General features: G+C 38.8%; 4 protein-coding genes across 4 annotated transcripts in view; 2 read left to right on the top strand and 2 right to left on the bottom strand.

The window, feature by feature from the left end:
• Positions 1–1,422: 1,422 nt before the first annotated feature.
• LOC139736141 (chromosome-associated kinesin KIF4A-like) lies at positions 1,423–28,948 on the top strand. Its single transcript, XM_071646872.1, has 27 exons — positions 1,423–1,660; positions 2,303–2,487; positions 3,503–3,589; positions 4,724–4,890; positions 5,264–5,358; positions 6,032–6,151; positions 6,557–6,732; positions 7,227–7,297; positions 7,905–7,959; positions 8,287–8,364; positions 9,052–9,294; positions 9,919–10,143; positions 10,583–10,686; positions 11,580–11,724; positions 11,953–12,063; positions 12,482–12,565; positions 12,992–13,099; positions 15,372–15,515; positions 16,442–16,553; positions 17,219–17,301; positions 22,840–23,010; positions 23,851–23,964; positions 24,629–24,706; positions 25,815–25,913; positions 26,581–26,763; positions 27,732–27,896; positions 28,606–28,948. The coding sequence occupies exons 1-27, from the start codon at positions 1,423–1,425 to the stop codon at positions 28,945–28,947; spliced, it is 3,783 nt and encodes a 1,260-aa protein (XP_071502973.1). The 3' UTR covers position 28,948.
• Positions 28,949–37,011: 8,063 nt separating this feature from the next.
• LOC139736153 (uncharacterized) lies at positions 37,012–41,737 on the bottom strand. The gene is made up of 4 exons (XM_071646882.1): positions 41,531–41,737; positions 40,790–40,978; positions 38,240–39,925; positions 37,012–37,593 (listed from the first exon to the last, which is right to left on the bottom strand). The coding sequence occupies exons 1-4, from the start codon at positions 41,735–41,737 to the stop codon at positions 37,012–37,014; spliced, it is 2,664 nt and encodes an 887-aa protein (XP_071502983.1).
• A 3,603-nt stretch (positions 41,738–45,340) lies between these two features.
• Positions 45,341–46,917, top strand: LOC139736156 (uncharacterized). The gene is made up of 2 exons (XM_071646886.1): positions 45,341–45,920; positions 46,322–46,917. Exons 1-2 carry the CDS (start codon positions 45,341–45,343, stop codon positions 46,915–46,917), a joined length of 1,176 nt encoding a protein of 391 aa, XP_071502987.1.
• Positions 46,918–62,031: 15,114 nt separating this feature from the next.
• LOC139736157 (uncharacterized) overlaps positions 62,032–72,089 on the bottom strand; it is a 12,442-nt gene continuing 2,384 nt past the window's right edge. The window contains exons 3-10 of the mRNA XM_071646887.1: positions 70,651–70,771; positions 69,431–69,579; positions 68,659–68,840; positions 66,817–67,178; positions 66,062–66,190; positions 65,108–65,179; positions 64,278–64,317; positions 62,032–62,563 (exon numbers count right to left, since the gene is read on the bottom strand). Of these exons, the coding sequence (XP_071502988.1) occupies positions 62,149–62,563; positions 64,278–64,317; positions 65,108–65,179; positions 66,062–66,190; positions 66,817–67,178; positions 68,659–68,840; positions 69,431–69,579; positions 70,651–70,771 (1,470 nt within the window). The 3' untranslated portion in view covers positions 62,032–62,148. The remainder of the gene's footprint in view (positions 62,564–64,277; positions 64,318–65,107; positions 65,180–66,061; positions 66,191–66,816; positions 67,179–68,658; positions 68,841–69,430; positions 69,580–70,650; positions 70,772–72,089) is intronic.

Consider the following 72,089-nt stretch of genomic DNA (forward strand, 5'->3'; position numbering starts at 1 on the left):
AGATCCCGACGCCCAGCCGTATTGAAACCACAGAACAAGAGTTCTGTGATTGAAACTGCATGACGCCCTCCGCCACCAAACTCTGTAGAGGGGCGCTTTCATACTCTTGCGAAGCTAAAATCTCATTGGCTGATTTCTGCCAAATACGGCATGTGCACAGTTTTTAAACCGGCACCTTGTGTTTACAATGCGAAAATCACACTGCATGACACAGCTGTACATAGAGTCTACATCGCTGTACACGCACATTCATGTACGGGTGATATCTTTCTTGCTTGTCATACGAACTTCATTTGATTCTGTCAAAAGACAGGTAAGTTATCATTTGTCGTGTGTCCACTATTATTCAATTCACAGATTGATGAAATGATAATCCGGCCACTTACGTCGTTTTAGTCAATTTTATAGGTAGAATCCTTCGTAATCATGGTAATCGTTAACCCCGTCGCGGGGCGCTGTAACACGGTACGTATTTGTCCGTATGGGGTCGCTGCTGCGGTTAGGTAATCGTATTCCGCTATTCGTACATCGTAATTCGTATACTTAGTAACTGTTTGACCTGGCTATAAAATAGGCTGGGTGAACATGGTGAAGGAGCACCCGGGCCTGGGCCGGGGTTATGTGGATAGTGCATGACTTCTGATTTAAGACACTGTTGCAACACACGTTAGTTTTCGAACCCGAGCTAACAATAGTGCCTTAAACAATGATGGTTTAACCTTAACTGCGACCAGCCCCAACACGCAGTGTTGGCTCCCACAGTGTGTAACTGTGTATACGGAGCGTCCCGGGGTTAGTTTAACCTTAACGATAATCATATTAATCTGCCCTAACTTCTATAACGCTTAGAGTTCTACAGTGCACATTCTTCCCTGTCGAAGCATGGTGCAGCGTCTGGTTGCTGGTCGGGCTAAATCTGCCCCATCGGTGCATTGCCATGACCATGACATTGGCCATTGTATGGTCTGGAAGCCTTCTCCAAGCTCTGATGACAAGCTAAAAAAGCCTAGGATAGACTACTAACTGTTACAGGCTAACCAGTGCAGTGGGGTAAATTACAGAATATGTACCGGCAGCCAATCACGACGGAGAGTGCAAATCGCTCTGAAAAGAGCGTAATTACGCTTGCTTTCCCTGCCAGCATGCACTCTCCGCGGAACATATCCCCGACGACCAGATACACTCGGTGAATGGGAAACCTACAGACTGATCTTTCGGTCAATGTTGACCATATCCTGTTCAGTGTTAGTGTTCGTGTTGGTATCGAATGGCAGTTAGACTGCAGATGGATTTTTACTCACACCCTCATTTACAAAAGCCCATTCACACAAGCGCAGCCACTGCACTATTGAATAGTTTGTTGTTTGTTGGTTTTTTTAAATTATTTTTACCATAATTTCCACAGGAGTCATCCAAAAAACCATGCCAGAGGAGCAAGGGAAAGACATCAGTGTACGAGTTGCTCTTCGCTCCCGACCTCTCATACCCAAGGAGGTGTCAGAGGGATGCCAGCCATGTCTGTCATTCACACCGGGAGAGCCACAGGTGGTCCTGGGCAAGGACAAGGCCTTCACCTATGACTACGTCTTCAAGCCGGAGGACCCACAGGAGATGGTGTACAAGAGGGTGGTGGATAATCTTGTTGATGGTCTCTTCAAAGGTCCGTGTGAATTTCAGGAGTGAAGTTGGGACACAATTTGAGTAATGCCATTTAACTTAGATTTAAGTTAGAAGCCAGGTTAGAACTGGTTTGATTTGACCTTCAGGTGTTGACTGGCAGTAAGAGTTATATTTGAGGATGGAAAATAGAGTTTGCTTTGTACAAATTGTGTATGATTAAAGTCTATTATATTACTTGCTAATCCGATATTATCTTCATTGCAAGTTTTTGGTTTCAAATTGAAGTTTCACAAGCTCTGTAGATAGTAAGACCTACAATTTTGTTAGAACTAAATGATTGATCCATGAGGTGTAGATGTAAGGTTGGTGAAGTAAGCCTTTACTATATTTTGAAGTTTTTGAAACTTTCTATTTCCATTTTTAGATAGAGGTTTGGATGGTATTGGTTTGGGAATCTGATGTTAAAAAGTATTGATTGTCATTATTATTGATGAAAGAGATGCATATGAATGCAAAAGGCATGTCGAGCTGCCCCCCCCCCCCTCCCCCCCATTGTGCTCTTGCTACCAGAACCTCATACACTGCAAAATATCCTGGATGGATTATCTGTCATACTGTAAGTGAACAGTGATGCAGATTATTGTGCATGTAATCTATCTTACAATTTGTATATCCATGGCAGGCTACAACGCCACAGTCTTAGCCTATGGCCAGACAGGCTCTGGAAAGACCTACGCTATGGGCAATGCCTACAACATGACGGACGAGGTCAACATGGGGGTCATCCCAAGGGTCATCAGACGGATATTCCGTGACATTGAGGAGAAGAAGGACGTGGAAATCATCCTGAAGGTGTCTTACCTTGAGGTGAGCAGTCATGAAGGCCAGGGGTTACTGTCATATCAGGCTGACTACTCTTCTCTTTAACCTCACAAGAGTAATATTCCACTGGTAACATGATCAATGTCTTTTGTTTGCAGACATTACAAATGTTCGTCAGATATTATTTTTGTTGGTGCAAAGCGCATTTGTTTCAAGATCTTGTCATACTGCAGCTGCAGTGTATAGAGCAAACTAATCCTGACACAGATATTTTAAAATCAAAACTTGACAAAGCGTGTATGCTTTGTCAAGTAGGCTCAAATTCACTCAAATTCTCTGCCAAAATCTGTTTTTCATAGCACATTGATCAGTCTTGTGCTTCTGTTATCTTTTTGACATTAGGTACAGTGATATGTAAATGTATATCCGATCTGTGTCAAGGCTGTGATTTGTTGTGTCATTGATAAAATGTTGCCAATGCATATATCTTAGTAGGCATTTCATGGTGAGCGAATCCGTCCATGCAACCTTTCTTTTGCGACATGCCTTTAAATGACAAGTTCAAACAATTTTTTTCTTGAAGGGGGGGGGGGGGGGCTACCTCAACAAACTGCTAATGAATACAATGTAGGTCATGCCAAACACGTCACAAACAAATGATAATTTCTGCCAACATGTAAGCCTAAAATTTCAAACACATTGACCATTGTTCTAAGCTCTATACATCATATTGCAGTGTGACAGGGCCTTTGCAATTTACAGACTCACTTAGACTGAATATGAAACATTTTGGAGATTACAATATAAGACTCTTTGTTGCACTATTTTTTTGTAATCAGCTTTTCTGTTATTGACTATTGAAACTTACATGACTTTGTAAAAAAAATAAAAAGGTTGAGTAGCCTTTATAGGAACAAGCAATGCTTTTAAGTTCTGGTCGTATTTTCCATAAGTATTTATGCTATTGGGAGGTCAGAATTGCTTTCTGTCAGTAAAACAACTGTCCTAATTTTCTTTTTGTTCCCTCTCCTTTTTCTGATGATGAATTTACTTTTCTCAGATTTATAAGGAAGACATCAACGATCTGCTCATGCCTCAGAAGAAAGAGTCACTGGCCATCCGAGAAGACATTGCTGGAGGAATCAGGGTAAGCAGACTGTACTAAGTGGTTGGTGAGACAGTGAAAACAAGATCAGGCATTCTCATCCGAAAATGACTGATGACTGGCTTTGAGCTAATCTAAATGAAATAAGCCCATTAAAGGACAAGTTCACCTTCATAAACATAAGGATTGAGAGAATGCAACAATATTAGTAGAACACATCAGTGAAAGTTTAAGGAAAATTGGACAATCGATGCAAAAGTTATGCATTTTTAAAATTTCTGTTTTGGAACCGCTGGATGAGGAGACTACTACAGCTTGTGAGTCATATGCGTACAACAGTATAAAGAAAATATAAAGAAAATTCAACATATTTTCACTTTTTTCGCATAATAAAAGAGCACTTGACTTGCCTCTTTCTAAAGGCAGGGGGAATAATATTACCCATAACATTTGTCGGTAACGAGTCGGGGGAATGTGTACTTTTTTCATATGATGAAATTTTGTGAAATTCTCTTTATATTTTCCTTATATTGTTGTACGCATGTGACATCTAAGTTTTTTCACACACTGCAGTAGTCTTCTCATCCAGCGGTTACTGCACAAAAACTTCAAAAATTCATAACTTTTGAACGGATTGTCCGATTTTCCTCAAACTTTCAATGATGTGTTCTACTAATATTGCTACATTCTCTCAATCCTTATGTTTATGAAGGTGAACTTGTCCTTTAAAGCTCCGTTGGTCATTTCATTCATGGCAAACTGGATTTTGAAGTCACACAAACCTAGACCAGTTCTTGCCTGGTAAAATATGGAGTAGCCCTTCTTGTATTACCCTTTTGGGTCTGTGGGGCAAATACTTTTTGCAACTGTGCCCCTTTTGCAACTGTGCCCCATCATCATTGTTTCAAGTTTTGCAATATTTTGATAGTATCATCTGGTGATGACACTTCTGTAGCATCGATGGTTTTGAAATGACCTTCCTTTTATTTGTTTTGTTTTGAAGGTAAATGTATCATATTAAACCAACTTCACATGATGCACTGTCTATAAAGTAGCCCCTTAGTTGATTTTTCAACAAGACCATAACTACTCAATGTCTCCATGGTCAGCTGTTTGCAGCTTTATGATCACAGTTTCTAAAGTGTTTTGTCTCAATTTCTGGTTGATGAATAATAGGTTGCTGGCCTGTCAGAGGTGGTTGTGGAAAGTGCAGCTGACATGTTCCGTTGCCTGGAGAAGGGATCTGTTGGTAGAACAACAGGCTCCACAGCCATGAACCTACAGTCCAGTCGTTCCCATGCCATCTTCACCATCTATGTTGATCTCCAGCAGAAAGACTCAAGGTGAATATCATAGTACCTAAGGGATATCCATTTATCCATCTTTTCCATGTCGTACTAATTTTGACCTCATTCTTTTTTTTTTTTCAACTCGTCACCTGCAGCCACAAACCCTGCAGCAGTTTTCAGATGTGCCTTAGATTTGTTTAATGTTGTAAAGATCAATATTCAAATTGTCTACTCGGATCTCAACATTTGACAGTGAATAGTGAGCACATTTTGTTGATAATTAATGTACTTTTTATGGTGATTGGAAAATAACTCTTATTCTCTCTGAATTCATCAAGAAATTTATTCCTTCTGAGAAGGTACATAAAATCACTGGTTAATGACAACATTGTTTCTGTCCGTATCTATCTTAAAACCTGCTCTGCAGCGAGTCCTGCTGCCATGCCAAGTTCCATCTGGTAGATCTGGCTGGGTCAGAGCGAGCTAAACGCACCCAGGCCCAAGGAGAACGGCTAAAGGAAGGTTAGTCACATATGGGGTAGTCAGACTCTGTCCCATATGGAAGTAAATGATGTTGTAATGGTGCCATAGTGTTCTGTTATGTGCAGAAGAGTATGACGCTAGAAGGAAATATACGGGACTTGATTTTATCTTCTTTTTCTTTTGAGTTTCAGACATGTTTTTCCTCCATATGAGAATATTTTAAACTTGAGAATGCATTTCTGCATGCAGTTGTATACTCACTTTACCCATTGACCTCTTGAGCCTATTCTGCCAGTTACAGGACTTGACGTCAGCGGTGGCCCGGGGCCACTAAGAATTGATGCTGGGCCACCAAATTTCCAAAAAGTTTATCTCTTCAGGGCGTGATCAAGCAACTAAAATTCAAAATAAATTGTTATGTTTCATTTTATTGTGGGTCAATATATTTCTTTCTCAGGCCACCAAAATTTCAATTCAAAAGATTTCAGCGGCCCAAATGGGTCACCAGAGGAAAAGTTTGTGTCGAGCCCTGAATTAGACATGAAACATTTTTATTTGACTGTTTCTTGATTACATTTGTTTTTAAGGCATTATATTTATTTGTTTATTTACATTTATTGTAAATCATGGAACACATTTTGAATGAAGCAACATAGAACGTTTTGTCATTTTGTAAACTGACTTCTGTTGTGCATTTTGCCCCTCTGATCAGGTATTAACATCAATCGGGGGCTGCTTGCCCTTGGTAATGTCATTAGTGCCCTAGGAGATGAAAATGGCCGCAAAGCCCACGTCCCGTACAGGGACTCAAAGCTCACAAGACTCCTACAAGGTAAGAATACAAAGCTGCAGGTCTTTGTGGTGTTGTCAAGCTTACACAAATGATAAACATCTCCCTTTCACCTGTGAGCTTGAAATCCTGTGAAACCGAGATATGCTTGCTGTCACTGCCGGGTAGTAGAAACCAAATTTTGCTGATTTTGATCCTTAAGCATTGTTCAGTAACAAAACATTTCAAAAAGGAAACAAGAAGCTGCTACGTACCAGCTGATACACTTCATAATTATGCTGTGTCTTATTCTGTTTCATTGAAATCGTTTGTATCCTGGTGTATGTGAACCACATATATTTCCTTCCAATGTTCCAGAAAAAAACATAGATTACATGACACTAGAATGCTTTGCTTGTTTAACTTAGTCTGCTCCAGTTGAAAACTGTTTGTTATATCAATGTCCAGACTCTCTCGGCGGTAACAGCCAGACGGTGATGATTGCGTGTGTCAGTCCAGCCGACTCTAACCTGGAGGAGACTCTGAACACACTCCGCTATGCCGACAGGGCCAGGCGCATCAAGAACAAACCCATCGTTAACAGAGATCCACAGACAGCAGAGCTAGCCAGGCTTAAACAGCAGGTGAGGGGTGATGACTTCACTCCATGTTGTGGTGCCAGACCCTTCGAGAGTGATAGCGATTGAGCCACTGATGGGCCAAAAGTAGATTATTCTGAACACATTGACAAAATGAATGGATGATTTTTCTTTTCTTCTTTATCATTATGAAATGGAAGGGGTAGCCCTCTTTATAGGCATGACTTCATATAGTTTTCGATACTCATTGCTACATACAGTGGACCCCCATTATAACAAAGTCCTCCTGACCAGCAGTTTTCTTTTGTTATATCAAAATTTCATTATAACTGAACAAATAAACAATAGAAATATATCTAGAGTGGATAATGTTGCAGCCTGAATTTTTACTTTTACGTTGTAACCACAATTTTGTTAAAAGCGTGTTCATTATAACAGGAGTGCACTGCATTCCATACATAGTTGTATTGTAATGTTGACTGATTTCAACCTCATAAAGATTATTGAGAGGTCCTTGTTTTGAAATTGTTTCTGTGCAGGTCCAGCAACTCCAAATTCAACTACTTCAAGGCAAGATTCTCAATGGAGAGGGGGTACCGGGCGGTCTAAGGTAAATGCATGTCTGTATTCATTTGATAGCATTGAATACCAGTACTAATGTCACAATAATATTTTATTAATGGGCAGAACTTCTATTGCATATGGTAGCCCTTTGTTGTTCACATGTAATTGTTTTGGTAGCAGAATTTTCAAAAGCTTCCTAAATGCTAATTTAACATCTGATATTTAGATTGGCAACACATGTTAAGGAGGTGAAAGATTCTGTTTCCCTCTTGAGTTGGCAAATTTTTGCAAATATCTTTTCTGATCTTTTGCAGATTTAATGGATTTACTGTCTGTTCCATCTATGCATTTCCCCAATATAAGATACTGTATGCAGTCAAATTCAGAGAAGCCAAGTTAGTGAATGCAAGATGGTAATTTCAACCGTAAAACAACTCCAGGACTTAATTTTGTTAACGCATAGAGGACGGGCTTTTCGCTACAACACAAATTTCCCATAGACACTTGCCGAGTATACTTAGGACTTGTCCTCAACGGGTTAATGGTGGAGGAGCTGATGAGAAGTGTGTTGAAAATCAAGATGATTTTCACTCACATCATTTATCTCCTCATCTACTATGACTTTATCATTTTTTCCCCTTTGATCTGTCCAGCCTGGAAGGCAGTGCTGACCTGAGAACATTGTTGGACAGAAACAAGAAGTTGGAGGTAAATATATAGAACAATATCCATGTCTTATTTGAGTGTAAGGCTTTGCATGAAGAACTCAAGTTCAAGATTAATCCACATCATGTGTTATTCATACACTTCATCCTTTCATTTGTACTTCAATATTGGAAAGCTCATGGGTGACTAACATGTGTATTGAATACACTGCTCGTAATGCAACACAGTGAGGAACTCCCGTTACAATTTCATGCTGTGATGACTGCACTCATTGAGGATTTAGTTTAATTTTATTGAATGATAGATAATTTCAGTGGACATATCTGCTGCTGTTTGATGAGCATTTATCATCTCATTTGTTTTCCACAGGAGGAGAATGGCAAACTGTCACAGGAACTTCAGGCATCTGTGGACCAGACTACCCAGCTCTGTGAAAAATTAATCCTGGTAAGGTCTTCAATAAGGACAGGTTTCTTCTCGCCAACTCGCAATCTCTCTGGAGATTGATGACAATTTCTGGTTTTGCAAAGTTTTCATGCCATTTGTGCTGAATGTCGTACAGGTTAGCGGGAAATGCATTGCAGTTCCAAGTACAAACTTGACTTTTTAGTCTTGAGAGGGAGGATCATATTAGTTGTTTGATTTTGGGTTGTGTATGCTGATTTGTATTGTGGCCCAGGTTTGTAATATGACTGTCATCCTGTGTATGATACAGACTGTAGATTCAAGTGTACTTGCTTGCAGATGTGCTACATGTGCCTGCCAGAAAATTAATGCCAGGAAAGTCCACCTCGTGCTTGAGGGGTTGCATGTTTAAACAAAATAGGGCTACTTTCATCTATTCGTGTTGAAGGGCCTTTACCTTACATTCTTTTGACTGCTAGTTTGAGATAATGGAATTATATGTGTTTTTGGATGCTTTTTTAATGGTTAAAGATCATGGTGGTATGTTTGCTAAGGGTAGTACCCTTCTCTTTTCCTGGTGGTGATCTTGATAACACAAAAATAAAGTGTTGAGCATCCATTTAATTTTCTATGTGCTTGTTGTCACTTCCCCTTTCTTTCTTACCTAAAACAATGCAGGATAAATGATAATAATTGATTACCTGGTATGATACTTCTGTCTTTACAAAGGCTGAGATGTCCAAAGACAAACTGCGTCAGAAGCTGGAGGAGTTACGGGCCAGGGCGGACATGAGCATCGGAGCCCTGGACATGACGGTGACCGAGGAGGGCCAGCCGGACACAGCCAAGGTCCAGCAGCAGCTGGGATTCATGAAGGACCTCCAGAAGAAGATCCAGGAACTCCAGGCAGAGAACCAACGGGAGGACGATAACGCAGAGACATTATATGGAGACCCAGGCTCTAGACCAACGGTGAGTGGGGGTGTAGATCTCTTCTACCTGTTGCTGTATTCACTATATCGATCCAATCATGCCAACTTTCAAAGGCAAATGACCAAAGATTGTAGTTTCCAGCTTTTCCTCTTATTACAGAAATCAAATTTCCCTATTTCAGTATGATTCCCTTACATTTATATTTCATGAATCATTGCTTATCGTTTATATGAATATTCTGTGGCAGAGTAAGATTTCTTTTCTCTGATTCAGCATGTCCAGTCTGTGAATATACAGCATTATTAGAACAGAAGTACAGTCAACCCACCATCTTAAGTCAAATCCAAAAGTACTTTGAGTGTGGTGGAATCATAAATTTTCTGTATGTGCATTTGCAGCGTAAGTTTGAAAATCTGGACTTGTCACTTCATCAGAACATTGGCACCAGCACAGTTTTTTGGATGCTGTCAGGAATGGTAGAAGCAAGATAATGTTGATGTTGGTGGCAACTATGAATGACAACATATTTTGTGTTGTTAAATCAAGATTGCAAGACAGTTTATGTCCTTGCTTTGAACAATTCTCGAGCGCTACACAGACAAGTGATACTCTTGTATTTCGTTAATGGTTCACTTTCGTCCCTTGTCCCCATCATCCCATCAGACTGCCACATCACCAACAAACGGTGACTCTTCCCCGGAGGGCCAGCCCAAATCCGAGGGTGAAGGGACGACCACACCGGACGTGACCAAAACCCACACCCTGCGCCAGGCGGCCTTGAGTAGGGAGCTCCACGAGCTGAACCAGGCCCTGGCCATGAAGCAGGAACTGGCCCAGAAGATGGGCCAGAGCGACGAAAAGATGGCGGTCATGAGAATTCAGTACGAGGTGAGGAAAAAAATAAACAACATGGAGAGAGGAACAGAAGAAAAAATCTAGTCTCCAGATAGAAGAAGCATTGTGCAATTACAATGTATTTCAAGGCATTGGTGTCTTGTGGTCAACTTTAACCAGTCTCTCTGTTGAAGAAGATTTTAAAAACATTGCTATTGATTGATGACAGTGAGCCATATTGAATGAGAGCTTTAAATACAAAGAAATCTTTCAGAAGAAATTTATAGGATTGTTGGTCAATGGTGATCAAGAAATTAAATAAAGTAAATGCTCTTTCATATTTAATGTGTTGTAATGTTGGCTTCTTGCTATAATTTTGTGCCCATTTTCTGAGAAAGTGATTAATTACAGTGAACATGGGGTACATGAATTTTATAAATGACTATTATATGTAGTTACTATAAATCATGCTTTAATGGGATTTTACTTACAGACCACAATGAAACAGCTGGAAGACCAAGTCAACACATTGCTCAGGGAGAGAGATACGCTGAGTCACGAACTGACAGCCACCAAGGCCAACTCAGCAAGCAACAAGTAAGTACAGTGCACTCCCGTTATAATGAACACAGTTATAACGAAATTCCGGTTACAACAAGGTAAAAATTCAGGACACATCATTATCATGTATTTTTGTTCTTTATTTGTTCGGTTATAACAAAATTTTAATGTAACGAAAAACAACTGCCGGTCATGAGGACTTCGTTTTAATGGGAGTCCACTGTATTTTCAACACTTACAAATTGCTCAATTACATTGTCAACCACAATGTACACCATATAGTCTTCAGGGATTCCTACCAACACAACAAAGACATCATAATATTAAACCCTGTGACTTGATTTTGTGTATTCTGACCTCAATTTTGCAGATGTATGATTTGTGCATCGTTTCACTAACTCATCGTTTCTTGTGCTTTACTAGCATGTCATGTATAATTGATCAGATTTTCAAGTAATCATCAAATATGTGACATAGTTTTGGTATCTTGCCTTTCATGTATGTAGCATGCAATACAAAAGTAGAAAAATGGTGACTTTTTGTTTCAGAAGTATTTGATATAAGATATGAAACATAAAATCACCTACAAATCAGTACATGTAGTCAGGAGAATTTTTTTAATGGGGTACAGTGGAACATTGTTAACCCATTGAGGACAAATCTCGAGTATATACTCGGGACAGGTGTCTATGGGAAATGTGTGTTGTAGCAAAATCAGCCCATCCTCAACAGGTTAAAAAGAGGTCAGATATTACGCAGCCCTCTTTATGTAACAATGTGATTTTCCAGGTCCCAACTCTTTATATTTCTGTATTTTATGAGAAACCTGATGTAATATTAGGCAATTGTCCTTTTTTTTGTCCCTGTTATAACAAGGTGTCACTGTATAAAGCTGTAATTATCATCCTTTTCTTTTCCACACCCCAAAGACTGAGTGAACAGCGCCGAAAGAGACTCCAGGAGCTAGAGGCTCAGATCGGAGAGCTGAAAAAGAAGATTACTGCGCAGTCCAAACTCATCAAGTTGAAGGAGAGGAGTGACCTTACAATCAACAAGCTGAACACAGATATAACAGTGAGTATAATGGCAGCAAAACCTGTCTTCCTTCATAAACATACAACACGGAAGCAAATATTTATGGCTTTCTGTCCATGTTGTACGTGATTGTGCCAAGAAGTGTCTACTTTTACCATGTTTAGAGGTGTTCATGACTTTATGTATGAGTTTACTTGTCATTTAAAATGACAAATACCTATCATGTAAACACTGGTGATCATGGCTGTGTACTGTTGCTTCCCTCAGTCCATGAAGCAGGCTAGGGTGAGGCTGATGAAACAGATGAAGGAGGAGACATCCAAGTTCCAGCAGTGGAAACAGGCCAAGGACAAGGAGGTCTTACAACTGAAGGCAAAAGTGAGTGACTGCACAGCACAGAACTTTCAAATAAAAGCAAAAATGATTGCTGGTTGTACCAGTGTTCATTATCAATTTATAGTCCTTAAGTGCTGGTGTAAAAGCAGGCACTTTTCAGATCTTTTTTTTTCCTGTTTATACGTTTTGTTTGCAAACCATTTATATGCTTGCATACAGTTGATAAATCAAACCAGTGTAATCATTTTCAGTCTGCATCGTGTTCATCCATTTGCTATCAGACAGGTCTTCATGTGTGTGATTATGAATGATTTTTCTTGTTAACCAAAGTATTTATGACATCAATGCCAGATTATTGTTTAACTAGAGTTCACATTGGTATTAACTCATCAAAGAAGCCACATTTATTGAAGGATGTGCAGTTCATACGCTCTGAATTGTTTGGTTTCTCCTATCAAAGGACCGCAAGCGTCAGTTTGAGTTCGTGAGGATGGAACGGCAGCACGAGAAGACGCAGAATGTCCTCAGACGTAAGATGGAAGAGGTGAGATGAAATGTCTGTACTTGTATTCTCCCCGCATTGCCCTACTGTCTAACAACAAAATCTTCAGCAAAGTATAGTCGATTTGATATCATAAATAATGATGTGACAATCCTGTGGGTAGTTATTAACTCAGTTTGCATAATTGATTCTACATCTTCAGATTAACAGATATAAATTTACTGCAGTGTTCTAGATTGTATATTTCATGTCATGATATGCCTATTTTGTATATTTTATGTAATGATATGTGTAGTTTCTTTCGTTGCTGATACAAACTTAGAGAATATGCACATAGAATTTTTATTTTAAATCTTGAAAATCAAACAGTTATGTTTACAAGATTTTGCATTGAAAATGAGATGGAAGGTGAATCTTCAAACAGGAATTAAGTGTCTATTCAAACTTGCTGGTTGGTGTCAATGACAGGCGTCGGCAGCCAATAAACGTCTGAGGGAAGCTCTGGAGAAGAAGAAGACTGCCAGGAACCAGAAGGATGGAGGAAACCAACTGGAAGGCATGGGAAAGAGAGTCAAGGTAAGCTGGTAATATTCCTACCACAAAGGATGTGACATCACCAGTGAGATGGTCATTAAAGGGATAGTTTAGCTTTGGTTGGGATGGGAATTCAGGTTTTACTTTTTGTGAGATATCAGAAATCACTTATAAAAAATATTAACGAGCATACAATTCTAAGAGGAATTAAAAGTTTATTTGATGAAAATTGGTTCTGAAATGGCTAAGATATCCAAAAACAAAGCAAAGCAGTGTGGCCCTGCAAAACAAAGTGGTCTTAATAAAAAGTGGGACTCGCCTTTTATTAGGACCACCCTTTTTTTAATATCTCAGCCATTTCAAAACCAATTATCGTCAAAATAAACTTTTAATTCCTCTTAGAATTTGTATGCTCTCAGATATTTTGTTAGTGGTTTTAAAATATCTTGCCAAGAGTTAAAACCTGAATCCCCGTCTCAACCAAAATTATACCATTCCATTAATGTCTTTGTACTTGGTAGGTTTTTCTCAGATTGTTGAGTAACTGTAATTAGCTCTTAATTACCCATGCCGATGAAAATCAGCAGGGGGTTATGTAAAGGGTTCCGTATGTTTGTTTGTTTGTTTGTTTGTTTGTTTGTGTACAAGATAACAAGAGAACGGGTAAACGGATTTGCACGAAATGTTATGGGGATGTTTGGATAATGGCAGGAAAGAATCGATTAGATTTTGGTGATAATCGGTTGACCCTTGCAAATTCTGTGTGACCTTGAAGTTTTGACCCCATGGTATAGTGACCACTCCGAAAATTTCCCGTTTCTCACTTTGCGATTTTCCGCTACCATACGAAAACATAAACTCCCAAACGATCCGACTTCGCTGCTCAAATGTTCGTAAGAATTCCGAAATTTACGTTTAGGCCTATTTGAGGGACTATGTCCTTCTAGATTTATGAAAGTTCGTTCTCCGTCATCACAAACTGGCCCGTATTTTGATGATTTTTCAAATTAACATTGATTGTTTTTTTCGTTGGAGGAGCATTTGCTCGGTCGCAGTCACACTGCACGATATGCGCGCTCAATGTCAATGCGTGTGCAAGGCCGCTGAAAATGCATCGCGCTCTACACTGTTGGTGCAAAATTGCATCGGGGACGTTGCGGCGCTCGTTGGTGGCCGAATACTGGTGCAGTAGACATTTGCATTCAACCCCTGCATTGAATAATTCCCGTAGACACTAATCATAGGGGTAATTGCCATGGGGATACGTAAATTTTGTTTTTCTTTTGCGCTTTTGTGGATACCATCAAAGATCTTACACTCATACGACCTTTGATATCATCACACTCTCGGCTTGCTATAATCAAAATATCCCGCAAGAAAACGGCGTATTTCTCGATTTTTAGCGCTTTTTCCGCGACCCGTCGCGTAGACAATACTCTTAAAACTGGACTTAATTCGCGCGCGCTTGGAAAAGTTCCGATTCTGCACTTTTGATGGTGGAATTTGGGATTTTCGATGGATTTTTGGAGGAGACTTAAGGACTTTTTCTGTACGTGAATGAGTGTTAATACCGTATGTGTAATGATGTGATTTGCGTGTGATGTGACTGTAGAACCAAAGATCGTACACTTCAGTGTACGATCTTTGGTAGAACTCACTGGCTGGTGATAAAGCACACTGGCAATTAAGTGGCCGAATTCTGGTAGATGACCAAATGCACATTATGTTTACCCCGACTTTGTACTTAGGCGTGGGTCTGCCGCCTTTGACGGCCCCTCTCTAGTTGCTAATGCCAGTCAAATCTAGCTTTGGAGTAAATTCGTATACTCTAAACTTACATAGAATCTAGAACATAATTTTACACATGTATAGGAACTCACTGACAGATCTGCTCTACAGGTAGAGATGTACAGCTCAAATTCACAATAAATGGATAGTTATACAGGATGCATCATGTTCTATGACTCAACATCCTTCCTCAATGAGCAGACTTCAGGATAGTTCATATTACAAGGGATTGACATTAGCAGTTGCATTGTGGCCCGGGACCACTAAAAATTGGTGTCAGGGAACCAAATTTATCTGATGGGACGACTAAGATTCTACATAGATTGTTACTCTTGCTCGAACTCGGGCCACTACATAACCTTTCTCAGGCCACCAAAATTTTAGATGAGAAGATTTTAGTGGCCCAAGTGGACCATCAGACAAAAAAGTAAATGTCAAGCCCTGATATTACAGGCATTTTTTCTTGTCACCCTTCCATTGTAAATCAGTGGTATTGAACTCTGAATTTTGAACTTCTGCCCCTCAGTCATGGATCGATCACGAGTTGGAAGTAATGGTCAGTGTGAATGAAGCCAAGAGACATCTTGGGTCACTCCTGAATGACCGCAAGCTGCTGTCCAAGGACATCCGAGAGCTGGAGAGTGGTGATATGACTCAGCCAGCCTGCAAGGTATTCTTTTTTTTTCCCCCAGTTTTAGCTATTTGTGTTTTAGTAATTGTGGCTATAGGTTTAATTTTTCCACTTTTTAACTCCGCCTTTAGTCAATCTTATTCAGTGGCAATTACTAAAATTACTGCATTTTCAATGTGGTACTCTTCAAAAGCTGATGTGTTCATCCATATGAAGTAGAAATTCTGCCAAACATTTCGATTGGTCAATATGAAATCATGATTTCATTTCAACCAGTAATATTTCTGCCCCAATTTGGTTAATTTAAGTTTGCTCAAATTAATGACACTTTTTCTGGGGGGGGGGGGGATTTGGTTGTGATTTTGGTTCATTGTAATTCAAGAACCCTTCCTTTCAGTTTTCAAATCTACCATATCAATGCGTTGTTGACTTTTGTATTTGTCACTGGAGAAAAAATAATAATTTACACATCTCCCATGGATACTTTCATCACTTCTATCGTAGATAATCATGTGTAACATTTCAGCATTTTCAGGGGTATAAATTGGAAATTTTTTGACTTTATCAGAAATATTAAGGTCAGTTATCATATGTGAATATATCTGAATATAATCATTTATGAACCTGATATACTAATGGAATGTACATATGAAGAGTTTGTTCGCAAAAACCGATAAGTCCATATTTGCCAAATGGAGATATTTGTAATTAAAGGTCAAGAAAAATAAAGAGAATAATAAGAAAATTTTTGCTTCTTTTGACCAAAACTTGAAAAATATACCTTTATATATAGTGACCAATATATCATTTAAAAGGTATTATGTTGTACTTTATGACAGAGACCGTACTTCAAAATCTTCAAAAATGGACTTATCGGTTTTTGCGAACAAACTCTTCATATGGTTCTCTGTAATAAGAAGGGAACCACGTTAAGTAATCCCCCCCCCCCCTTTTTTTTTTGGTAGAAACTGAAGGGCAAGTCGGTGACTGCGAGACTGACTGAGCTCAACTCGGAGATCGAGCTTCGCAACGCCCAGATCTCAGACCTGCAGCAGAAGATAATGGACGCCGATCATGGTAAGGCTTCTTTATCCTTAGTGAATTTAGGCTGATTATGATTAATATTTTTTATGCATGAGTGAATACTTTCACCAATAGGCTCACTTTATTTAAGATGTCAAAAGGCACACCAACTATAGGGTAAACATTTCTCATTGTGGTAATGGACAGTGGTGACAGTAACGTTTGTGCCATACAGATGAGGATATTGGCTACAGTTCAAATGTATCATCCATCATCTGCCAAAGTTGAAACACATTATGAGAATTGCTAAAATTGAGCTGTCTGGTGTTATCTGGTACCAATCTTATGAAGCGGTACACACAGTGGCAACTTTAAAAATTAAGGTACCGTAATGCAAAGCTATGTAACCGTAGATGTTGCAGGTGTTGCCATTGTACCAGCCATAACTCACTACACGTACAACTATTGACCACTTCATGAAATGAGCCCCAAGTCCTGAATCTTTATCAAGAGAAAACACATACTCATTAAGAGGTACGTATAAAGTTACTATGGATAATAACATATTGGGATTGCTTCTGTACTTGCTACACTTACCTATTCTTTCTGGTATGCATGCAGCTCAGAGCCACAGTGTAGTATTTTGTAATATCCAGCATGTGCTTGTTCCTCCTGCTTTTCTCCTAAGATGTCTTCTGTCTTGTTTTTCTGTGTCCTAGATGAGAAGTCTCAGGCAAACAAGTGGCAGCACATTACCAGTATGCTGGAAGCTAAGTGTGGCATCAAGTGGCTCATGGAGTCAGTAAGTCCCTTGTTTGATTCAAATCGGTCTTTGTTTCACCTGTCCCTCGCAAATGCGAATGCTGCAAAGCCAGTGAAACAAAATCCTGTGAGGCGTGCTTGTACTATTGTACCTGAATTTCATTTCTTCTAAAATGTGTAATTGCTTCTATTTTATTCAACTTTTTTCATTTCTTCCTCTGTAATCAGTAGTATTAAATCCTTAAAAAAGAGAACTGAATATATATAGGTACATGTTGGTAAGGAGTATTACTCAGTCTATTGCCTAAGCCCCTTTTGGTACAGAGATTATATGTCATGAGAAGTGACCATTTCAAGCTATTGTACATTAACAAATATGCTACAAATTTGACTTTTGTCTCCAAAATGCATTCCAAACTAGAAAAGCACTCTGAGAGTGCAGACCTCCGCCAAGCAGTTACTTTCCACCGATGATCTTGCTCTTCCCAAAGAGATTTTTTTTTCTCCCCTCTACCACTGGGGAAAAGCTCTTTGGGCTCTTCCATAGAGATCAGTGATTTCCACCCATACTGTAGGTCTACATGCTGAAAAATTTCCCAATGTAGAAGCCTTTGTTACGTCATAAACCCTCAGCTGCGAGGCGCGCCTCGCCCTAGCAGAAAGTGGGGCACGCACTTTAGTGCGCACGTGCAAACCTCATTTCCACCCATACGTACTGCATTGTGTGCAGAGTCGCCCGAATCCGGTTCTAGGAACAGTACCCCCTGGAAAACCACCCTCCGGATAACTACCACCCGGATAATTACCCCCCAGGACAATTCCCCCCTAGGGCAACTACCCCCCGGACAACTACCCTCCAAGGGCAATTACCCTCCAGGGTAATTACCCCCTAGGACAACTACCCCCCGGACAACTACCCTCCAAGGGCAATCACCCCCCAGGGCAATTCCCCCTTAGGGAAACTACCCCCTGGATAACTACCCCTCGGATAACTACCCCTGGATAACTACCCCCTCGGATAACTACCCCCTGGGTAACTACCACCCGGATAACTACCCACTGGATAACTACCCCCCGGAGAACTACCCCCTGGATAACTACCCCCCGGAGAACTACCCCCTGGGTAACTACCCCCCGGAGAACTACCCCCTGGGTAACTACCCCCAGGATAACTACCCCCCGGATAACTACCCCCCGGATAACTACCCCCCGGATAATTACCCCTCGGATAATTACCCCCCCGGATAATCACCCCCCCCCCCCCCCCCCCCCGCCCCGGATAATTACCCTCCGGATAACTACCCCCCCCCCCCCCCCCCCCCCGATAATTACCACCAGGATAATTATCCCCAGGTTAATTACCCCCTCCTCCGATAACTAGACCCCAGATAACTTCCACCCGATAACTACACCCTCCGATAACTTCCCAAGGATGATTACCCCGGATAAGCAAGCCTACAACTCCCCCTCCCCTATAACTATCAAGACGAAAATTACCCCAGGACAGTGCACCACGCCAATTACCCCCTGGGTAACTACCTCCCGGGTCATTGCCCCCCCCCCCCCCCCCATCTTACCTTTAATAAAAAGAATATCATTACTACAGGAAACGAAGTTCTTTGTATTATTTGCCAGGAATCACGGAGATGCCATACTGATATATCATTTTATGAAAACAACATCTTAAAGATTTACGATTTGTATCGTTTGCACTTAGGACAATTTATGTAAAAGCTTAATTTCTCCCTCTGTATTTTGACTCTATGTTCATAAAAAACGAAGCTGTCCCTTCATATCCTACCCGGTAATCCAGTAAATGTCAATGCCTTTAACCAAACTATTTTCGCTAAATCTGTATTTTCTTTTACTGTTCCGAAATTTCGGATTTCTCTTGATAGTATAGTATAAAAGAAGTTTTAAGTTTGAATGCCTTTACCATTGAACTAAAGACATTTTGAAGAAATGTTACACTTCAGAATGAGTTAAACTTTTTGCAATATTTTTTAACCACAATTGTCTATCGTTTACCACAACTCCATGTAACACTTCTTTATTTTGAGGAGCTTATATCTCATGCCTCACGTGCCCTGGTTTTGACCCATCATCTTCCTCTTCCCTCTCGCTTTTCTCTGTCCACTGTGAAGGTAGTCTATTCCTGTCATTCATAACTCACCTTTCCTCTTTCTCTCATTACAAGGGATTTATCTCGTGTGTGTTCATGTGCAGTGCACTCCCGTTAAAACGAAATGCTCAGGACCGGCAGTTTTTTTTTTTTTTTTCGTTTTAACGAAATTTCGTTGTAACCGAACAAATATAATATGCAATGTATAACGAAAAGAAGGAAACCACGCATAAAAAAAATTTGTTTGTTGAATCCTCATCATACGCTGGAAAGCTATGTGAAATGGGAGAATACCTTTTTAATTTCGTTTAAATATTACATTTTAAAAAGAGCATAAAGTTGTTTGTGTTGTCACACATGTGTAGAAAATGACGGTGTAGGATTTGGTTACAGTTCGCTATTCCAAAGGTTCTTTTCTTACTAAAGTACGTTACTCCGAAGACTCCTTATTCCGAAGTTTCGCCATTCCCGGGATTCCGATGGTTTGTTTATGTGAAGGTTCGCATTTCCGCAGAATCATCATTCCGAAAGTTCATAATCTAGATCAAAATAATATATTGTTCATTTTCCGAAGGTTCGTTGATCTGAAAATGAAATGAGGTTCGTCATTCTGAAGGTTTATAAATCAAAAAAAAAAAAAAAAAAAGGTTCACTAGTCAGAAAGTCCGTTGTTCCGAAGGCTTTTTCATCCGAAAATGAAATAAGGTTCGTTATTCCGAAGATATTTTGTTAATGAAAAAAAAGATGAGAAAGGTTAGTTATTTCGAAGATTTATTTATCTTAAGACGATTATAAAGATTGCAATTCTTAAGTTTTGTTAGTGTACTCTCCTTTTTCCACCATGGATTAACGATACTTTTTGTAATGTTCCGATTAACGAACGTTTTGAATTCCTATCATTTTCGGACTAACGAACCGTATAAGAATAAGAATAAGGACCATATTTTATTATCGAATTAACGAACCTTTGGAATAACGCCAAAATGTGCTTAATAACAAACCCTCTTTCATTTCCGAACTAACGGACATTTAGTTGTATCAGAATCTGTGTGTTTTGTATTAAAGGACTTCGGAACAATGAAACAAACCTTATCTGAATTCAAATTATTTTATTACAACAACGCAAGTTCCCCTCGGAAACTGTGCGTGATACACGGAGTGAACATTTAATGATGCGTTCGCTCATGCAGAGACGCTTTAATAATGCTTGTTCCGCTACGCATTTTCGAATGCGATCCGCATTTCGTTATAACGGAGCGCATTTCTTTTGTTTTTCTTTGTCAGTGGCGCTCAGAAAAGACTTCGTGATAACGAAAATTTTGTTATAACCGTCTTCGTTATAAGCGAATTTTGTACCATAGACTTTAATGGCGATAATTTTGGGACCAGAAGTTTTGCTTCGTTATAACGAAATTTCGTTATAACCGTGTTCGTTGTAACGGGAGTGCACTGTATCTTTATTTGTGTACTTCGTCTCTGTCTTAATTTGCTTTCTTTGCATTGTTTCATCAATTTTGTAACTATTTTACTGTTATACCGTTAACGCTCATTTCAGAATTGCCCTACTGCATTATTGGGCATATTAACAACTAGTATATCAAGGATGTGGGAAGAGATTGTCACCTCCTTGGTATGATCACTGCAGAACATTACCTCCCTTGACAATTACTCCTTATTAAAATTAGGCTCCAAACAATCACCCCTCTTACAATAACTCTCCCCCAGAAAATTACGTCTCTCATTGTTATTTTCGAACACATTAGCTATTTGAATTGAAAAAAAAACCCAACATTTTTTCATATCGTGTGGTTTTGGTCGAGACCTAACTTCAGGTTTTAAACATCTTTTGGGTGAGATAATTAGAAACCCCTTACGAAATATTAAAGAGCATGTTATTCCAAGAAGGATTCAATTTTTTGAGAAAAAAAAAATACTCTTGAAATGGCCGGGATAAAACAGAGCAGCCCTATAATGTAAAAAGGATTCTGTCAACTACAACTTTCCCTAGATCTATTCAAAAAGAGGGTGCAGGACAAAAGACTTCGTTAACAACTAGGGGTGTTTTGTAAAAAAAAAAAAAAAATACCGTTAAACTCGTAATATTTTACTCTTTCTAATGAGACTAACTTATATTTGAACTGGATTTCCTCTTAAAGTGTCGAGAACATTTAATTTGAAAACTAGCACAATTCTACTTGTATGTAAAACAAGCTGTAATTTTACTCTCATGACAGATTAGGGCACCTTTTGATAAAAGTTGCCAGTTATGACATCTTGTTAGTATCTAATAATTTCAATAAAACCATGGGTTCTGCTTGATTGATAAGCTCGAGTCACTGACTTGTTACCATGGACCTGCTTTGATCGACCTACAACGATTGGTAATTGTGTGGAACTGACAGCTTGTCAGGACTGATAACTTTCATAAAACCGTGCCCGGATCCTATCAGAAATTATGGCTTTATATCGAAGAGTCCCTCGCTAATGTTAAGGGAATATGAATTGCAGTGAAATCAACTCTCCTTTTCTTATGTTTATCGTCTATCATGTGTTATAACGGTAGAAAATAAATGACAAGCCAAAAGAGTGATGGCAGTGTAAGAGAAAGGTGCATCTTCTGATATGGTGTTATGAACTTATGGAAAATATACGACGGGTGGTAACTTTCGGGGGGCGGGGAGGGAGGGTTGTCCAGTAGGTAAGTATCAGGAGGGGGCGGGGGGGGGGGGGGGGGGGGGGGGGTAGTAATCCGGGTGGTAGTTATCCTGGGGGTAGTTATCCGGGGAGTAATTATCCGGGTGGTAGTTATCCTGGGGTTAGTTATCCGGGGGGTAGTTATCCGGGGGGTAGTTATCCGGGGGGTAGTTATCCGGGGGGTAGTTATCCAGGGGGTAGTTCTCCGGGGGGTAGTTATCCAGGGGGTAGTTATCCGGGGGGTAGTTATCCAGGGGGTAGTTATCCGGGTGGTAGTTATCTGGGGGGTAGTTATCCGGGGGGTAGTCATCCAGGGGGTAGTTACCCAGGGGGTAGTTATCCGGGGGGTAGATGTCCTAGGGGTAATTGCCCTTGGGGGTAGTTGCCCTAGGAGGGTAGATGACCGGGTGGTAGTTTTCCTAGGGGGTAATGGCCCTGGAGGGTGATTGCCCTGGGAGGGTAGTTGTCCGGGGGGTAGTTGCCCTAAGGGGGAATAGACCTGGGGGGTAATTATCCGGGTGGTAGTTATCCGGAGGGTAGTTGCCCAGGGGGTAAGTGCCCGGATACGCCCGAATCCCAATATAGAAGCCTTTGTTACGTCATAAACCCTCAGCTGCACGGCGCGCCTCGCCCTAACAGAAACTAGAGCACGCACTTTTGGCTCATAATGTGTGTTGCTTGAGGTCCGTAGTCATACAACTCCCTTTGACCCGCCCATCTCTCTCTCCCTCACCCTGCCGTGATCCCCTTCCCCCACACCAGGCTGTGATGGCTCGCGTGGAGGTCGGCCAGCTGCAGAGCAAGGTGACTGAACTCCAGTCGTCCATCGACGACGCGAGGGGCGATAAGGAGGAGATGGAGCAGGAGATGAGCGAGCTGAAGATGGCCCACGAGCAGGAGAGGACACAGATACAGCGGGCTCATGAGGACAAGGTGAGACCGGTCTACCGGTGGAGTGTGTGTATCCATCACTCACAGAGCTTTAAAGTCTCAATCCATGGTTCTGTAGGAGCAAAAAAATGGAAACTCCTCAAAAAGTACCCAATACTGTACCTTTCCATCTCATGACTGTGGAGTACAAATAGCCTCCCTGATTTGGGAAGCATGTTGGCCCACGGGATGAATGTGCCGGTGACACAAGATTTGCTCCTGCGGCAAATGCTCCGGTCTTATTTTCTCCAGGGACTTAAAGGGTTAGGGTTAAGGTTGTGAGAGGGTCTTAGGTGTAGTTTGGTTTGGATTGGGATTAGGTTTGTTGGTAGAACTTATGTTTGGCTTTGTGTGCAGATATTCCATGGAAGCAATTGTTGCAGGAGCAAATGTCTTGGAACAGATTGTGACATACAAGTATCTCCCTGACAACTTTTTGGAACCTCCTTGAATTCATTGTCTCATGTACACTTATTTCAGAATTTTTAGCCTTGAGCTCATTTGATAAACAAGGAAATCAATGCTTAATTGAGGGTTATAAACACACACACACACACACACACACACACACACACAAATGGTGCAATACTTTGATTCACTGTGAAAGTCGCTATGCTTTCAATACAGCCTGCAAAATTTATGATATGCCACAGAATTCTGTACTTTATGACAAGGAGATTTGCTTTGCAAAATATAATTTGTATGCCTTTTTCCTTGACATGGTCAGTCCACTCCTCCTTTTCCACTGAGTTTATACTCTGCATCATTAACCTTGAACAGTAGATCATCTTCATGTCTCCTTATGAAATATCTCCTCCACAATCTTTTACTTGGGCCACATAGATCTTGTACTTGCTGACTCAGCTGTCTGCAGCCTCAGAGAAGGCTAAGGATTCCAGCACTCACAGGCAGGAAAAGGACGATGAGAGTGCTCTTCAACAGCGCTTACACTTCCAAGTAAGTGGAGTGTCACATGACTACATGACTAGTCTTACCCCAAGGCTTTCCCAGATGGCATGCTGTGAAATAGACCCCAGATAATGCTGTTAGTCAGCACATGTTAGCACCATCATTTTGAATTTGAACCTTCCTATCGAAAGTTCACAGGGTAATAAACCAGACGGCAGCACATCCTACAATCAGAAACTGTTCACTCTCTTTCCCTTTTTAAATGTATATCTCTACATCATCGCCTTCCCGCCAGAATTCTGGCAGCCAGAATAGAATTTTTGTTTGCGACATAATTCGATAAAGTTTTGAAAGCTCTTTATCATTTGAGGTAATCATCATTTTTTTTTTCCGAAAGCACAAGCTGTAGGCCCTTCTGTCTGGCAGGCAACGAATACCAAAGAATATGGTGTTATGATCAGTCAGTGCGTCACCACTTTCACTTGTGAATGTGGATCTCTTTTTGTCTTATCAGGGCCGCGTTTTATCAAAAGATAAAATCGATTTTAAATTTCCTTACCACACAGACTGCCATAGACTTACAGTTGAAATCAACTATATAATCAATTCTAACTCTTCATAAAACAGGACCCAGGATGGTCATAAAATTTTTGAAGAGAACACTTGGTGCAAATTATGCACCTCTCTCATCCACATCCCATTTCTTCCACAGGAGGAGCAGATAGAGGAACTGAAGACTATTCATGATCAGCTCCAGGACACCTTGCTAGAAAACAGTGAACTGAAGAAGGTGAGTGAAACTATGATGAGGACTAGACAGGTGTGCATATAGACCTCCAGGGATAACTTCTGATACTTTGTCCCTTAACCTTATCATAGATAAGGGTGTTCTCTACCACATCCCCACCCCTTCCATGCTTTAGAGATACATTTTGAACTAGAAAAACACTCTGAGAGCGCAGACCTCCGCCAAGCATGCAAATCATTTTCACTACTGATCTTGTTCTTCCATAGAGATATTTCCACCCATGCTGTGCTGAAAGTCGCCGATTTCCCAATATAGAAGCCTTTGTTACGTCATAAACCCTCAGCTGCACACTGCGCGCCTCACCCCAGTTGCAGAAACGAAACTAGAGCACGCACTTTAGTGCATGCATGCAAACCTCAAATACGTGCAGCCTGAACTCCCAAGTTCACTGACCCTCCCTGCCAAAATATCAAAAATCCTTCCTAAATTCCCCCAAAATTCTCGGATCACTACCAAAAGTTAATCGTTTGTTACTCGTGTCATTCTCAACCTTTCCTGCAAGTTTCATCCCAATCCGTTGTCTACTTTTTTAGTTATTTTGCGCACAGACAAACGAACGAACAAACGAACGAACAAACGAACGAACAAACCAACAGTAACGAAAACATAACCTCCTCCCTTGGCGGAGGTAATTACAATCCATTGCGCAAGTAATATTTCTCCTGTACCTTTTATTTTCACGTAATCTACTTACTGAAATTTGGGGGAATTTAGCAGCCCTAGCTGTAGAGGGCATATGGTTTTAAAAATTATTGAGTGGATGACCCTTAACCCATTGAGGACGAGTCCCGAGTATACTCGGGCATGTGTGTCTATGGGAAATGCGTGTTGTAGCAAAATCAGTCCGTCCTCAACGGGTTAATAGAATCTTAAGATATTTCATTTTCTAATGTAAATGTGATGTAAATACAGGTACACAAAAAACAAACAAACAAACCAAACAATAAATGAAAGAAAACAAGCAAATCGTTCATTTCACCATATTTCTCCAGAGTGATTGCAAATGTATTCCTCTAAAAATTTCTCACAACGTTAGTTCAAAGAATTGACTTCTCTTTCATCGACACATGTCTGTTCTCTCTTCTTACAGCAACTGACAGTGGCTTCGTACCAGGGCAAGAAGTCTGCCTTGATGCCAGTACTAACTTCACCCGAGGCCTCTCCTCTACCTCCACCGAAACCTAAAAAGGTATGCAAACACCCGGCTCCCGAGATGTAATTTCTCACTCCCATCGGCTGAGAAATCGGTAGTTGTACTGCCTGTGCCATCAATAGTGCCACAATACTGCCACATTTTGATTCTTTAAGACTTTCAAGCAACATGCAAAAGGTATTACTCACAAGTTGCAGTTGATGATAACTAGATTCTTTTCATATGTAACTGTTACTTAATCTTGCTCTTTTCTGCCCAAGGTTTGTATTGTTTGATTTCTTTAACACTTAATTGGTTTGGATAACAATCAATACTTGGCAGAGTGATTCTAAATTCTACATTGCAGAGAGGCAGAAGATTGTGTTCACTGTGCACAGATCTGCAAAGAAAGGCAACCATTGGTGTCTAGATAATTAAATCTGTATTATAGTCAGAGTTATCACTGCACTTTCTGAGAAAGGAAGGACACAGATCGTCTACCCTGTCTTTTTTTCGTCATCAATCAAGTAAAAAGATTCAACCCAATGTAACAGAAGAGACATTTCTTTTGCTTCATTACATGCTACAGAGGTCCTTCATCATTAATCTTTGTGTAGAAAAATAAATGACATTGATTTATCATTCCTAGTCATTTGGAGACTGCTTCATGTAAATCACTGTAATTTGGATAAAATGGTATTTCATTTTGTGTCGCGACACACAGAAATCCACCGCAGCCAAGAAAGGCAAGCAGCAGCGTTACACAATAGAGGAATGGTTCAGTGAAAACGAACTGACAGACAGCGAGACCGAGTACGAGCCAAATGACTCTGACAGCGACTGGCACGAGACGCCCCACGTCAAGCGGACGCGGAGAGTTGTTGCTCAGGCAAGGAGGTCTTCAAAGGTGAGACAATGAACAGCTTTTAATTTCAACTCAATTTGTTTCAGGATCATTTGTGCTTTCATCCTTTTAAACACCCATTCAGTCCTCGTTATTTTTCAAGCTATTCCTCTCCACCATGCATAATACAATGCACTCCTGTTATTACATGAATATGACTAAATTCTCATTACGACAAAATGAAAATTCAGGTCCTAAAATTATCATCTACAGTGCACTCCTGTTATAACGAACACAGTTATATAACGAAATTCTGGTTACAACAAAATAAAAATTCAAGCTGCAATATTATCTGCTCTATGTTTTTTTATTGTTTATTTGTTTCGTTACGGCAAAATTTCGATATAATGAAAGAAAATTGCCGGTCCAGAGGACTTCGTGATAACTGGAGTCCACTGTATACATCTTTATGTACTATACTGTTAGCTGTGAAAAAAAAAAAAAAATGCCAGTCCCGAGGACTTTTTTAAAATGGGAGTGGCCTGAACTAGAAAGTGATGTGCAGCTAATTAAACAGACAATAGGAAACGATAGACCAAATAATTTATTATTTTTAACATTTAATTAATGATACCTAATGGATGAAATATTTCAGCCACCTCACATGAAGGTAAAAATCTCATCACTAAGATTATTGATTGAACCAGTGAATGTAAGTGTTAGTGCCATAAACCACATCAAGCCACCTTGTACCATTCATATCATGCAAGCCAATACACTGTACTTCTTGCATGGATAAGAGAATACAAAAGTCTCCCTGATATGGAAACAATTTTCGCCCATTGAGTTGATTACACTGTAACACACAGGTATTGTCCTGATTTGTTTTTTGGAATCTGCCCGACTTTGATGAATGAATGTGGGCAGCGATAACTCACTGGTACCATGTGATTGTTCTCTGCTATCAGTCTGGGCTATTGTGGAAGCAGTAATTGACCATCGAAATGTATGTTTGTCACGTATCCCAGCAGAACAGCAGCAATCAGTCCTGCGGCTGCAAGAGCAGCTGTCGCTCCCGGGTCTGTGGCTGCGTCAAGAACGGCCGGGGTTGCGGCGAGGACTGCCGCTGCGACGCCTCCAAGTGCGAGAACAGGAAGGATGGAGGGCCGGATGAAAATTCTCAGCCCACTGAAGCGGTAAGTCATATTGCAAGAACTAATGTCTGGTGTGTAAATTACATTGGAATACAGCTCATGGGTTACTTATTAGTGGGGATCTGGGTTTTTCCATCAAAAAACAGGCATATTAGTCATTTTTCTTCATTACAAACATAGTGTCATTACCACAGAATTTTAAATCCAGCGAGATAAAAGTATGAAGATTAAGGCCTTTGTACACTTTAGAGAAATATTGCAACACTTTTATTATTTCAGTATTTCTGGAGGTATGGAATACTTTGCAAATAATTTTAATGCACATTTCACTTTGCAGTGAGCATATCATTTCATTAATGTACAGTAATGATACTAATGATAGTACGTATTATGAGGTGCTCTGTTATGGCTATGCATGTAAAGGGGTTTCTGGTGTGTACAGGATTTTCTTTTATTTATTATTTCTATTCATGAAGCTGGGCTCGTTTTATTGTGCATCCCTGTTTATATTACAAATGTTTGATACAAAGACATACACTGTAGTTTGATGCAAGGGTGTCATATTCATACCAGTTGTACAAACAAAGTCATTGGTTCTGGCATATCGTTTCTACGACTCGTTTTCTCTTGACAGCTACGCCAGAAAAATTCCTTATGTCATCTCCACATGTGTAAAATAATGTGTTTTGTTGAGTTTCCTAGCCTATTAGATACACATCATGACAAGGATTTTCTTTTTGCCCTTCTTCAGAATTCTAGCAGCACTACCATCAATATCAGTGATATGATGAACACCACTATTGTCCTGGACAGCAGCAGGACAGACACAGAGTCTCCGGACTCCAGGGACTTTGTTGCTCCCCCGCCCAAGTCGCGAAAGATCCTCGCCCCCATCAATGGTCCCACCAAAAACGCGCATCCTCTCCCAGCCAAACTGAAGAGAGAGAATGCCCAAGCGTCCTCCCGCAAGCGACCATCGGACTCCCTGAGGTCCGAAGGAATTGGAGGGCTGATCACGGAGGGGGAGCTGGGAATGAAGCGGAAGAGGAAGCTTCATCCCACCAACGGAAGCTTCTTCAAACCTCTCGCATGAAATCTAGTCGACTTCTCTTGAAAGCCAGGCAGTTGTGACCTGCGTTTTTTTTTTAATCTTCAGCATTCGAATGCTTACTCTAGAACTGTATAAACTGTATCGACTACATGACTTGAATTATGTGTGGATGTTTCTAAATTCCTAGGCTGCACAGACTTGGGGAAAATTTTGCTGCTGTGAGTGTTCTGCTATCTATATATCTTGCGTATTTGGGGATTTCCGTTTTCTGCTTTATTATACACACACCTACACATGAAAGAAAAAAATTGATTGGCAAAAACATGGTGGCATGTTACTTGCAATATTTGAACTTTGTTGTGAAGAGTTACTACTGAACATCTCACTTTTGTGCAGTGGACAGAACAAATAAACAATAGAAAACATAGAGTGGATAATGTTGCAGCCTGAACTCTTACTCCGCTCTTCACTGGAATTTCATGAATACATTGTATAACCGTGTTTGTTATAATGGGAGTGCACTGTATGCCAGTGGTAAAAGAACTGTCACAACCTTCTTTTTCAAACACCAGTAGATTTTATGACCCTCATCAGGAATAGTCAAGTATGAAATGCACATCAGAATATCACTGTTCAGTACTTCTTTCTACTTTAATGTGTGTCATGGTAGTGTGAGTGGGACTATCAAAGCAAAACATACATGACAGAATGGACAATGACTGATTATGTATCTATGTGAAGTTAATCAAGGTGTAGGTGTACGCAGAAATCTGCAAAACAGAGTTTCTGTGCTCTTTTAGACTGTAACATAATGGAAAGAAATGCCGAAATACATTCCTGCACAGGTGAAAATGCTTTAAATAGAAAACAAACATCTTTTTGCATTAAATGTCATGATGTGTCAATAGCAAAAAATAAGTAAAAAAATATTCAACTGAATTTCTCACTGAGCAAAATAAGATTATGTGTACATATGTATATGGTCTTGCTGAATATAAATATTGATAAAAAGAAGGCCATTGTTTCATGGGTAGCATTATATAGATTATCATTACTTGCAGTATGAATGGCTTTATTTGGCATGCATATTTTGCTTTCTACGTGCAGAATGTTCAAAGTGATAATTTCACTGGTTGTCACATCTTTAGTGCCAAACAGTAAAGCTAAAACGCTTTGTTTTGTTGATCACGAGTTCAATTGGCACATGTTATTACAATTTAACACTTTCAATGGAGGGAAATTACAGCACATACTGTACCTTGCACTTGGCAAGGATTTTCTCCAATTTGCCCAAATGTGTGACAATGCATGCCCACCCTCCACTTTTTTTTTACAGGCTAGTGCTCATTCATCCTACAGATTGTACTTGCCAAACAGTGAATGCTAGTTGACCCGAGAAAGCAGGTTTGGAGGCACCTTCCTAGGTATGCACATACATGCAGTACCACGAGTCTGCCTCCAAATTTGGCATCATTGATTGTATTCATGTATATAAAGACAGTTTCCATTATGTTGCACACAGATGTAGACAATACATGTACTGGCGCCTTCTCACACCACGAAACAGCGTAATGTTAACAAACCACATCCTGTTACTCGTGATTCAGACGAAAATGACTATCACATCACCACGGGGGTAACTGTCTACTTGCCTGATCTTTACAGTGAAAGTTTTAAAAATGTCTAATTTCAGACGTGGCTGGTGCATTGCTATAAATGTCAAGTCTGGTAAATGATGTATTGTAGGTGTAGTGTATTTGTGTGTTTATGAACTGCAATTCTTTGTGTTGTAAATATTCCAAGACTGTCTACTTTGCATTTGTAGGTACAATGTATCATGCAAAGAATATATGCATCGCTATGCTGTAGAGAATTATTGCCATCATATGAGATTCAATGATTCTTGCTGGTTTAAACAATGAATTGCAATCTCCAAAATACATGGACGTGTATATTGTTATGGGTGGTCAATCTCTCAAGTTGGTTTAATACCATCACTGCTTTGGGTAGTACATGTAAGAGTCTGCATGGTTTTGGCTTCACCCAGTACATGTAGTAAGATAACTGTCAATGTCTTGGTACAGGGTGTATCAAGAGTGATGCTAGATGAAATCAGGAAGCTGAAGGGTTTGAATAAGTAAAACAATTGGATTTGGTGCCTTATTGATTATTCCTTTTGTTGTTTGTCTGTATGAGTGATTCCCTAGTTTTGAAGTTTTCATGTAACATAACATCCAAAAGATCCTAATCTCATCCCTGTTCATAGAAACATCTTGATGAGTATCATAGTGAAGTTCTAGTACTGTATATTGTAAATAAACTCGATTATTGTGGTGTGAATGAAGAAATGGGAATTGACATTAAAATCAGCAATGCCTTTAATACACATTGTATAAGAACCTTGACCTACCCAGCACATTTGTTTCTGTCACTTTGTATATACAGGGTCTGCATAACTACATGCAATACAGTATCAGAATTGAGTTCAAGTTGGTTGTGGTGAGTGAAGTAAAATGAAACATACAGAAAGGTGAGTTTCACAGAAATGAAACCTCCCAGGCCCCCCCCCCCCCCCCCCCCAAAAAAAGAGAGAAATCTATCACCCTATGAAACTAAACATTGATGTGTACATAAAACAATAATATACTCATGTATACACTTGTATTTAAGTTTTTAAGTTGAAACCAAGTACATGTATGTAAAGGAGGTGAATATGTCATCATTTCTCAACTCAAATTGACCTGCACATAATTCACTAATTAATTAATTTTTTTAACAATATATATAAATAGTTGAAATAATAATATAAAGATAATGAAGATCGATAGCATCTGCATCAAATTATTATTTTTTTGAGTGATGACCTCATAATTCTGACATAGTCAGGAGTATCTCACAGACCATGGATCAAGCACAATACACGGCGGACAAAAGAATGATCAAAATAACTCACCCTAGTTCTTGACTTTTCACAGTTTTCGTAATCTTATTGTAACTTTATTGTTAGAGTTTGATTTGGGCCTAAAACATGAATACATTACAAACAATGCTTATGATTGGTAGGCTGTGTGTAGGCATCACACTTTATCAAGAGTTTCAGCCAGTGCAAGCTACAAGGCAAATAATGGGTTAACAGAACATAATACATGTATGCAGGGGCCGTTATTCTGAGAGCTTTAAATAATTAAGTAAGAGGTTCACTAATAACCATGACCACAAGCAATTTGGTGGGAAAACCTTGCGCATTATCAATTTGGTGGGAAAACCTTGCGCATTATCAATTCGTATGTAATTAAATTAAATAATTAAAATAAATACACTGGAAAATGTTGCAGCCTGAATTTTTATTTAGAAATCAAGGAGTGGTTACTGTACTTAAAAATCTTGTTGTCATGGAACCTGTAGAAATCACAGGGAAAAAAAATACAGGTTGAAACTTCGAGGAATCTAATCAATTTATGTGAGCTGCTTAGGATGAGAATTTCAAATAGTGAAGGATTGTAATAAAAAAACCTGTCTGTAATGTAATGCACACCGAGTTCTTTGATTGTAATTTAAATACATGTAGGTGGGTATAGGGAGGAGCAGGCATTGAAGGCATATTGCATGCTTGGTCATCATCTAGGCATAAACAACACATCTTGGGGGTGTTTCATGAAACTTTTTGTCAGTGATTTACACCGACAACTGTTAAAAGCTATCAAAATCCTTGCGTCTGACTGGCTGATAGCAAATTTGTCGGTGAAAACCTCCGACGAACTCGTTGATGAAATGCCCCCCTGATTGGATGGAATATTAAATGGGAGGAACATCATTTTCGGGTACTTAGTCCTAAAAATACCAATTTCGTGCAAAGATACAATTGTACACTGTACATGTAATTACAAAGTTAATTAAGACCTTAGAATACCACCCCTGGACATTATCTGCAAACAATGGAATGTTCGAGGAAAAGACAAATGCCTTTAAATATTCATAAAAAAAAAGAACAACAACAAAACAGTTTCCATTGCACAATCTACAACAGAAGTACACCATGGAATGCAAGATTGTACCACACGTTAAATCTTTTTGAAGAAATTATTCACAGGTCCTATATTACCGTGCCCAGTGGGGATACTACCAGCAAAGTTTGGTGAACATCCGTCATGGGGTTTTCATGAAGATGTGGAAAACGAAGAAATAGTTCATGCAATATGCACGGCGAACATCTGACAATGAATGATTGCGGCAGCTCACCTCAGCCTTTTTGGCTCATATATGGTGCTATTACAAAAAAGAATGTGTATGTGAGGTTGCCTGAAGACTAAATACATGTACACTGTAATTGTATCGCAAAACTCTGCTGGAAGCACTTTTCTTTAAACATTCATTTTACATTTTAAAGAACTGACTCAGATTGGCCAGACAAAATGTTTCTTAATGCTACAATGTACGGTGTACCACTACATAGTGTCATTACTGTTAATTGATGAAAATGTTAAGTACACCAAGAGGGTTGCTACATTCCATTCTCATAAGAACTACAAAATTATCCTGGCTACTATATTTGATGATGACTTACAAAATGACAGTACAATGTACATAGTACATGTGCATTTAATTCTTTTCATCCGTATACATGCAATATCTTTCAGCAGAAGACTAGTGATTAAGTTCACACACAGCTGTATCGAGAAATACATACACGTGTATACTTCAATGAATATTTGCACAATCATTATAGATTCACTGTAAGCTAATGGACAGAATTTGAGTACAGCTTGATAAATGTAAGTACATGTAATTATTGTCACTCATTTAAGTAGAAAATCCCATATAATGCTGATCAATGCATAACTGTATCTAGAATTACATACCTTATACGAGTACACACTATATTACAAAGTACATAATTACTTTGTATGTGTAATAATGATAAATCACTGTGAGATATAAAAATATCACACATAGAACTGACTATGGCTTGTGTTTCTCTTTAAGGACCACAGACAATGCTGGTACATGACTGTGTCAAGTAATACACTGTACATGTACATGTACATATCTTATTTGCACTTTTGTGATAATGCGCTGTATATTTTTTATAATCCCATTGATTTCTGTACATGATGGCCTGAATTCATGAAGATGGTTTAAATCTAAACCATGGTTTATGCAAATTTCTTCTGCCTACATACGATTGACAGATCAGATTGCGTATGCCAACAGATACCAAGTAACAAACACGAATTGATACGCGCATGTCAAAGGTACACTTATTTCACGCCTATTTTTAATAGACCATGGTCTAGGTTTAAACCAATTTTGTGAATTTGGACCTATAAGCTCTTTCCAAAAGATACATGCTTGTACATTTACTTTCAAACACATTTTTTTTTCTTTATAATATTAAGTTTCCACAGTACTTGAAGAATTGCAATTATAGAAATACTACATGTAGGTGTATAAAAATGTAATCATGCATCAATCACAGTTTTTGTTCTCTAAACTTTAAAAACTTTTCCTTTAAGATGCACAGTAAACAAGCACACAACAGCACAATAGGAGAAAACCTATGAAGATTTCAGGTGTTAAATCAGTATGTGTACATATACAACAAATAAAACATTTAAGCAATGTACCTTACATATTTTAAGAACAATTCCAGCACTACTACCATATGTTGTACACATTTTATCAATCAAGGTGATTTTGAATTCTGTACACTCAGTGAAACAGAAGCCATATACAATATTTGTGAAAATTTTGCAAAATTATACAGAAAGTTAAACAGTGATATGGACATTTGAAAATACATTGTAGGCCTATTTTGTAACATTTTCTCATGTTTTGTTTTGGTTGTTTTTTTTTCATTGCTAGGTATCCAATGGGACAACGGATTCAAAATGAGAACTTTTCTTACACCTTTCACCATGAATGTGCAAAGTGAGAAGCACACAAAGATTAGCATGGATGGATATGTGGCACACAGAATACCAATAGCCATTATAATTGTACAAAATATCCATTTTGAGCTCAACTACTCAGCAGGTTTCCATGCCAGGTCGTGCATTTCAGCTGGTCCTTCTAAACTTGTTCCTAAACATCAAAAACCATTCGAGCAAATATTTCATTTTTGCCTTGAAAACATTTAGACATAACATTATCTGCTAGACAATGGCAAAGCTCTCTCCGACTTCATTATTCCCTGTAAAAAAAAAAGCAAGAAAAATAAAGAAGTAATCATGATAATAATCTGATCAATTCTCTTCGATGAGTTGCTTGTAAAATATTGCATGGATTTCCATTGCCACATTCATTACTTGTCACTGTCAAGCTAGTCACACCAGTTAAAAAAACGGATACTGTTTGTCTTACATCCAGCAAATGCGGGAAAGGGGGTGAAAAAAAAGGAGAGAAGCCACCATCTCTGGAACATCAATTATGTCCATTTGTGTGAACACAAATGGACACTCAATTTTGCCTGTAAAAACTCAACTTTTATCACATAAATGTACAGTATATACAGTGCACTCCCGTTATAACGAAATGCTCGGGACCGGCAGTTTTCTTTCGTTATAACGAAATTTCGTTATAACCGCACAAATACAATATATAACGAAAACAAGGAAGCCACGCATATATGATATTCTGTTTGTTGAATACTCATCATACACTGGAAAGTTATGTGAACAACAAAACAAATAGTTAATCAATTTCAGATTATTGTGTTACAATAACACAAGTTCCCCTCGGAAACTGTGTGTGACACACCAAGTGAACACACAGTGGTGTGAAGCGTTCACCCATGCAGAGACGCTGAAAATGCCTTGTTCCGCAACATATTTTCGATAGCGATCTGCATTTCGTTATAACGGAGCACATTTCTTTTGTTTTTCTTTGTCAGTGGTGCTCGGAAAAGACTTCGTTATATCGAAAATTTCGCTATAACCGTGTTCGTTGTAAGCGAATTTTTTACCATAGACTTTAGTGGCGTTAATTTTGGGACCAGAAGTTTTACTTCGTCATAACGAAATTTCGTTATAACCGTGTTCGTTGTAACGGGAGTGCACTGTAATGAGAATACTCTTTGAATACAACCCGTTGAGGACGAGTCCCAAGTATACTTGGGCAAGCATCTATGGGAAATGCGTGCTGTGGCAAAATCAAACCGTCCTCAACGGGTTAATTCACTCCTAAGGGTACAGTTTGTTTCCTCATGATTGCCAATCTAAACTGCAACTGAAAAATAACATTTGTATGAAGAAAAAGTTGTGCAAATAAACATTTCAATCCAACAACAACAAAATCTTTCATTACATAATTCAAGAGTTCCTTTTATCTGAGGAAGTCTTACTCTAGCTGGGTGTTTAATACTGAGACAAGCATTGTGAGGTTAAACATGAGACTACACTGTATTTCATTTTGGCCCCCAACATGGCACCTGACTTTAACAGTGTACCAACAGGTCAAAATTATACTACAAGTAATTTTACCTTGTCACTCCTCGTGATTGCACTGTATCATTTGAAAAATATCACCTGTGCAGTCACTGCAATGTTGAGGGTGAGCTGCTTTGAGATCATAAGACATCAATTCACATCATATTCAGCTGCATTAAAGTTCTCCTTCCACAAACCTCAGTGTACATTGAACCTACACATCCCAAAACAGCAAAGGAATGCCATGATGACGGAAAATGGTATGGCTAAGTTCATTCCAGCTGCAGCGTTTTCATGTCAGGGTCAATGTTCAATGGACTGAAACAATCGCATGGTGCTTTGTTGACTGTTGGCACAGTGTACACAGCACACAATACAGTAACATCCTGGCAAAGAGACAGTGAAATGCATTGGCAAATGTTTGTGTATACTTCATCACCTTGCCATCTAGCTCCAACGGATTGATGGCTATCTAGTCTCCTTTCCATCCCAGTATTACTCTCATTAGCTAACAGAAACCATTTGCTTATTATTCCGTCTTTTGATTAGTACTGTATATCTGCTAAATATTCAGCCTGCATTTTAAGAGGAGTTGTTGGACTGCAGTCCCATTGCTACAGATACATTTATAGTAATAGCTTTAAAAAGTCACAAACACATTGATACAAGCATGAAGTTAGCATCATAAAGCTACATCATGTTCGCTATACGCCAAGCTGTATTCTAGTGACCACGCACTCTTGGATACTTTATGCATGAATGCAATTAAGAACGTCCTCATCCCCGGCTTCAGCACTTCCTTGACTGGCAGATCTCTGGAGGGAATGACATTGATAGACTTTGCACTGACCTCTACAAGATACAGCTTGTCCCTGCATTCACAGGATGCCTCCAGGACAACGCCATTTTGAGTGCGCCGTTCGTAGACATGCAGGCATTTTGTGACTGCCTTCAGCACAGACTCACGTGTCCCATAGAAGGATGAAATGTTGTGCCATTTGGGGGTCACGCCATAGTCGACACTTTCTTTCGCAACATCAGAAGTAGCCAATGAGCACACACAGAGCTTTGTGGCCACTCCGCTGTCCGCACACTTGCCGTACTGACTGTAAGCTGTCAGGCGCTCGTAGCTCATTAGGCGGAGACCACCAGTACTGGAAGACTTGGATAGAGACATCATCATGGTCACAAAGAAAATTTCTTCCTGTTGTGTGGCGTTTCTTCCTGCTTTGGTGTACAGGTCAAACTTTATTACAGCATCCTCCTGTTGAAAGACAATCCCATGCACATGCACAAAACAAAACCTTTCCATAAATAATCATCTTGAGAACTGTAGACACTGTCAATATTATACAGGAAGGGGGATGCATCATGGCTCATTGTTACTTCAATTACATGCTAAGATACAAATGCCACAAGCACATGAGGGCATATGGCAAGATCTGAGTTGTTTTGATTAAAAAAAAAGGTAAAAATATCACAGAGCTGACCTACATTGATTTCACCAAAACAATAGAAATGAGCTGACTCTAGCTCTTTAGAAAAAAATGTCATATTGAACGACATAAAAAGCACACATTTGAAACAGACAGCGCATTGACTACCATGCACTTTCCTTGATGTTTGTACTGCTCAATATGGAAAACTTTGAGCAAGAAAACTTAAAGGCATTTTGGTGACAATATTGTTGACAATATTCAATACGAAAATCTTTACAGTGAAATAGATTCTGCTTCCTACCCCTAAAGCTTTCAATGGTGTCAGTTAGATTGGCAAAGATATTACTATGCCAAATTGATCTGGCTTGCTTTAATAGGCATTTATGACATTATGTATTTACACAAACATGTACCGTATGCATTCTTGTTGTGAAATTGAAGTGTCCTAGAGCTAAATACACTGCAACTCACCCCATGGTAATTTTCTCTGACATTGGCAAACCAGAGAGCCTGGAGCGGCCGACACCTGCCAAATCCTGTCCTGGCCTGTGGCTGAGCCTCCACAAACTGGTTCTGAATAGCATTGTTGAGCTCCCCGAGAGCAAACTCCGCAAAGATGACCCTACTGGTGTCGTTTGGCACCCGCGAGTCGTAGTTCTCGCATATGCACACGTTTGGTTGGATGCGAGGGATGTGGTCGCAGGTCCTGTTTGGCGAGATGGCTCTCAGGAGGCCCATGGGATGGGCATCGTAGTGCCTGTGCTCAAGGGCAACCTTGGCATCAAGTCCTGGGTAGGATAGGTACCTTAGCATATAGTGGATGTCCAGTATACTCACAAGTCTGTCCTGGTTTACTTGCAGGGCACTCAGCTGGGAAGGGGACAAAAACTTCTCTGCATCATGGGACAGCATGACGAAGAGCGCGGGATGGAACATCTCGATTCTGCCTTCCTCTGTTTTCTGGATGAACGACCCATAGGAGTTCCCATGATCTGCTAATATGATGGTCATTGTGTTCTCTTGAGTCAGGGTGAGCTTAAGGTAATCCGCTAGATAGGAGTCTAGATTCTGGACTCTTACTCCATGATCATCGTGGGCCACATTCAGCTCAGTGTAATGAAAATATGGGACTCCCCTTCTCTGCTTGGATTGCTGCAGTTCTATGAGGTAATCTAGCATGTATGCATGTTGATATTCCCCATTGTAGCAGATGGCAGGAGGACCATGAAAAGGGTCATTGTGTCCATTGTGGCGCAAGATCTCACAATTAGCAAGAGCCAAACCCATCTGGTCAATGCCGGCTGTTTTCATGGCATCATTCAACTTCTGCCAACGGAAGCTGAGCATTTCTTTTGGGGAATGAACAACAAAGTTTTTTGCAATGCCCCACTCCCAAGTCCAGCAGAGGTCTTCCATCCACAGGGTCTCATACCCTCGCTGTTTGAACCCCTCAAGTATGATCCTAGTATTCAAGGCATCAGGAGGCATCTCCTGAACACCGAAGGGTTTCTCCGGATTATACATGGACCCAGAGAACAACATCTGTAAATTTTCGTAGGTGCGTCCCTTTAAGGATTGCATCAGATTGAAGTTGAACACACTGTGTTTTTCCTGCTCACTAATCTTGCGTAAAGTTTGAACAGTCCTTGGGAGAGACCGATAAAAGTGACTGTGGGAAACTGAATCCAAAAGAATGACATTGATGTTTAAGTCTGAGTGCCTGTTTTGAGCTGGAGGGTGAGAACCTGGTCTACTAAGCGGCAAGAGCAGTAGCTGTTGGGCCCACTCCTCATTATTTTCTTCCATAAAGTAATCTTGCTCAAACTTCTGGAAGCTGTTACCAAGATCATCTTCCATCTCTGCATCCATATCCACGGCTCCATCAGTATCACCAATCTCCTCCACCACTGCTTCATCACCTTCTTCAGCCCCTTCCTCGGCCTGACGGAGCTCCAAAGGACACTTGATGAAGCAGAATCCGTAGGCTGCCTCTGGCTTGGCTGTCAAGAGGAGGTGTTGCAGGTGCACTTGAAGTTCCTTCATGTCAGCAAACTCTTCCCAGTGCAGAATACCAAGGGCAGGGTTGATGGTCCCAAGGGAGACAGGACCAGGACACACCCTCTGGTTACAGTCCACTTGCACGTCTTTCCCCTCACCCTAGAAACAGCGAGACCAAAAGCCCAGACGTGGTGAGATGCATTTGTACACAATCACAGTTTTCACTAAGTATTAAGCAGCTATTTCATCTATTTCACCTGTTGTGAGTAGTCACTTCTGAAGGACAGATTTAAAGTGTAATCCAACTTATTTATGGTTTTAATGTAGACAAGCATGTATTACCAGAACAAAATGACACGCAGTGTTCACTGTCTATACAGACCAGACTTGATTATTCATTCTCAGATTCAGAGACAATGCAGTACATTTTTGTCTTGTTTTGTCTTGTTTTTATTTTGTTTGATTTGTTGTTGTTTTTGTAGTCACATGGTTCATTCTATCTGGATGTTCTCAAGTCAACTGTAACAAAAACTGGGAGCAATTTCATGGCAGCATGAAGTCATGCCAGCATTTATTCATGCTATCTGCACTGTTATTATGATGGAGAGTACCCTGCACTGTTTATGTAAGTTTGGACTGGTGCTTTAATCCTCGGCTAAAAGGTTAAATCTTATTCTTAATTCAATCCCCTCCCTCTCAACAATATCATTTCCAAACTGACAGAGAAGTAATATCAGCAAAGTCCAACAAGAAGAGAACACAGCATACTGTAAAATGAGGAATGTTCGCGTGCATTCTAATTTCGCGAGTGCCAACATACGCCAACAAAATGCACGCAAAAGGTCTTGCCTACGCAATATGCATTGGACATCAGTGGCAATTCACGAAAATTTCATGTTGCGAGAAAGGTCGTCGGCTCCAATTCGCAGAATTTTCATGCCGCAAAATTGTGTTTTACAGTACTCAAATGATACTGAATAGGCTGCCACAGATAAAAAGACCGTAAATATTGTGATTCTTCACCTTTATTTGACACAGCTTGTACTTCTCCTGGTGACTGCACGTTTCTGCCTTCTGCTCAATGTAGAGATCATGCGCCAGTTGGCATGACCCAGGCCGTGGTGTGATCCTTTTGCATACAACATTTGCAGGTGCTGTTGAGTTGATTTTGAATCTGGAAACACTGCACTCTGAAGAACTGCTGTCCTGATTCTGTATGCAGTGTATGATGGATAAAAAATAACATATGAAAGCTAATGCTTACAATAACAGTCAATTTAAACTTTACAAAATACACAATCTTTCACAGAAAGGGAATATTGCTGGATATGATCTGATAAAAAACCCCACACTGTACATACACCAGCATCAATCTAATGAAAAGGAAGGTTCCTCTTGGTGTTAAATTACTGATCTTGAGCAGATGAAAATGAAGGAAAAACGCAATTGAATGTGACAACAAAGAACAAAGGAATAGAAGATGCATTTTACAACAGAGCAAAAGACCACAAAAAGCAGACAAATATTGCTATTGGAGGACTGAAATGACTTTTTATTTAATGTTACAATTTTTTTTTAAATAAATTTGTTTAAACGCAATATGATTGCCATATAAGAACCTTCGAGAACTCTTCAAGCAACACATACTCTTAAGAATTCTATAATGAAAATCTTAATTAGAGCATACTTACAAAATCATCCACAGAACAGGAAGAAACATTGCAATAAAAGGGACCAGAAGGAATAGATTGTGGTCATTCTCACCAACTTGGGAAGAAGATCTCTCTCAATGAATACAGCACTGTTGATCCTGTTGCCCGCCAAGTGGCCCGACTTGCCTACTTGACTGTGCTCTAGGTTGCTGCTCCATACGCTCTGGAACAGTAGCATAACACTGGAAGCAGCCAAAAGGAGGACACAAACCTTGAAGAGGAAGAGAAGGGAGCAGCAATGCCGCCGTATACGCCCCATCTTGCCTGCCTCAGATTTTTCCATTCACAAGCTGGGCTGCTTCCACCTGAATCCTCCGTTTCACCAGTAATTGTGACACCAGATTACATTTAACAGTACTCAGTAGCATAGTACCAACGTTACGTAGATCTTCTGCACATAATAACATGCTCTCCTTTGCGACGAAAGAATACACAAACTATGTGGCATCCTATTCTAATTCACATTGCATTGATAACGCTAGCTTACGCAAATTTAAGCGTATGAATGTCCAATGTCTAATAACAAGGGATACAGCACAAATACGAGCATATGGGACCAATAGCACACGTTGATACAGTGTCAATCACTCGCCAGGTCGACTCTGAAACAAACAAACAATGTTGAAGAAAAGATTCCTGACAATTTCACGTCAACATGACAAGTGTCACCGAAAACTTGGCAGCAACAGCATGCAGACACATATCGTAGCTAGCTAGCAAGCAGTTTGCTCCAGGCAAGCAGAGCTACAGTACAGTATCTCCAGAGGCGCTCCTCGCTCGTGCATCGATCCATCACCCTCATGATCAGCTGACGTTATGTATTGTACGCACTCATGATGCACTGTGACGAGGCCGGACGGGGTTTGTGGATGCGTATGGGAGGGATCGGAGGTGGAGTCATCACTGCAAGAGATCATCCAGGATCCACCCCAGGCCGCCCGTAACTGGGGGTCAGGGGTACCGCGGATCCCCCCCCCCCACCCCCCCCCCCCCGCCGTTTCGTTTACTCCTTAAATCAACTAAACTGAATATAAACTTGAACTAAAAAGGTCCACTTTTTCTCATTCTGAACCCCCTAATTAAATCCTAGTTACGGGCCTGACCTCCCTGGTAATTATGATGATGATGACAATAATTCGACTTCTCAATTCCATGTTGAAGCCATCAAATTTCGACCCTTTTTAAAAGGGAATGCCGGATCTTTCTGCTCATAGTCTAGAACAGTATCTCACCCATTTTCCCGCAATTATTGGTTATGACCATTTGTAATTGTTGTCGTTATCGTTTTTGTCTTCTCCTTTCTTTTTCTTTCGGGGGGGGGGGGGGGGCGGGGAGGGGGTCGAGGAGTACAAGAGAAAGACACACATACACGCTTAGGCATACACCTGAGGAACACTGTCATCGTCCGTAATGATCAATAGTTCAATTCAATTCAATTCAAATGATTTATTTCCATATAAAATAATACAAAGTAAAATACATACCGCTTACATGAGTACAGAATGTTTTAGGGAATTTTAAATCACATTTAAGCTTCAACAAAACATGGATACAATTATAGTAATATTAACTTTGTATTTCAATAAATAAAGAAGCAAGGAAATACACTGTACAATCTTACTTCGGAACTATAGATGGAAAAGAGGAATTCACAAGAAGAACATAGCTTGTAAATTTTGTGAATTTCTCTGGGAGATGAGGGCATCTCAAGATCCGTCAAGGACTCCAAGTATGAAAATTTTTATATCATGATTCCAAAATAATACAGAATGATGTGTTACGGAAATGACTGGGGGGGGGGGGGAGGTAAAGCGTGAAAGTACGACTTGTACAGGCAAATTATTTTTCAAAAAGTATTATCAGCTTATACTATTTTTGACACGATAGTACAGAAAAATAAAGAATACAAAAACTTGCGTGTCTGGAAATTGAATAAAATAATTCCATCACTGTTCTCCTCTATCCATTACTACCCCCCCCCCCCACCTCCTTGGTCATGACACAAGGCCATGTAGGAAAATGATTTTTAAATTTTAATTTTGTAAAGGCGCCTCCCTTTACGGAATTCCTCCGGATCCACCCCTGCCATGACTTGATATGGCAGAGGGGCATGTCTTGTAGATATAGACCTTTTCTGCCTAAACAATCATTCGTATAGGACCTAATGCTAAAAATATGATTTGGTATATAGAAAGGTGTATCTCGTATTATACATAGGCCCTTCTGACAATTTCTTTACACTTGTAATCGCAATTCCGTGTGAATGTATAGGGGTCTCTCTCGAGATAGGCCATTTTGCCAAATCAAGAGGATGGAGTACATTTTTTTTTAAAGGACGAGATAGGACCTATTACCTTGGAAACAGAAGCTCACTGCACGAATTATGTAATTGATTAATGGAAATTTCGGCCTTGACCCCCCATGGAAACAGAAAAATCGACACCTTTTTAAAAACTTTTTATAGGCCCTTTTACCGCGCACACACACTCGACCCACTGTATGTGACGCATACACATCGGATTCTGCAATCAGAAATACATGTCTCTATACATAGACCTTGCACATCTCCTAAAATTATTACCACTTTAAATCACTTGCTCATTGCTTGTGTGACCACAATTTGCATTTCGTTGTAGCGATGAAATACTGTGCAGTGAGCTAGAAAATGCACAAGTACAGCAACAGTCTCAATCTTGTCACACCTTAGGCCTACTCTATATACCATGCATGAGTCTATTGAAAATGGCTATCATCTTCTTCTGTTCGATAAACAAAAAGATATAATATACTGCATGTTCATCTTCTCTTAACCCTTTGCCGACTGTCGCTAAATTACACTCAAATGCATACACAGACAGCAATGTACAATCAGGCACTTCCCACGATTGTCCCTTACAATGGACCTGCAGGATACCGACGGGCATTAAGAGCTTGGGGGTTGGACTGTAACAAAAGGTTATTGATTTATCTAATTTTAGATAACTTCTTTTCACCGCACATCAGTAAACACTGCCTTCTCAGTTCAGCCGCTACCGATGCCCATCACTCACGCACTCGATCCTCTGTACAACGTGTTAATACACAGCGATTTGTTCAGCACACGACAATATTTATTGTACCAGAAATTTGCATCTATACATTTTCAAGCTATAATATTCTCTGAATACAAGCATGGTGGGCTCATCAATAGCGTTGTCAAATAGCTGTCAAAGCTATTCCTTAGATGTAAGATCAGGGTGAATAATTGTAAAAGTCTTTGAGAGTTTTCGCGGCCAGATAACGACATTCATCAGGATGTTGGTGGCTCGTCATCGGATCCGGTACGTAATGGTCATAGGCCAGGTTTTCCATTTGCCTATTACCACTTCTTTGTTGTTCTTGGGTGTGGTCGGTTTTTGTTTTTTGTTTTTTGCTGTTGTTGTTTTAGTTTTAAAGAGTAGATTCAGGGTAAGGCACTTCAATTCAATTCAATTCAATTCAATTCAATTCAATAGTTCCCTTGTTAGGCGCTGTTAATTTTCTCACGTCTACTTCATTATCGATAGATGATGGCCATGGTGGCACATCGCTTCTGTTTTCGGTTATATATTAATGTCGCTGATGGTTTAAGACAAACATGACATTGTGCCTGTATCATATTATAAATAGATATGGTGTTTTTTTTTTTTGGTTTTTTTTTTAATAAGATGCATCACAATGTGTTTTGTGTGTTGTGTGTTCTGGGGTATGTGTGTGTGTGTGTGTGTGTGTGTGTGTGTGTGTGTGTGTGTGTGTGTGATGTGCATCTATGTAGGCCTATGCATATATGTAATGTTTGCAATGAACGATAAAAAATATTACGTAATTTTTGAACAGCTGAGCGATGTCTCGCACTCCCATCGGTGAGTTACCGGCCGAGTCACTCCAGCTCCCCGCCGAGTACCTCGTCGACGGCGAGCAGTGGCTTCGCTTCAACGTTGGCGGCGTCATGCTGGAGACAACGCGAGCCACCGTTGACAAACTCCACTCATCCTTCTTCTCACTCCTGCTCGATTCCAGCGGCGACGACGTCCGCGCGCCCGTCGACGGCGTCTACCGTATCGATCGCGATCCACAGGCTCTCCATGTCTTTTTCAACTATGGACGGTACGGAAAGATCGTGGTCGTCCCCGAGCACGTCAGTGAGAGCTTCCTCATCCACGAGCACAAGTTTTACGGGATGTCAGACGCCCTTCTCGACGCCATCAAGAAGTACTTTGTGGAGCGGAGCGCGGCGCCGAGCACGATACAGTTGGAGCGGGTGACGATCACGGAAATGGCAATGGACAAGCGGTACCTCCACCACAATGTCTATGGACTCATTCGGGGTACACAGCTTTGCTGCTTCACCAACGTCCCAGGCAAAGGGGTCTGTTATCAAGACGTCGGGAGGTGGTTCGCCTACGAGAAGCCTCGTGACAAATGTAAGAAAAGTCACTCCATCTATATGATGATTTATACATTTCAACTAATAGCTTTGTTGTTGTCAGAGACGTACGTTTGACCATCAAGAAATATACGAAGATATATTTTGAAGATTGAGGTGTATAATCATCTTAGATCTGACTTGGATTTGTAATTGTGAGTGCGAATGTGTAAAATATCTCCGTAAATTTATACTGCGTTAATGCACTTTTATATGTATCTATGTAAATTATAAATTTACATCTTGCATGTGAATATGTAACTCCTTTATTCCATTGAGACATCATTTGTCTAATATCCTGTGCATGCCCATAACAGTTAATCTAACAGACTGGGAATCATCACTCTATGTATACCAAAGAAATAATCTCATTCATCCTCTCGTGTTCTTTGTTTAAAGACCCTGCTCTGTTCAGGACCAGTTGCTCTCGTTGCAGTCACACGGTGTGTTTGGCGGATGATGCGCTCATAGGGCTGGAGGGCTGGTGTCACAAGTGCTCTCTCTGTCTCCGCTGCCAGGACATCCTATGCAACGATCCTGACGTAAGGGAGGACAAGGCCAGAAATGTCGACGAAGTCAACTCGAAGGGGAATCGCGTGGTCCGAAAAACGGCTTCGGCAATTTTCGTTTCCGAAGTGGCTCCCGTCGCGCTTTCTCCAGAGCTATCCTCCGAGGAAGACTCTGACGTCGAAGATGAACAGACCGACCAGGGATTGGTGGGCAAGGTCAAAGATCCCTTGGCAGAGATGATGCTGAAGAACAGGCGAACAGGCGTTGAGGGTTTGGCCTCGAGGAGATTTTCGCTGCTGCCATCGGATGTGGACCAAAGCAAGTTCATCGAGCCGAGCGGAAAGATGAGATTGCCCCAGATCCCAAACGGCGCAGCGACCAAAGCGAAGGTCTCGAAAGAGGCTCGACGAACCAGGAGGTTCACTGAGCCGGCGGCTCTCAACATCGATCAGTTTGCGCAGTTTCTGAAAGGAGGAAACTGGTGACAGGGTTGTAGTTACAATTATGTCCTACATGGCTTCTTTCGATTTTGACGATGAATAGTACTGTACTTTTAACAACTGCCTGATTATGTCAGCGGCCTGATCACGTAACATGTGTTCATTTTCTCTAATGTTATTGTGACAATAATAGGCCTAAGGTCTTATTTATCCAGGGTAACCTCTTCAGTATCTCCACTGCTCTACCAGAGGGCCCTGCCATTATTATTACCCTAGCGTTGCCAGGTACCCATTTATACTCCTAGGTCGAGAGGGACATTGTATAATTATTGGTAAAAACATCTTGTCCTCGGACGTTGAAGCGCCTTGGCAGGCGGGAATCGAACTCGGGTCCTCCAATCGGGAGACGGGAGTCTTATCCACTAGCATACATGCATTCTATCGTCCACTATGCCACAGCGCCCCCACTGTGATAACATGAACTATAAATTTGCATTAATCATTATCGTGCATTGAAATCAATGCAAAGAACTGAAGTCATCGAATGCTGCTGCGAGAAAAAAAAATCTGAGTGTCTTGCGTGGTTTTACGGTCATTATTCATGCACACATTTCAAAATGACATTCAAACAAGCCAGGTTTATGTTGTGTCAAAAATCGAATATCTATGGACGCTTCTAGCCTGCTTGACAAACATTTCTACGGTGGAATACCGATTCAACGCCTGTCTTTGTTTTTTTTTTTTTTGCAACAATCATGGATCTTTCACACAATAGAAGTGTGTATAAAATTTGAACAAAATTGTAGAAATGGCCCATCACGAAACATGCATGACCGCATTTGTGGAAGACAGTAACAATTTCATTGACAATGAACAATGGTCATTGTACACTATTATTTTTGTCACTATTGCAGTGGGTAAAAAACTTAGCGCGAGTTTTATCATGATTTGTATAGTATTGTATTCTCCATTCTCGCTTTATACTGAATGCACATGGTTCCATTCCATAGCAAAATAAATTTTGATATAAACATCATTTATATTCACTAATTCACAAACTCTGAGGGATAAGAACGACCGGGCACGGTCTGTGCTATTTTGAGATTTGTAGTAGAATTTGAGGTGATATTTGATGTATACTGGATGACTACTTTGTAGAAGTCAAACTTTATATGCCTTGACATCCTTGCCAAGTTGTGCTGTGCATTTGTCATTTGTATAAAAGCTAAATATTGATGGATAAGATAAAATATCAGATTTTAAATATTGAAATAACTCTCATTAAGAAATGTTAATCGGTGTCCGTAAAACTCTTTTGTTTTAGACGCACAGGATATTCTTTCACAGCTGAATTTCTGTTCCATCATACAGATTCACCCACCACAGACACACACACACCTATAGCATTAGTACACACCAATCTGCTCTCAGTCTCCGTATGGTGATTTATATATATTATATATATATATATATATATATATTATATATATATATATATATATATAATATATATATATAATTATATATATATACATATATATACATATATATACATACATGATATATATATATATTCTATATGTATATATATGTATATATATATACATATTATATATGTATGTATATATATCCTGTATGATGTGCACTATTCCATTACGATCCCCTCAATCTCTTCTATTTTTTTTTACTCACTTCTTTATAGGTAGCTACTATGATCGTCTCATAATACATGCTTCTTAATGATAAAATATGAGGAATGTAATATCACTTTGTGTATTTCAAAGTCTTAATATTATTGCACTACTAGGATAGTGTGTTCACTATACTTAAAACCATCTGCCAAAGGCATTACATTGTATTACGTGATTGGATTGTACAAATGTACATGCCAAATGCTGACAGATGTATACACAAGATGTACAATGTAGCAAGTACACTGTATCGAGTTTTAAGTACGGACGATCCAACTATATTACATTCCTCATATTTATCACTAAGCAAGCAGTTTTACAACTGGATTAAGACAACTTGTTTGTAAAGGCCACTTCTTGTGTTTCCTTTGGGCGGTCTCTACAAGTAGAGTAGACAGGTTTTGGGTGTTTTTTTTCCCCCCCATAATATTAGTGTACTACAGTATTTTACTTGAAACACAATCAAGTTTCTCAATATTCTTCATGCATAACAAATGATAGTGGGTGGAAAATATTGTATTTAATACATGTACATCTTCCATGAATAAGCCATACACAAGGAAATTTAAGGCTTTTGTCCAAAATTTAATACGCTGTAGATAGAGTTACAGTACCATAGAATTGATACCTTTACAATACTTTGAATGGCAGCAATATCATACACAGAATTATGAAGTACACAAAGAAAGTGCACTAGTGCTCCTGTTATAACAATGCCTTGGGACTGGTGGCTTTCTTTTGATATATTGAAATTTCATTCTAGCACAGCAGTATATCATATAAAGATATGCATGCAGATGATAGTTTTGGGCCTGAACTTCGACTCCGTTGTAACAAGAATTTCATTATACATGTAATTGTGTTCATCATAATGGGAGTGGATGGTACTGATAATATAACAGAGTACTTACAAGTCATCATACGCTTTCCCATAGTGCCAATAAATCAATGTATAACTTGTAAAATTATACAAAATGTAGACACAATCATGGTTGAACACAAGACACAAAACTGTTCTTATCTATCACTATACATAAAACAAACCATTTAAAACACTTCAGATCACAGTGACTAACAAGCACTTTCCCGGATAAATGCATGCATATGATTCATGTATGTAGCAAAGCTCAAAACGAATGTGTTTGACGGAATTTTTTTCTTTTTTGAGATCACAATGACTAACGAGCACTTTCTCAGATAAATACATGCATATAAGTCATGTATGTCACAAAGATCAAAACAAATGTGTTTGACATAAATATTTTCTTTGAAATGCCACCCAAAACAGTAACACATACAATCCATAAGTGTGCTATCTCTCAGAAATCAAGCAGACAGAATTGCACAGATTTCTTTTTCCTCGATCATCTCTTATGTTATCCATGATTCAGTCCTTCAGTGATGACAATTGGCTATAGCAGGTGACACCAGCACCAAATCTTTTATTCAAACAATTTTCCCTACAGATGAAGATCATTTATGCATGCAAGAGGTTGCCCAGTAATTTTCTCACTTCACAAAATTCAGTACAATGTAAATGTCACAAACATAATACATAACTCAGAACCACAAACATTAGGTATGAAACTGCACTTACATTACTTGGCATTTTACTAATTTTCTGGGCACACAGAGAATGATATTTCACAATTTGAAAGCACATACATTGCAAAAGAAAACCATTTTGCCCTTTTTTGCTCTTTTGTTTCTTCACCACAGGATTTGACAGAAGATTTGGATTTACATGTATGTGTGAAGTTAAAATATTTGTAACATTCAAGTCTATTGCACAATATGGGTGTTTTACAATATTCACTGTCAAGACTAAAGGGTCTGTCTGAACATGTGCCCAAGTTACCATTCATTAATATACGTAATGCTGCACATACACACTATCTTCGCGACTGTGAGCATAACACTTGTGAATCTGGACTTGTAAGACAAGTTTGCGGATAGTTAAATTCACAATGGCGAACCAAAGAAATGTAACGCATAAGTACAATTCCTACACTTTAAGAGAAAAAGTTAATTCCATTTTGTAAAAGAAAATGCAACAAACTTCCATTTTATGGGAGACAAAATTCTTTTTTTTTTGTTCATAAGTTGCTTATTCTGTGAAAATCAGTTTACTTGCAAAATTCATTGGAAAAAAAATATTGTGAGTTGATCGATTGTCACGTAAGTCACAAAATAAAATACTGTGAAATGTTTGTCATAATAAATATGAACTTACGTTAATTCATTTTCTACATAGTCCATACTCATGCACTACGTAAAAACTCGGCAACATTTAATGAAGACATGTTACACAAACTTAGGGGTATTACAAAGTGAATGTGAGACTCACATGACTAGCAAAGTTACGTTGCAACTTAGTTGTCTCACACTACATTCCACTGAAAATAGTCTCAAACTTTATCTTAGTTTCCAGAATAATCATTCAACTGTTGCATTCCTTTCACTTTTTAAAAAAAAATTAGAACAAGTTTCCCATTGTTTTGGAACAACTCTCCTCCGATCCATCCCCTGTTGGCCTCAAAGTAAATGAGTCCAGTTGATTGGAGTAATGACTGACCATACAATTAATCAGACAGTATGTCTACTACCTGATTTGTAACTTAACATCATCATGAACTCATTTCCGTTTTCCTGTCCTAAGATGTGTACATTTTCACTAAGGTTGGAATGTATAACACCAAGTCTCATCTAAGAGGGAAAAAAAAAATCCCAAAAGAAGAAATTGGGGAAAATCTCCCCCCCCCCCCCACCACCCCCATCTCTCTCTCTCTCTCTCTCTCTCTCTCTCTCTCTCTCAAAAAAAAAGGGGAAAAAAGGCAAGTGTTCTCAACTGGGTTTAATCAGTTTTCACAGGGCTTGGTTTTGGTCTCGCCTCTTCCTTATATGCTGAGTACACAAATAATCCAAGTATGACGTGGACTGCTCCTATTGCTACAACCGCTGAACAGAGTGTTGCTGTGTGTTCAGACACTTTGAAGATATCTGGAGGGGTAGAGCAGTTAATGTGATTATAAATCTGAAGCAAGAGAATATTCAACACATATTCCCTCTCATCATTCTATCTTTTGCAAATTATGTGACCATACATACAATGTACATGAATTGTGGGCATTGTGGCAGAGCTATCAATGAGAGAAAAGCACAGACAAAACATTTTATATTGAGTGTTGCAAGTTTGAAGCTCTGTGATTCAGTATCATGCCAACATCTTTCTTTTACACCAGCTTTGAAAAATTATCTATTAAGGTAGGTCATGTACCTGTAGGTCCTACGTACATGTACATAAATACCATATACCAGGTAGATCTCTAATGAGGTCAATATTGTTATGTACCATTAATCATACAGCATTATAATAATACATACATCTTACTCAATTGAATCAAAACACTGTAAGAGCACATTGATTCTAGGTGGCAAAAATCTGGATGGTTGCTTATGATCTTTAAAGTCATGTAACATGGTACATTGATCAAGATGTACATGTATGTAAAGTAGATATGTACATCCCATATTGTAATCTACAATCAATATATCTTGAGCCCTAGAGATTCAATCTACAGAGGAAACAAGGTATTGAAATTTTGATCCACTGTGCATTTTATGCAAATGCACAGCAGGACTTTATGCAACTGATGTCAACAAATCAAGAACAGGAAGGAAGAAAAAGTAAAATATCTATTCTTACAAACCCTGATATTCTTCATTTATGATCATTAATTGTATTAAAAATTCAAATACATTATAGGCCTACATGCCCTGATGCTTACCCCCTTTTTTGCACTTGGGTATTCATTCAAAACAAGTTCAAGCTTTAGGTTAGATCAAATTATCAACCCTAAATAGAAAAAAAAAAATCAAGAAAATTACCTTCAAGTACTATGTGCTTCATAAAGAAGTAGAGAAATATAGGAATTGTGAAGAGCAGGAAGGAATACAGAAGCAGCTGCCTCAACGCTGAAGGTTGTGCAGGGTTTCCCCTAAAATGGAAGGGAAAAATGAAGTAATTCACATTAGTTTCATCATACACACTGTACACTGTACAGCAATGGTGACTAAAATGTATGTAAAAAACATGATACATGTATTCACATTTTATCAAACTTGCAGAGAAAATATCCTTATATACACATCCAAAATGAGTGGCTATAAGTGATTATGACCTGATAATAGTGATAATGAATGGTAAGAACATGTATTGTATTGTAACAGGCCTACTATTGGGTGAAAACATCACCTGGTAAAATGTTCACGATCCAGCATGAAATCTATAAACATCTCAAAAAGCAATGATATTGAAAGAGAGCATGAATCTGATAAAAAATTCAAAATTGAACATGTAAAATTTAAATATTGTGCAACAGTTAAATTCTTATTTTGTTAATGTTGGAGCAAAACTCTCATCATCAGTACCGAACACTTCGCGTGATTTTACTAATTATTTTTCATATCAAAACAGTAACTCTTTTTTCTGTACACCAGTATCTACTCATGAAATAGTAGATATATCTTTATCTATTCAAAGTTCAAAGGCAAGCGGTCCTGATGATATTGCGCCAAGAATTATAAAAGAATGCATTTATTGTTTTGTTGAACCTCTTTGTTATATTTATAATATATCTTTGCAGTTTGGTGTTGTCCCTGATAACCTTAAAATAGCTAAAATTGTTCCGTTATTTAAGAAGGATAATCCAGAATGTATTGAAAATTATAGGCCGGTTGCAATTCTTTCTATTTTTGCTAAAGTTTTGGAAAGATTAATGTACAATCGTCTTTCTAATTTTTTAACCAAAAATAATATATTGATACCAGAACAATTTGGATTTCGAAAATATTTCTCTACATGTTCTAGCGTAATATCCTTCACAGATTATATTTTGCAGAAAATTGATGATGGTAATTATTGTTGTGGAGTCTTCATGGATTTGTCTAAAGCATTTGACACCATCAACCACAAGATTCTACTTAAGAAATTGTGTCTATATGGAGTGAGAGGTGTACAGTTACAGTGGTTTGAAAATCATTTGTCCAATAGAAAACAGTATGTGATGGTCGATGGTGTCAGATCCTCTTATCTCTCTGTAAATATTGGTGTACCACAAGGTTCTGTTTTGGGTCCTCTGCTTTTTCTTATTTATGTTAATGATATAGTAAATTGTTCTCGTGTATTTAAGTTTTCACTTTTTGCTGATGATACAGTGGTTATGTTTTCACATAAGAATATTGCTTTATTGATAAGGACAGTGAATACACAACTTCAATTATTAAATGAATGGTTCAAGAGTAACAAGTTATTTTTGAATCATAACAAAACAAAATATGTTATTTTTCATTCTATGACTAAAAAAGTATCGTTGAATAGTGATACTTTAATGATAGATAATAATGTTATTGAAAGAACTGAATCAATATCTTTTCTAGGTATACTTATCAGTGAATCCCTCAGTTGGAAACTTCATATATCCAATGTTTCTTCAAAAATCTCACGGACCGTTGGGATTTTATCAAAACTCAAACATTTTTTACCAAGAAAAATATTGATTATTATTCATAACTCTATTGTGTTGCCACATTTAAATTACTGTAATGAAATCTGGGGAAAAACATATCATGTGCATATTAATAAGCTTGTTCTTCTTCAAAAACGAACAATACGTTTAATAAGTAATGCCCCATATTATAGCCCCAGTCTGCCATTGTTTCTCAAATTACAGATTTTGCCATTGCATGAACTTGTCAGATTGAATATCCTTATCTTTATATTTAAATATCATAGAGGTATGCTCCCTTCTGTATTTGATAATATGTTTCTAACAAATTCTTATTTTCATATGTACAGTGTATTCCACTCGTTCCCGAAGTAATTTACGGTATCCCTTTACTCGTTTGACTGTACAATCCCACTCTATTAGGTTCACAGGTGTAAGTGAATGGAATTCAATAAGTACTGCTTTGAAATGCAGTACAACTCTTTCTAGATTTAAGTGCTTATTGAAGCGTTCTTTCTTTGAACAGTTAGCCATGACTGAGTAGTAGAGTAGTATGTAAACTGCATGTGTGTGTGTGTGTGTGTTGTATGTATGTGTGAGAGTGTGTATATACTATGTACGTATTAATGTGATGATTTTTTTTTTATTTACTTGATTTCACACAGAACCAGTTGTAATATATGTTGCTATTGCAAAGTTGTATTTTCATGTGTAGGCAACCTAACACAAGCACAAGATGCTTTCAAGGCTGCCTGGCTCTCATTGTAAACGCCATTATTACATGTTATTGTGTTTTATTTTGCCGAATAAATGGCCCAAATTGGCCTCAATCAATCAATCAATCAATCAAAACTTAATACAGGTACAGTAATGGCAGTAGACTATTTCATATTTGTTTGTGCTTGTCAGCTTTTGTATTGTATTGTTTTGTTTTGTTTTGTTTTTCAATCCAGGCTCTTATAAATTTTGTTTTCCTTTCGACCTCTAGCTCTCCTGGACAACCCTGGGGCGCTGTAATGAACGTGTTGGGGTCGCTGGTGCAGTTATAGCTCTGTCTCAGATCCAAGAAGCACTAGTCTAAGCATTTGAAATTGAATAATTATTAATAGTTCCTAATCCTAGCTACAAAACAGAGTGCCAGAATGTACTATTTTGAAGACTATTCTCCCTGAGCAGTTGATTATACACACTGCTACTGAACCACCAGGCTACCGGTCTAGAGTATGAAGATACGCTCATAATATCGTATATGATTCTAATTCAAATCATAGACGTCTAGAACTCTACTACTACTAGCTCAAACGTTTATAGAGTGATCATGCACCCATCGTTGCCTTAAGAACGCAGAAACGAAGCAATGGGACTATGAGCAGCTACTCGCTATCTTCTACCATGTCGACTGCATGCATCAACCTTCGGCTTCGGACCCGGATATGCTACGGGTTTAAGACTCATTCTTAATATAATCGAAGCCGGAACATCGCCTCAAACATTTCTAGCGCTAAATATGATGAAAATTAATAGAAACGTAAGATGAATCAACGTACCCGCTAACGCCTCTGATATCCTGTGGTTGTTGCATATTGCACCTCTGTTGTTGATCGCTCCAGTACGATCTGATGAATGACACTCGACACTAGTAATATAATATGCACGTCGCACGCATTCCATTGAGCTAGCGCGGCGCGGCGAAGAAGAGCTAGCTTCCGGCAGGGCCACCCGGAGATCCCCGATCACCGGACACGGGGGAGTCGACGAGGAGACGTGTCGTTGGCTGCGAGGTGTGACGGAGCGGCGGATCAGGGAGGTGGAAGCCTCCTCCGATGGTCACACAAACCATGCAGGGAGGTGGGAATCTCTTCCACCTCCCTGCACAATCCTTGGAGTGAAAAGGGGAGGCGCCTTTACAAAATAATTGTTCTTTTTTATTTATTTATTCATTTTCCATGTTTTAGCAAAAAATAAAGAGGGGGCGCGGGCCCAGTGCGCCCCCTCTGGATCCGCCACTGATTATTGCTCTAAGTGTCTAAAATTTACCTTAGTCTTCCACGAGGCGAAATTGACACACTTATTTTTCCTAAATCAAAATACAAAAAACTATATATGAAAACATTATATACCCGATATTTTTTATTTTGTTAATTTTGTCAAGGAGAGTTACTTGCTTGCCCGTGGATGAGCACATGCTGTCATCCGCAAGTCATGCGGTTTCCCGCGAAATACACTCCGATTAAAGCTATTATCAGGTTTTCTTAGGGAAAAAATCCCGCTCACGCCCTGTAGAAAAGTGCTCAATTCCGACAATCTTTAATAATTAGCCGTAACTACAAAATCTGATTTACATGTACTATAGTCATCCATAAATTTCATCTTGTTAATTTTCCATTTCCAGACATAATATATATATACACACACACACACACACACACACATATATATATATATATATATATATATATATATATATATATATATATATATATATATATGTATATCTTCTTTACTGTGTCTTGTCATTTGAATGCTGTTCATGTAATTGTATTGCATACACTGTATTTTTTAAAGCATGTGAACAAAACAAATATCCGTGATAAGGACAATTGATGACTGAAATGATATGAAATATGCATATATATATATATATATATATATATATATATATATATATATATGTTTGAATACATATACACATAACAGATGAAATACGCCTCCAGACTTTCTACTTCAGTTTAATTAGTTTTCTCTTTCCTTCTTCCTTTCCACTTTGTTTTTCCCTTCTCTCTCAAACAACCATTTCCTCTTCCCACGGGAAATGCTGTTCATTTACATGTAGGGGCTACTTCATTATTTCACTCCATAATTGATGAACAGTGAGGAATCAGATCTAATACAGATTGAACCAGGCAAGTCTCATAAGGTAACATACACTGTATTTCGCAAAATCATCATGATGAAATCATGATGTACAGGGGCGTATCCAGGAATTCCGTAAAGGGGGATGGGGCGCCTTTACAAAATTATGGGGGGGGGGGGGGGCGCACGCGCCCCCCTCCACGCACCCAGTATGCCCCCCCCCCCCCCCCTCCTGGATCCGCCACTGATGTATATGGCTATACCTTTTGTATTTCATGTATTTATATATATATGTATTAATACAGTGTACATTTCTGTCTCTGCTCGTAAAAGTATGTGATTTGGAAAAAGAGCATGTCACAGTAACTGTGGTATAATTTCATGTAGGAAAATTCGCAGTAACAATGTTCTCTGAGCCATATAACCAATCGTAAATTGAAATGCAGGGTCTAATGGAGTACATGAGACGATCACTCTGCCAATTCTGAATTTTGTGACAAGTAAATACTAAAAATGAACAAAATCAAACTATTAAAACATACACAATGAATCTACTGGATAACCCCACGGGAAAAATATGGTGAAATTCATACCTATGCTAATGCATGTATATGTTGATAATACTAAAAAACAGAAATAAAATCATTAATTACACATTCACTCATAATACTCAAGTGCATGTGAGAACTAACGGAATACAAACATTAAAGATAAGAGATTGCTTGCTGATGCTGCTGTTTAATTAATATCAAAAACATTACATTTACAACCACATCCAAAAACATGTAAGTAAAATTACACACCACAAAAGCAAATCTTAATCATATCTGTTTTACATATCATCATACAATATATACATATATATATATAAAAGCATAATCTCATTCTATATTTTTAAGCTGGCATGCAATCATACAGCTACTGTCTCATATGCAATGACTTAATTACCAAATTTTATCAAAAGCAAACATTATCAAGATATACATCATTCTAAAACTATACTCACTGCAAATCCCAAAGAAAATATGCAATCAAATTCACCATCAAAACCTTGCACAAAGACAAACACTTCTTATGGTAAACAAAGTTAAGTACTTGTAAAAAAAAAAGATGCAAGTAGAAAAACATATGTGCATAGACGCTTCTCTGTCACTGTGACATACAAGCATATGACTGTACCTTCATCTTCTCACTGAAGGATGGAAGGCAGACTTTACGGTATATGAAAGATTATTGTCTCTTTCTGACACAATTGTATATATACAAGCATATGACAGTACCTTCATCTTCTCACTGAAGGATGGAAGGTAGATATCATAATATAAGGTAGATCATCTCTTGCTGAAAATAAAATATCATTTTATACAATACAAGCATAATTATAACTGTACCTTCATCTTCTCACTGAAGGATGGAAGGTAGATACAATGAAAGGAAGATCATCTCTTGCTGACAATAAAGTATAATTCATAATACAAGTATAATTACGACTGTTTACAACTGCACCTTCATCTTCTCAATGAAGGATGGAAGGTAGATATTAGGACATATGCAAGATCATCTCTTTCTTCCACAAGAATACTATCTATAATACAATCACATAACTATACCTTCATCTTCTCACTGAAGGATGGAAGGTAGATATTGGAAATATATGTACAATCATACTACTTACAATACAGTACAAGCATTTCACTGTACCTTCATCTTCTCAATGAAACATGGAAGGTACATTTAATAGGATATGTAAGATCTCTTTCCCACACATAAATACCACCAGTTATTACACATGCCAAAATCTCTTCGACAAGCATCTTCTATTGATGGTTTTAAAGAGAACCTCAAGACCTACCTTTTTTAATTTAAATTGACAATTGTTTACCTGTATGTATATGTGTACGTATATTGTTTGTTTGTTTATTGTTCTCATTATCTTCTGTGATACTGTTGTAATGTGATACATTATGTACTCTGTTCTATAAGGCCATGAGTATCTTTTTAGGAAGAATGAGCGTTTTATAAGAGTCTCTCTATTATATTATTATCATTATTATTATTATTATTATTATTATTATTATTGATTATACCTTCATCTTCTCACTGAAGGATGGAAGGTAGATATTAGAACATAAGGAAATTTGTCCCTTTCTGACACAAAAATACTATTCATAATACAAGCATGACTATACTGCACCTTCATCATCTCACTGAAGGATGGAAGGTACATTGTAGATCTCTGGATATATGTAAGACCATCTCCTACCAGCACCGAAATATTATTCATAATACAGTTGTACAAGCATATGAATGTACCTTCATCTTCTAACTAAAGGGTGGAAGGCAGATTTAAGACAAATGTAAAATTCTCTCACCAACACACAAGTACTACTTACATGTATCTACAATACATTACAACAGTTTCACATTTTCTTGTCATTTCATTTCATTGTTGCTAATCCTAATAAAGCATTTCTAAGGCAGAACTTCGCTTCCTAACCAAATTAGTTGCTAGGATACTACATATGCTAAATTTGTTTGTGCAACACAAGTACGTGTAGTCTGAAAGATTCCTTTTACCTTTTAATCATACACTTTACTCATGGACCATATGTTTTTCTCTTATTCCAGTAATATTTTCAGAAGTTTATATTGTAAAAGTTCCAATGTCTTTCCTAGTGTTCAATTACACACAATTCATAATATTCACTGGTCTGTTAGAAGTAGTGCAGAGTGGTTGATTTACTTATTTCTTTACCCTTGAATTACAGCAGATAGGGAATTCTGCATACTAAAACTAAAGTGGATATTTCTTTCACAATACATGCACACACAAATGAATGTCATTGAAATTAACCACTGATAAAGGATCTATGAAAGCTGAAATGTTGAAAAATTCGAAAGTTTCCTCATTGATATTGAAACACAAATGTCTGTTCTTTATCTTATATAGATTAACTTTGCCAAATTTCATAACACATGAATAATTTGAGACATTAGTATCTCACAGGATGCTCAATCAAAGCATTTGTGACCATGAATGTGCAGTTGTTGTCTGACAATTCAACCATAATTCAAAATACAGTGTAATTAAAAATTTCAATTATTCAGCAAGTACAGTTCAATTGATTAAGTATCAGTACTTTCTCAATTATCTCACCACCTCAATACACAATAAAAGAAGAAAAAGAAAAGAAATCTCCCCTACTTTCTCATGCAATACCACAGATATTCAAACTTGTAAAAGGGGGTTTCCAGGGTTATATCTAAAGAATATGAATATACTACTAAAAAAAAAGTTAAAAACCACTTTTTGTTTCATGTATGATTCTTTTTTTTAATACAAGATATTTCACTTCTGGAACTTCCCCAATACAACTGTCCAGAATGACCTCAAACACTCTGCAATCAATTTTTACATCTGGTTGGCTTTAGTTGTTGCATGATGTCTCCAGCATCATTGTAACATTGAGACAAAAAATAAAATAAAAGAACTAGACGCCACTCATTGCTTGAAAAAGAAAAAAGAAAAAAGAGAATGAGAATGATTAAGTTTAGCTGTGTGCCTTTTTTTTTTTGGTTCTTTTTAAGCAAAAGGGCCTTCCCTTACAAGAGAAGAATATGGCAGAGAAAAGACAGGCATTATCCTTTCCACAAAATATAGCATTGCTTCAGTACAAGTCTCAATTCCATTTATGCTGGGATTAAGAGCACAATGTGATGTGTTTTAGATTAACAAGGTTTATTGGCAGGCTCCTGTTCTTCAATTTTCTGAGAGAGATGTGTTTCTTCTTTCCATTTCGGGAAGCTTAACCCTAACAGAGCCGGGGGGAGGGGGGAATCCGACCCCCCCCCCTTGACGTTTCGCGCTATAATTCTGTAAAGAGAAGGCCTCGTCATGAGGTTTCTTGTCTTTCATCGTTCAAGTCTCCTGCAACTTTTGAGGCCAATTTGCAACGTCCATGCATACTTTTTCGAAGCCACACCCATTTTTGTAACGGCAATTTTGTGATTCTGTGTACATTTCCTATGGAAAACAATGCTCTGTCATGAAAGTCATAAAAATCTGATTATTTTTACAATTAATCATTTTCAGTGATTAACTCTACGCTAACTACAGTAGAAAAGTGGTGACAATTTCCAATAAAATACAAAAAAAAACAAAAGTTGAAAAACAAAGAAATACATAAGAAATTATGAAAACAATAAAATACATAAGAATTGAAATGAGTTTTGGAAGTTTTTGTGATGTACAATCCGCCCCCCTCCGGTTTTAGCATAGCCAAAAAAGCCCGGCATGATTAGGGTTAATTGGGATAAAAAGAAATGTAGATGTAAAGTTGAAACTTTATGTGAACTGTATTCATTTTGGCTTTACTTTTTAATGCTTCTTTTCATCCATGCAATCAATGTAGTGCATGAAAAAAAAAAAAAAAAATTGGTGTGAAAATCCTACAAAACATAGCCAAACAGTCTGTATACATAAACACTGCCATTTTGAAACGGTCACATGCAGAACGTCTGTAATGAATGCGCCAAGTTTCGGGATGAGCTGATAATCTCAGTACATCAGGTTACATTGGTATAAAAATGTCTTCTTCTTTTTTTTTTCATGCACACTAAGAAGTGAGTCAGTGCATTTTGACCCTTTACCAACTGAAGATTCTGGACATAATGGCCTATTGTTCCCTGAATGGTACAGCAATTGTGCTTATTTCAACAACTTTCTTAATGATGTACAACTTCACCAAGAAAACGGTGTGTCACAGAAGTAATTCCGACATATTGTTGTTGACCTTTGACCTCTTTCAAAATTCATAATCACATATCATATATGAAAACAAAAAAAGATGGTACAGCATAAAACTATCAAAAAGCAAAAAAAAAAGATGGACGGGCAGTTTGGGACGTTTTACGAAGAAATAAGAAAGGCAGTTTCAGGCATTTCAGTTACAAATGGGTTAAAAGACAGATAGCTTCACAGTTCTTTTTCTAAAAAGTAACTCGTCTACAGATTGGGCTTTTTCCTATCTCTCTAAAAGAAAAAAATCCAATTGGCAAGAGCTTATAGATTGTTGCTATCTTATTTTAGTGGGTTAGGAACATCCAATATGGACAAGTTTCATATCATTCTTAATATGTAGAGTAGAAAATCTCTTCTGTTGATGTTTGAACTGTGTTGAAAAATAATGACCTTGGCTGGAAACCTTTCGTTAGTGTGTGTTACACTACTGCTGCACATCATGGTGCTCATAGCTTACTCCCCTCAGTGAGCTAGGGATTGACATATCACCCTCAGGAAAATAAAACAAGACATTACTGGATCCAGGCGAGCCTGGCTCCTGGTTATTGGTCACATGACATGCTCTTTCCTCACGAGCCTGGGCCCCATCCTCATCATCACTACCATCTAGCAGAGCAGCTTGAGAGTCGACGGCGTTGAAGGGGAGCTCCATTTCATTGCGCACATCGCCGCCGTTCACGCTCAGTGGACGTGGCTGTGACAGCACCGAGTCACCACCCACAACCTGAACGCTCAAGTCGAAGTTGGCAGCACCTACATTCGGGGGAATGCATCCTGCTTTCTGTTTGCCGTGGTACGACACTTTCGCACTTCCAGCCGATGGGCTCTGTCCCTGGACGCTGCAAGCATTGGTACGGGAGGAAAAACACTTGTTGTAATCAAATGTATTCATGACAGAATGAATTCCAAATACACTCAGCAGAAAAAAAAGTAAACGCATTTTCAAGTTTATATTTCTCATAGAATATTTGGCTGAAAGGTAATGTATTATATACCATATCAAAGGTAATTCAATTGGCTATCAACCTGGTAGGTCAACAAAAATGGGAACTTTACACATGAGTGAACACCTTTGTTTATCTCTTCCAAGGCAGAAAAGTAAAAATTGCAAAACTGAACAAGTTGTCATTCATGCATATGTGCTCTCCCATAGAACAATAAGAACAAACAGCAAATTTCACACAAAAGGAAACATGAATTAGGTTGCAAAAATAAATCTTTGATCTCTATATCTTTTAAGCCCAAATGATCACTGAAGGCTAAAAATAAAAAGGAAAATAAAGAATCTTATGTCAAATCTAAATTCAAATGAAATGAAATAAATGTAATAATTAAGAAAACTGGTAGAAATTTGAGGGTTTTTTTTTCAAATTAGGAAATTGTAAATAAAATTTGGTTCTTGAGTATGTCTCATGATTTCTCAAAACACAAGATTAAAAGAAATAAATAAAGAAATTCTGCTCAATTTATCATCAGTATGCTTATTATTCCCTATGTCATTTGAAGTTTGACTTGACAGAAAATTCTTATTTTCCCCCTTTAATTTCCCATTTTGCTTTTCTTAGAGGTTATAAAGAGATGAAGAGAATGAAAACTTGTTTTTGCTATTTCAGAGACTCCAACTCTCCTGCTTTTGATGGGAGATCTCCCGCCGAAAGCCAATTTTTGCAGGATTTCCCGTTCTCCCGCTTGAAATGATTTCTTACTTGATTTCATTGTATGTTGAAAAATAAGCCTGAGATAGCACAAGAGAGCATCTAGAACCCTAGACCGCAAGGAACTTTGTGCTCATACTTGGAGTCTCCCATTTGCTAGGGGTTTCAGGCGGGAGAATCTCCAGATCAGAAGGTTCTTACGGTTGGAGTCTCTGCTATTTCACTCATGTCTCTCATGGTATTAAATTGGTCTTTTGTTGTCAATGTTATTGTGAAGGGCATTTGCCAATGAAAGAAAACATGTTAATTTTTGCAATTTTTAATTTTGTGCTTTGAAGGACAAAAACGTATGTGCTCATTCATGCATAGTTTTCTTTTTAATCAACCTATGAGCTTAATTGCCAATTGAATTACCTTTATATGGTACATAATACATTGATTTTCATCAACATCTTCTATGTAAAATATGACCTTAAAAAAGTGTTTCCTTTCTTTTTTTGCAGAGTGTATTATCTATATACCATATTTACTGGTGCATTATTAACTGCTTCCCAAAGTTCTGGCCAGTCACAAATGTGCCTGCAAAAATCCTGATTACTTCTCACAAAATAGCAGGGTGCAAACCTGGTGAAGTGGTTTGCACACCAGCAGATACACACAGGCAAACAAGTAGGAGATTCTGATCCTTTCTGGTTCATCCCATACAGTTAGTAAACGGCATCAGTCAGACACAATGTGCCATGAAGAGAAGATAACTGCTGACAAGGGGCATATAGCCTGATATATATTTCCTTCTCCTACTTCTTCCACCTTACTATTGGGTCTCCTGAACATAGGAACTAAACACCAGAAATAATCATTATTTCTTTACAAGGACAAAAACTCGACTTGAACTCACCTGGTTGCAGTACCAGGTGAAAGCACAGCTGATGACGCAGCTGAAATTCATGAATACAAAATAATATTACAGACAAATCTCATGGGATATGAGAACCATAGATATCAAACATGGGATGCATCCAATACACTAGCAATATGCTCACTCCAGCACAATACAATAGCCCCTCATCTTAATATCAAAAAAGAATTGTATGCTCTTTAATATTCCATTTTAAGTGGTTTTTAATTACCTTGCAAAAGCTTAAAATCTGAATTCCCCATCTCATCCAAAACTATAGGCCTACCATCCCTTCAAGGACAATGTGGAAATTTATTAAATGCCTTCTGTCTTACGAAAAAGAAAGTTTCTTTACAACAATGCCACTGTTGCTAGTTTGCTGGTCGACTGAAATTCAGTTGGGGATTTGAATACAATATGTGTGGTACTATCATGGAAAAAAGGGATTAGCTACAGGAAGTTACATCTTACATCAATCTTCCTTACATATATCTGCAAAATGGTTTATATCATAAATTCTTTTTTAAGGCCTATATGAAATCCTCTCACTTTCATCTTTCTGCAAGGAAAAGAAATATCTACACAGCTTTGTGGTATGGCAGGATAAGCACTAGAATTCAATGAGCAATATAATTATATACCTTTTTTTTTAACCATCTTGAACTAAAATCATATCAATAATGAAGAGCACAATCACAATGGGCAACCAAACAGTGCTAAGATATCCATGTTCAAGTACATAAGTAAATTTTTCACTTTGACTTTTTGTTAAATAGTTCAATAATCTAAAGAATATTCTATGGTGAATAGAATTTTTTTGGATAACATACCGCTTTCAGGTGGTAAGAGCAAACCATTCACCTCCGGAATTGCCGGTGCTGAACTTCTACTCCTTTCTGACTCTGAATGAAGAAGAAGGGGGGGGGGGGGGATGGAGTTTAGTAATGTATGAACTCCACAGCCATATCTGTTTAATATGGACTGGCCTTGAAAGAGATACAAACTTTGTACAATCACAATATTTATGGCCTAAACTAGAATTGTATTGCTCAAGTCGTAGACTAGACCCGGACAATAAAATTCTAGTGAGGGCAATTATTGTTGTATCTCCCCATAGTAGCCAGTCCATATTATCATTAATAACAAAATCAGACATCGACAGTAAACATGAAAATAAATTATGGACAATTAATGTACTAGTAATCGCATCTTCAGTTGTATTTCAAAGATGGAAAAGCACAGACATTAGGGCAATTTGTTATCACTGCATGCTAAGCTACAGCTAGCCATCTCTTGCTAAGTTCACAAATACCATGTTTACAGCATCCATCTATTAACCCTAAAAGGGCCGGGGGGAGGGGGAGGGGGTTGAATCAACCGCCCCTCGACATTTTTCGCAACTATTCCGCCGCGCGAAATTTTGTGACTACGCCGTTCGCTGACTTTTTACTTTCAAGTCTCGCGCATCTTTTGACCCCCCCTCGGCCACAGAACACCCCAAAAAGCCCGGCCTGGTTAGGGTTATACTTCCCCCAAAGGTCGGCTTTCCTTTTTTGCCATGTATTTTGCCATTGACTTTTCAGAGCAGGCAAGAACAAAATTATTGACTGGCCACTAATGATGGTCAAAATTTTGGGCAATGAAGAATTAAAGTTGCCCTGCTCCCCGACAGTGCTACTTATAGTTATGAGAGCCATCAAAGACTTTGTATGATGCAGCTTTGAGTTGACTGCATGACACAGAGTTGAACTCTAATGACAATTCGTCTGAAAATATAAACTGACCTCGTCTTCGCTGGGGCTGAATCACATAAACGTAATATGCCAGAAATGCACCAATGCCAATGATAGACACAGTGAGTAGCCCTGCAACTGGACCAGCAATGCCAATGTTGATGTGGAAGATTTTCTCTTCTGAAAAAGAAAATGTGCAAGAGAGAAAGGTCTCATCAGGATACTTCAAATATATCACATCTTCAAAAAATTCAGGTTGACTGTGAGAAAAAGAGTAAAAACTAAGAAGTACAAGTGTCATTAACGTCAGGCAAACTATAAGAAAGTTTGGAAAATTGTATCACACTAAATCACCTTCCAACTTTCACATTTGTTCATACACAGTAACATTAAAGCCATGCCTTCAGTCAATGATATCTTAACGAGCAAAAAAAAAAAAGAGTCAATAAATAAACAGAATAAATCAAATCAAGCATGCATTCATTTGACTTGCTACGGACATTAAATGCTAAAGAGGGGTATCATTCCCACTTGCTACTGACATACATGTATATGCTAAGAGTAGTATTATTCCCCTTATGTTCTGAAGGACATAAGTCAATAAATCTTTTACCATTCTGGAGACACAAATCGACCATACCACAGAGATGTGAAGATGTGAGACTTGAAATAAATTGACTTACTCTTGCTTGGTGGAAATAACAGAAACTACACGAGTATATGAATGTGTACGGTTATTATGCTGAACATTATGGCTTATTTTTTGTGTGTTAAGATCAAAACTTTGATTCTTGAAAATAGCTTACCATTTGATTTGGTGGCCTTTCCAGGCAGTGGGAGACCAGGCGATGCTGGATGCAGTCCAATATTTGGTGACGGAGAGCTTGATTCCTCGTTAATACTGAGACTGGTCTGAGAAGACACAGGTGACACAGTCCCTGCAGTTGTCTTTGCTGATCCAGGTGACCCCGAAGTCGGCAGGGACGTAAGTACTGTTGATGGCTTCGAGGATGATGTAGGCGGCTGTGATGATACTGGCAGTGTACTCGTTGCTGTTGATGTGGACGGCGAAGGAGTTACTGAATCTGGCTTCAACCAAGTCGCACATTCGGGCGAATCGTACTCTGACTCGCAATCAAAACAAATGTTTTTGATTGCATAGTACTGCCTGCAAAGAAGAAGTGAAGAAGAAGTTAAATTAAGACTTACTCAAGCATTGAAGTGGGCTACAATCATTCTTCTACAAATAGGAAAGTATTTAGAGAAACATATACTAATACATGTACTAGCATATCTAAGGAAGAAAAGACGTTTGTATACTAAGACAAGTTATGAGACTTTGATACTAGTAGTATCATGGTCCATGGTAGTATGTAGCATGTTACTTTTACAGCGTAGCATTTCAAATTTGTTCTTTACCAACAACAACAACAACAGAATCAATAAAATGCCACATGTTTAATTGTCACCATTTGAGCCACATACTGATAGCAAATAAATGCACAGGTCTAGTAGGAAAGTAGGAAACATACTACCATACCATATCTAAAGAAGAAACGATGTTTGCATATTAAGACATGTTACGATACTTATAAGTAGGCTTAGTATATGTAGCATGTTACTTCTCCAGTGCAGCATTTTGAATTTGTACTCAACCAACGACAACAAAAAACAATCAATAAAATGCCACATGTTCATTTGTCACCATTTGAGCCACATCCCGATAACAAATCAATGCATAGGTCAAAGGACCTTAAATGGACCCTACTGCCCAAGAAGAGATACAGACAAACAGACCAAGCTGCAGAATTCACTACAAACCAAAATTCTGTTATCATGAACAATCTCTGTGGGTCGACTGGATTACGAAAGCACTATCCCTTTTAAATTCATGCTTCGTGACTTATTATATCAAACTATTTTCAAGTAACCATCTAGACATCAAGACTGAATTTATACATTGATGCATGTTGCAGCACTTCAAAATCTTCAAAATGGAGTGTCTATTCAAAACAGCACCACACATTGAACATCTGGTTTCAAAATTCAAACAAAGTTTACTTCCTCTTCCACCTTTGACTTTTAGAAAATCATCATTTCAATGCTAAAGGGAGCAGCAAACTCGAAATGCTTGATCTTCCATCAGCTGACTCCCCCTCTCCTCCCACTGTGGCTTAGATGTTGTCAAAGACCCACTTGCTGTAGTACTTGCAAGCAATGTGATCAGGGGGTCTTTGGAGTTCTGTCACAATTCTTTCACTTTTGAATCACCAAAACTTGCTACTGGCATTTGGTAGTGCAATGCAGCCAATCAGCAAAACTGTATTTGAAGAAGTACCTAAATGATACATTTTGTATTTCTTCTTCTTTTGTGTTAGGTCTGCTGCTACTAGGGCTGAATCCAGCAATGTGACCATTGATAGAAGTGACCATTCTAATAACTCTTCAATTCAACAGAAGTCCATTCAACAGAAGTGGTTTGGGCCTTCTCCATACTCATGAATATTAATCACATCATATTCACAATGTTCTCAAACTGATGCAACACAAGCATGAGGGAGTTGGAAATACGGCTATGTCTGGCTGGACTATGACTCCAAGGAGAATACTAGCTTACATGCTTGAGAGGGATATCAAATGCACTTTACCCTGGAGGGCAGGGACCGCAGATGGTGTCGTGAGTGGCGTTGCACGGTGACAGTTTGACTACATTGTGGTCACACTGCGCACACACCCTGCAGTTCACCTGGTTGTGGCCGACTCCATCCTGGTATTTCCCTGGTGGGCAGCCTGCACAGCTGTCTGCACTGCCGTATCCATAACCACAGAGCTGTAACAAGAAGGGAATGAAACCAGGATGTACATAAACTGTAGAGCATGGACTCTCACTCATGTTTGGGGTGGCTGATTAAGATAAGGGATGATGAATATGATACTGGTGAATGGCATAACTTTTCTCTTCGTTTAGCAGCCAATAATAGTCAGCAAATGTAGTTGTGCAGTGTTTAACATCATGTGCAAATTCAAAGAGAAATGCCTCATATCACTGCATGGCAGTGATAACATTTTGATTTTACAAGTAGACTTTCTGAACTGAGTTTAGCTGCAAGTATCATATATCCCTAATGCATGTATCCCTAATGCATATATCCCTAATGCACTCAACTCTATCAGCCAGTAGACCTTTGATCAGTATTAAGAGCATGACAAAGATAAACCGGTACCTACTATAAAAAAAAAAGAAAGAAAAAAAAAATCACCTTTGATGAATATTGATATAAATACTGAACACTTGTTGCTACTGATTTGTTAACAGTCCTCATTATCTTGATATATTTCAAAAAGGGTATGATTTTAAGGGGACGTTCAAAACATATATATATGAAGAGGTATGGTGGCTCTAATAAGGCATGAACTCACAATGTGAGATTCATGGTAGGTGCCTGGATAGCAGGTGGTGCAGTTGACACAGCTACGCATCTGTCTATCCAAGAACTGATTCGGCATGCAGTCAAGTCTGGTGAGCCGTTTCTTCCCTCCATTCCATCTCCTCGAACCACGTTTCCCTCCTGTTTGAGTATCAGAAGAAAAATTGCTTCAGGGATGTTGCTATGACAGCATTTATGAATACAGGACTCCATGTTATATACCATGTGAAACATTTTGAACAGGCATGATTATCATCTTACTGCAGATAAAATGAGTAAAAATAAGTTACTCAGGAGGAGATGAAAGGTGGGGATGGGGACGGGGGAGGGGGAGTTACAACCTTTCCTTTATACCTGTGACCATTTTATCATTGGTTACTGGTATTTGATGTGTTGCTACTATCAGCAAAATCTCACACAGCCACATATATACACCAAATACACTATATCCTGTGTTTTGACAGGCCAAGTGTTTACTTTCCTTGAGTCAACACAAACACTCACACCCACGACGCACACACACACACACACACACACATGCATCTACGGTGAAAATCGAGGACATATTTTACCCACAAGAATTTTACCACATAACCGAGGACCTGTGTGGTAGTAGGAATCTGGTCAACCGAGGACTCATTCGTATACTAGTATTACCATACAACCGAGGACTTATTACAGTAATGTTAATCGAGGACCTACAAACATGTACCCCTAAATGCAAAAGCAGACCATCTGGAATATGGTCTGCGAACCGAGGACGTCCTCGGTTCGCTGGGTGTCGTCAGTTAAAATGTAAAGTTTGTGTGTATATGCCCTCGTTTTCCATCATGGGTAAGTGCAAGCACACACAGACACAGACAGACATAATACACACACACACACACGCACACACACACACACACACACACTATCACTGAGGAATCCCTTTCAAATGACATTTTTTAAATCTGTGCATGTGGACAAACAAAACAAACTGAAAATGAAACTATGAAACTGAAACTGAAACTGAAACTGAAACTGAAACTGAAACTGAAACTGAAACTGAAACTGCAAAGCACATTGTACAGTACATCAAGAATGTAATGGGGGAAAATACACATTCTGGTAAATTCTTCATTTCCCTAATAGTGTGTTACAATGGAATGATGGAATCCCATTTTTCTTTGCTCATTTTCATTCACATTATGAATATTTGAGTGGCAAACAAACCTCCAGAACTCTGTTTGCTGGTTCTTGACACTCCCTCAGTCAAACTTAAAAGTGGATTGCTTCCGCTGACAGACAGGGTGGAAGGCTTAGGATCATAGCTGACCACTTCCTTTGATGCATTCTGAGAGTGAAGAGAAAAGGAAATATAGAGCAGGCTTTTTCCAGAACATGATATCTTGAAATGTAAAGTATATTCTAAAGATGGCATCCTCAAAACAGGCTCCTCTAAATACAGTTACAAGACAATAATCAAGCTACATGTAGGATTCAGAAGATTTTTGTGACAGCTGAATTCATGAATATGAATATCAAGCAGATAAGGAAATCTGAATGTGTGAAATGTCCATTGTAAACATAGAAATATATCAATAATAAAGTGAGAGTAATATTACGGAAAACAAACGTACCCAGTTGTTGGTTTTGTTTTTTTTGTCAGTTCAATGAGTGATTTATCAAGCACCCAATATTGATAAAATATGTGACCCACTGCAACAAAAGGATCCGAAAGTCGGGGGAGGATAATTTTCTGAAAATGACATGCCATTATTCCTTTACTCTTCCACTTTAATATCATATTTTAACAAGACTCACAAAAGTACTCAGTTGCGGAGATATCGATGATTTTAGTAGCGCATGTTGAGTGGTTTAGGAAATCAGTGTTTCAAGAAAACCGCCTTCAAAGTTTTCCTTCCAACGCTATCAGGATGAAGGGGAAGCAAGACAGTTTCACCGTTTGACAATAGAAGGTACGCTCCTAGCAAACTCCGCGATGTTCATTCAAGCTTAGCACTAGCGGTCTATACACTACCAATCTGCAACCAGGATACCACGCACTGACCAATGAGATCACTCCCCTGTTGCTAGGGGAGGAGTCTAGCTGTGGCGCTAAATCCAAATCTTCGGACACGTTTCTGTTCAGTTGAAAGTCGGAAAATCATGGCCCAGAAAAACGCTATTTTCTTGCCTTTCCTTTGATCATTTAGCTTCGAAATTTCGCCAGATTATAGAAGATGTGTACATTAGACTACAAAATTATGTAAAAAACAGAAATCCGAGTGTTTTGACGGATTTTGATGATCTGACTTCAAACTCGATTTTCTCGGCTCATCCGTCAGCAACATTAGGATCCTTTTGTTGTAGCAGGTCACATATACACAAATTATGTAGGCCTATTGGTACATACTTTCTAGGTGTTCATTTTCTGTTTGTTTGTTTGTTTGTTTGTTTCCCATTTGTTTAAGGGGGTAAGTAAAGCACAAACAAAATATAAACACAAATCCCAAGAAGCATCCAAGAAGCATCCAAAAAAGTATTGCGCATCATGCATGTTTCAAAACTTAAAATGTATCAAATTATCAACAAAAAAAAAATCAAAATTACTGGAACCGATTCTGGCTCATAAGGACTACATAAGCTCATAATTTTCAGCCTACACTATA

This window comes from Diadema antillarum, unplaced genomic scaffold, assembly GCF_040938485.1.
Source record: "Diadema antillarum isolate AM-2024a unplaced genomic scaffold, OU_Dant_1.0 seq00000626_RagTag, whole genome shotgun sequence".
In the NCBI taxonomy this organism is placed as follows: domain Eukaryota; kingdom Metazoa; phylum Echinodermata; class Echinoidea; order Diadematoida; family Diadematidae; genus Diadema; species Diadema antillarum.

Excerpts from the sequence above, each read along its gene's own strand:
- LOC139736141 (XM_071646872.1), top strand. The coding sequence starts at position 1,423 with ATGCCAGAGGAGCAAGGGAAAGACATCAGTGTACGAGTTGCTCTTCGC. Across the intron at positions 10,687-11,579 it reads GCCAACTCAGCAAGCAACAA|ACTGAGTGAACAGCGCCGAA; the intron begins GTAAGTACAGTG and ends CACACCCCAAAG. Across the intron at positions 24,707-25,814 it reads AAAACAGTGAACTGAAGAAG|CAACTGACAGTGGCTTCGTA; the intron begins GTGAGTGAAACT and ends CTCTTCTTACAG.
- LOC139736156 (XM_071646886.1), top strand. The coding sequence starts at position 45,341 with ATGTCTCGCACTCCCATCGGTGAGTTACCGGCCGAGTCACTCCAGCTC. Across the intron at positions 45,921-46,321 it reads CGAGAAGCCTCGTGACAAAT|ACCCTGCTCTGTTCAGGACC; the intron begins GTAAGAAAAGTC and ends CTTTGTTTAAAG.
- LOC139736153 (XM_071646882.1), bottom strand. The coding sequence starts at position 41,737 with ATGGGGCGTATACGGCGGCATTGCTGCTCCCTTCTCTTCCTCTTCAAG. Across the intron at positions 40,979-41,530 it reads GAGATCTTCTTCCCAAGTTG|AATCAGGACAGCAGTTCTTC; the intron begins GTGAGAATGACC and ends CACTGCATACAG. Across the intron at positions 37,594-38,239 it reads TCAGAGAAAATTACCATGGG|GAGGATGCTGTAATAAAGTT; the intron begins GTGAGTTGCAGT and ends GTCTTTCAACAG.